Source organism: Somniosus microcephalus, chromosome 5, assembly GCF_052327205.1.
Source record: "Somniosus microcephalus isolate GS21.2 chromosome 5, FLI_Smic_1.0, whole genome shotgun sequence".
In the NCBI taxonomy this organism is placed as follows: Eukaryota; Metazoa; Chordata; class Chondrichthyes; order Squaliformes; family Somniosidae; genus Somniosus; species Somniosus microcephalus.
In genome coordinates this window covers 261,025,615-261,097,703 of record NC_140991.1, presented here as the reverse complement: position 1 = coordinate 261,097,703, position 72,089 = coordinate 261,025,615, and the positions used below count along the sequence as shown (strand labels likewise).

General features: G+C 46.3%; 1 protein-coding gene across 1 annotated transcript; it reads left to right on the top strand.

Annotated features, from left to right (window-relative positions):
• Positions 1–20,314: 20,314 nt before the first annotated feature.
• On the top strand, positions 20,315–53,860 carry rbfa (ribosome binding factor A). The gene is made up of 7 exons (XM_085988878.1): positions 20,315–20,736; positions 36,176–36,218; positions 49,238–49,411; positions 51,336–51,448; positions 51,664–51,748; positions 52,036–52,121; positions 53,345–53,860. Exons 1-7 carry the CDS (start codon positions 20,588–20,590, stop codon positions 53,784–53,786), a joined length of 1,092 nt encoding a protein of 363 aa, XP_085845004.1. The 5' UTR covers positions 20,315–20,587; the 3' UTR covers positions 53,787–53,860.
• The last annotated feature ends 18,229 nt before the right edge of the window (positions 53,861–72,089 follow it).

Here is a 72,089-nt window from a genome sequence, read left to right as displayed (position 1 = left end):
GTGCCAGTGCAGCCTTCAGTCACCTTCAGAAGAGAATGTTTGAAGACCAGGACTTCAAACCCAGCACCAAGCTCATGGTCTACAGAGCAGTAGTGATACCTGCCCTCCTGTATGCTTCAGAGACATGGACCATGTACAGCAAAGCACTGGAGAGGTACCACCAACGCTGCCTCCCCAAGATCCTGCAAATCCGTTGGCAGGATAGGCGCACCAATGTCAGTGTTCTCGCTCAGGCCAACATTCCCAGCATCGAAGCTTTGACCACACTCAATCAGCTCCGATGGACGGACTACATCGTCTGCATGCCCGATACGAGACTCCCAAAACAAGCGCTCTACTCGGAGCTCCGACACGGCAAGAGAGCCCCAGGTGGGCAGAGGAAACGCTTCAAGGACACCCTCAAAGCCACCGACACCTGGGAATCCCTGGCCCAAGACTGCACAAAGTGGAGGAGAAGCATCCAGGTAGGCACCGAACACATTGAGTCTCTTCGCTGGGAGCAAGCAGAAGCCACGCGCAAGAAGCGCACGTCAACCCAAGCACCCCACCCACCTGCCCCTTCAACCACTGTCTGCCCCACCTGTGACAGAGACTGCCAGCACCCCTTCCCCTTCCCCTTCCCCTGGCACCTTCCCGTGCAAGCGCAGGAGATGCAACACCTGCCCTATTACCTCTTCCCTGCCCACTTCCAGAGCCCCAAAACATTCCTTCCAGGTGAAACAGCGATTTACTTGTACTTCTTGCAATTTAGTATACTGTATTCGCTGCTCACGATGTGGTCTCCTCTACATTGGGGAGACCAAAAGCAGATTGGGTGATCGCTTTGTGGAACACCTCCATTCAGTCCATAAGCGTGACCCCGAGCTTCCGGTCGCCTGTCACTTTAATTCTCTGCTCCACTCCCACTCTGATCTCTCTTTCCTAGGCCTCTTACACTATTCCAATGATGCTCAACGTAAGCTCGAGGAACAGCACCTCATCTTTCGATTTGGCACTTACAGCCTTCTGGACTCAACATCGAGTTCAACAATTTCAGACCATAATCTCTGCCCCCATGTTTTTTTTTCTCTCTCACATGGCAGCTGTTGATGATTCTGCCATTGTCATTTACACCTCATCTACAGTCATATTTTGTTTCTTAACTTTTTGCCTTGCACCATCATCCCTTTTGTCTTTTAATCTCTCCTGTCATCCATCCTATCACAGACCTTCCCTTTGTTCTTTCCTCCCCTCCAATCTTCCCTTTGTTCTTTCCTCCCCTCCTCCCTTTCCCTGCCCCACACTTGCTTAAAAATCTGTTACTTCTCCAACTTTTTCCAGTTCTGACGAAGGGTCATCGACCTGAAACGTTAACTCTGTTTCTCTCTCCACGATGCTGCTGGACCTGCTGAGTGTTTCCAGCATTTTCTGTTGTTGTTGGTCTTAATTATCTTTCCCTTAAAATAGTGGTTCTCAAACTTTTGTGTGCCGACACTTCCAAATATTGTTTTGCCTTAGGCTCTCACCCCTGCAATTGCTGATGCACTTACAGAAATTCCTTGAAAATATTGACCTGCCCTGGGAAACCCTGGCTGGGAAACCCTGTCCTAACTTTCCAAAGGTAAGGCCTGGAGTTTCCTCCATGGTCGCAACGCCGAAGTTGACCCAAAATAGCGCCCAACATTACATCCATTTTGTCGGTCAAGTTACGTCCAAGTATCTTCGCAATTCGTTAGCATACTCTGAAATTAAAATGGTGGTAAATCAACGTAAACAATTGGGGCCCAAGGAAAGTGCAGAACATATACCCATGGCCCAGATTTTCCTCTCAGCGATGAAGGAACCGCTTTCGCCGTTCACTTCGCATACAGTTGCCCACAGACTTCTTGCGGGCTTGTCAGTGGAGATTTCTACCAATACGCTATCTGTTTCAATATGGTGCCCTCTACAGGGGATCTGTGGCATCTGTGAGCAGAGAAGCAACACGAGGCTCTTCAACTAATCAGATTGATGAATCCTCACTGAGCCATGCAGAGTCTAAACCTAGAAATAAAAAACAGGAAATATAAATTACATTTAAATCATGTAGAGGAAGCAAAATAAAGATTAGGAAATATAGATGGGATTATAGGAGCGAGATAAGGGACAGATAGACAAACTTTAAAAAAATTATTTAAATTTTTTTAAATCACCGGAGTTAATCTTCTTCGGAAGGAATGAGACTCCGCACTTGTAAAATTATTTTTTCAGAGCCAGAGAGGTTGTCCAACAGTAATTATCAATTATTATGCCGTTAAAACTCACTTATTCCTGAATGCACGAGCCCTAAATTTTTCAGCCGTCTTTATTGCGGAACTAGTGGGCAATTACAGCAAGTTCACGCCATCTAAGTCATTTCAATGCCGAGCCTATCGGCAAGAACTGCAACAGCGCACCCTGTGGAGGAGCAGGGTATCTCTGACAGTAACTTCTGGATTAAATTGCGCAGGTGCGGACACCAGAAGTTGCTGTCAGATTTACGTCAGAATCACAGAATCACAGAAACCCCACAATGCAGATAGAGGCCATTTTGGCCCATCGAGCCTGCACCGACACATATCCCACCCGATCCCCGTAACCCCTACACCAACACATATCCCACCCTATCCCCGTAACCCCACGTATTTAATCCCCCTAACACTAAGGGTCAATTTATCATAGCCAATCAACCTAACCCGCACAACTTTGGACTGTGGGAGGAAACCGGAGCACCCGGAGGAAACCCACGCAAAGACGGGGAGAATGTGCAAACTCCACACAGTCACCCGAGGCCGGATTCGAACCCGGGTCCCTGGCGCTGTGAGGCAACAGTGCTAACCACTCTGCCACCGTGCTGCCAGAAGTTGCTGTCAGATTTATCCTGTAATAACGGCAAGTGCTGATAGCCTCACCGCAATTATTACAGCAAAATCCGGGCCCATATATTTCTTCTTTATGTATGAAAATTTAAGTTTCAACTCATTTAGCCATTATACATCCACTTCAGGCACAGGATGTTCAAGAACCTGCAACTGGGGAAGCTTTTCAATTTTTAATGTGACTTATACTTATGCGATAACAGAGAAAGAACAACAACTTGTATTTATATTGCGTCTTTAATGTAGTAAAATGTCCCAAGGTGCTTCACAGGAGCGTTATAAAACAAAATTTGACACCGAACCACATAAGGAGATATTAGGGCAGATGACCAAAAGCTTGGTCAAAGAGGCAATTTTAAGGAGGGTCTTAATGGAGGAAAAAGAGGTAGTGAGGCGGAGAGGTTTAGAGAGGGAATTCCAGGGCTTAGGGCCTTGGCAGCTGAAGGTTCGGCCACGAATACTGGAGCGATTGAAATGGGGGATGCTCAAGAGGCCAGATATCTCGGAGGATTGTGGGGCTGGAGGAGATTACAGAGATAGGGAGGGGTGAGGTCATGGAAGGATTTGAAAACAAGGATGAGAATTTTTAAATCGAGGCGTTGCTTAACCGGGAGCCATTGTAGGTCAGTGAGCAGGGACGTAATGGTTGAACAGGACTTGGTGCGAGTTAGGACACAGGCAGCGGTGTTTTGGATGACCTCAAGTTAACGGAGGGTAGAATGTGGGAAGCTGGCCAGGAGTGCATTGGAATAGTCAAGTCCAGAGGTAACAAGTCATTAAAAAGGCATGGATGATGGGTACCCACAGGTAGAGGCCCACGTATCGTGAGCACCCCTGGGATCACCTGGGCCAGCCCAACAAATGAAAGAAGGGAATCCCCATTCATGCTTATGGGGATTCTGTATGTACGGAATCCCCATAAGCATGAATGGGAATACCCAAAAAAATACAACATATCAAATTTTAAAAAAATTATGGGGGAAAAATTCAGTTGGTTTGCGCTTCCCGTTAGCGCCTTAAGAGGGCACTAATGGGGCACAAAGCAACTAGCGGCCGGGCGCGGCGATGTTTGCGCCGCTCACGAAATTAACTAGACATTTTGCGGCGGCGCTGAACACTACCGCCACGATCTCCTGTGCCGGCAGATCGTGACGTCAGTCGAGTGTGCAACGCCCCAGGAGCGCTCCGGACCAGATATTGAGTGGCGCCCCCTGCCTTACCGCCTGCTGCTAGCAACAACAGGTTGAGGGGAGCGTTTTGCAGTCAGGAAGGGACTGGAGGAGCGCTATTTAAAGGCGACCGCTTCCTGCCTTTTTTTGTTGGTGACATTTTTGCACCACGCATTCTGAGAGAGAGAGAGACGTCTGGAGAGATTCAATGCTGTGTGAAGGAGTTTTGGGTACCGAGCAGCACTTTGCAGGTTCATTTTGATTTGCCCTTCCTTGTGTCGATTTAGAAGAGACTGTGGGGGCTGCACTCTGAGCTCTTTCCCTGGGTCTCTCCATTGTTCTTTCCAGCAGATTTGACGTACAGGTCTCTCCAGGCCGAGATTCAAGGCTGCAATAAGCAGGATGTGGATGGAGAGCAAGATCAACCCTCCCCTTTAAGAACTGGCCAGCGCCATTGTGTCTGTGTTCCATTGCTGACTGACATCACATGAGCTTCGCCAGCGCTGTGAGTTAGCGCCTCGCTCCTCGGCCTTTGCGCCTTAAGACAAGTGTGAAGCGCCTGATTTTGCACTTCAATCACCTCCAGGGGCGATAAAAGCCAAGTTTGCAGTCGGAGGCGATAATTAGTGCCAGGCGCTAATTTTTGCGCCCGGCCGATAATTGCGCCCCAAATGGGGCGATGCTGAATTTCTCCCCCTACATATTTAAAATGCCATTTAATTATACATTTAAAACAAAAATTTTATTTAAATTTTTTTTAAATATTTTAAAGGGGCTATACCTTACCTTATTTTTTAACGTATAAATAATTGAAAAAAATTATTTTAATTTTTTTATAACTCTTAAGGGAAAAATTCAGTTGGTTTGCGTCTCCCGTTAGCACCTTAAGAGGGCGCTAATGGGGCACAAAGCAACCAGCGCCCAGGTGTGGCGATGTCTGCGCCGCTCGTGAAATTGACCAGATATTTTGTGGCGGCGCTAAACAATACCGCCCCAATCTCCTGCGCACGCAGATCTTGACGTCATTCGAGCGTGCAATGCCCTTGTGGCGCCCCGGACCGGATATTGAATGGCGCTCTCCTCCTTTCTGCCTGGCGCAAGCAACGACAGGTAGACTGGAACGTTTCCCAGTCGCTGTGGGGCTGGGGGGGCGCTATTTAAACGCGGCCTCTTCCTGGCTTTTTCTGTGGTAGAAATTCTTGCACCACTCATTCTGACTGAGAGAGAGATTCTGAGAGAGAGGAGAGACTTCTGCATAGAGTCAATGCTGTGTGAAGTAGTTTTGGCTACTGAGCATCACTTTGCAGGTACTTTTGTTTTTGACCGTCATTACTTTGATTGCCAAGAGACTATGGGGGCTGCACTGATTGGGGGCGTCGTCCTGCACCTGCAGATTCGGAGGCCACAGAGACACAGAGAGAGAGTGGCAATCATGGCCAGATGGAGGAGGGCCAACAGGCCTCTGTACAGGAGACATTACCCTCCCAGGGTATTTCACCAACAATTCTCCTACATTAATATGTCTGAGGAGCAGTGTTTGCGAAGGCTGCGCTTCAGCAAGGAGGTGGTCACCGAGCTCTGCCACCTGCTGCAGCCAGATCTGCAGCCTCTACTGAGGACCAGGACGTCTCTGTCGGCGGCAGTGAAGATCACAGTGGCTCTGAACTTTTATGCCACCGGCTCATTTCAAGCAGCTACTGGGGACATTGCCAATATCTCCCAGTTCGCGGTCCATTGCTGCATCCGTCAGGTCACAAATGCCCTCTATAAAAGGAGACGACAGTACATATCTTTCCTGATGACCCAGGCCAAACAGCATGAACGCGCATTGGGCTTTGCAAGGATAGCGGGCTTCCCCATGGTGCAGGCCGCCATTGACTGCACGCATGTGGCTTTGCGTGCACCGCAGGAGAATGCAGAGGATTTCCGCAACCGAATGGGATTCCACTCCTCAAATGTCCAGTTGGTTTGTGACCACAGACAGCTGATACTCGGTCAATGCCCGCTATCCTGGCAGCAGCCACGATGCATTCATCCTGCGCCAGACTGCTGTGGCAGAACTTTACCAGGCACCGCATCACCCAAGTGGTTGGCTTCTTGGAAACAAGGGTTATCCACTGTGCACCTGGCTGGTGACACCGCTCCGTACCCCCAACACCCCTGCTGAGCTGCGGTACAACGAGAGCCATCTCGCCACCAGGAACATCGTTGAGCACACAATCGACGCGCTCAAGCAACGGTTCCACTGTCTGGACCACTCAGGAGAAGCCCTGCAGTACTCGCCTGAGCGAGTCTCCCTCTTCATAGTTGTGTGCTGCATGCTGCATAACCTGGCAATCATCAGGACCCAGCCAATGCCACCAGGCCTTGGAGCACCACCGGAGGAGGAGGAGGAGGATGATCATCAGCAGCACCAAGGCGGGAGGGAGGCCCACAATGTTGAAACTGGAAGGGCCGTCCGTCAACGGCTGATAGCAAGCCGCTTCTAGGCCCCTGCTGCGGAAATGGCTTCTGCCATTGAGAACATGAATGAAACCAACCCGCAACCCCTAAGTCGGCCAAGGCAGCAATGATTCCAAAGACCAAACATGTAAATTTTGAATACAAAAACCTATTTATTTTACAAACTCTGTGTGTGTCATTTCTTCATGACAAATTAATAGAAAGAAACACAAAAAAAGTTATTAACATAACTGGGTCTCACAACCTGGAGATTAGAACAAAAGTTTGAGCACGAACCTCGGCCTTTAACAAAAAATTGACCAACATTTTGTCACACCTCCTACTTGATATACCTTAAATAACTACAGAGACTGGTAGTTATAACTCAAACAGTTGGCTTTTATTAGCTTAGAACTGGACAAAACAGAACACACATGTTAGCCTACTGACCAGCTTCTCAGAACTACTAGGAGGCGGAGCCAGGGGCGAAGTAACAGTATCAGGACAATCAATGGCACAGCAGAGTGGTATACAGTACATCAGCATTCCTGGCCAACCAAGAAAACAGCAGGGTTACAATAGATTACAATAGGAAACTATACACAGGTAGAATAAGGTATATACTTATAAGACTTATTTCACCACATTCACCCCTCCTATAAGTTAAGTCTGACCGGGGGTTTTACAGTTCGTAGTGAGTGACGTAGCGTCGGCCGAGGAACCTCCTGGGGAACTTGCTCAGGTTCCTCCGCCGTCCTGGCGTCTGCTGGGTTTTCCAAAACGACGTTTTGTACGTCTTGTACCTCCGGGCATCCCACCCCCACAGGCGGCGCATCACGGTGCTCCACACCCACATCTTTGCTAGCAGCATCGCTCTCTCTCTCTTCTCCTGCCAGAGCCAGGTCCTTTATTGAAACAGTATCCTCACGCCCATCAGGGTATTGGATATATGCGTACTGAGGATTGGCGTGGAGGAGCTGTACTTCCTCCATTAGGGGATCAGTCTTATGACCTCTCACATGTTTTCGTAACAGTACCGTGCCCAGGGACATCAACCACCCGGGTAGTGAAATACCTGAGGGAGATTTCCTGGGGAAACCGAACATCCTCTCAGGAGGAGTAGCATTTGTTGCGGTGCACAGCAGAGACCTTATGGAATGCAGTACATCGGGGAGAACTTCCTGCCAGCGAGAGGTCGGTAGGCCTTTCGATTTTAAAGACAGGACGACTGCCTTCCACACTGTCGCATTCTCCCTCTCAACCTGCCCATTGCCCCGGGGGTTGTAGCTAGTGGTCCTACTAGTAGCAATCCCTTTTGATAGTAAGAACCGGCGTAACTCATCACTCATAAACGACGTTCCTCTGTCGCTATGGATATAGTTGGGCATACCGAACAGACAGAATAAGTTGCAGAGGCTTTTGATTACCGTAGCACTGGTCATGTCCGGGCAGGGAATGGCAAAGGGGAAACGAGAGTATTCATCTATAACGTTGAGGAAATAGACATTACGATCAACCGATGGGAGAGGACCTTTGAAATCAAGGCTTAGGCGCTCGAATGGCCGAGTTGCCTTGATGAGGTGAGCTTGTTTGGGCCTGTAGAAGCGGGGTTTGCATTCCGCACAAACGCGGCAGGCTCTGGTCATCGTTCGGACCTCCTCGATGGAGTAGGGTAAGTTGCGAGACTTGATGAAGTGATTCAATCGGGTGATTCCTGGGTGGCAGAGTGCGTCGTGGAGACTTTGGAGCTTGCCAGTACTAAGGCTGGCACATACCCCTCGAGATAGGGCATCGGGTGGCTCGTTGAGTGCTCCTGGCCTATACATAATATCGTAGTCGTAAGTGGACAGTTCTATCCGCCATCTTAGGATCTTGTCATTTTTTATCTTGCCTCTTTGCTTCGTGTTAAACATGAAGGCCACAGACCGCTGGTCAGTGAGGAGTGTGAAACGTTTGCCGGCGAGATAATGTCTCCAATGTCTGACCGCCTCGATAATTGCTTGTGCTTCCTTCTCAACGGAAGAATGCCTGACTTCAGGACCCTGTAGTGTACGGGAAAAGAAGGCTACCGGTCTCCCGGCCTGGTTGAGGGTTGCAGCCAACGCGAAATCAGAAGCATCGCTCTCTACCTGGAAGGGTATCCTCTCATCTACAGCACATACCACGGCCTTTTCAATGTCCCGTTTGATGTTGGTGAATGCCTCCTGCGCTTCTACTGATAGAGGGAAAGACGTCGACTTGATAAGGGCTCGGGCTTTGTCCGAGTAGTTGGCCACCCACTGAGCATAATAAGAGAAGAATCCCAGACACCGTCTTAAGGCCTTAGGGTTATGTGGCAGTGGTAGTTCTTTAAGCGGGCGTAATCGTTCAGGGTCTGGCCCGATTACCCCATTCTCTACCACACAGCCGAGAATACACAGACGAGTAGTGTTGAAAGTACATTTGTGTTCGTTATAGGTCAGGTTTAGCTTTTGGGCAGTCTCTAGAAATTTAGCGAGATTCCGGTCATGCTCCTGTTGGTCGCGTCCACAGATAGTAACATTGTCCAGGTACGGAAATGTTGCCTCCGACGCATTCTCATCTACCATACGGTCCATTTCCCGTTGGAAAACGGAAACTCCATTCGTGACCCCGAAGGGTACCCTAAGGAATTGGTACAGGCGCCCATTTGCTTCAAAAGCCGTATAAGGACGGTCATCTACTTTTATGGGGAGCTGGTGATAGGCAGACTTTAAGTCAATAGTGGAAAACACACGATACTGGGCAATCTGGTTCACCATCTCGGAGATGCGAGGCAAGGGATAAGCGTCTAGTTGCGTATATATGTTGATGGTCTGGCTGTAGTCGACCACAAGCCGTTTCTTTTCGTTAGTTTTAACCACCACTACCTGAGCACGCCACGGGCTATTACTATTTTCGATGATACCCTCCCGCTGTAGCCTTCCTACTTCTTCTTTTATAAATTTTTTATCTTCCGAACTGTACCGTCGACTTTTGGTCGCGATAGGTCTACAGTTTGGGGCGAGGTTCGCAAACAGAGATGGCGGGCTTATCTTTAAAGTGGAGAGGCCGCAAACTGTGAGCGGGGGCTGGGATCCGCCATATGCAAGTGTGACGCTCTCGTGGTGGCACTGGAAATCTAGGCCTAGAATTAGTTTCACGCAGAGCTGTGGCAACACAAGGAGTTTAAAATCTTTATACTCTGTGCCCTTAACAGTCAGTGTTACTTTACAGAAACCGCTTACCTCCGAAGTGAGGGACTTCGATGCCATCGCGACTTTGCTCCGGGTAGGGTACACCTTTAGTGAGTACGGTTTGATGAGGCTAGGGTGAATAAAACTCTCAGTACTCCCGCAATCGATTAAACACTTCGTCGGGTGTCCGTTTACCTTAACGTCCATCAGACTTTGATAGTGGATGCGGTCTGGACTGGTCAACCGTGACTGAGGCTATCGTAGATCCGTAGGTGGCCGCTGAGACGGTATCAAATTCTGGGACCACGTGTAGGGCCGCGGAGACTGTATCAGGTACGGGATTCCCCTTACATACCTTGCTGAAATGTCCCCGTTTCTTGCACTTGAAACATGTGGCGTCTTTCGCAGGACATCGGTGTCTGGGGTGCTTGAGCTGGCCGCAGAAGTAGCATCTTGGTCCGCGGGACATCGCTGCAGTGGTGGGGCTGGGTGGAGACTCCCGTGGTGTAGGGCTGGTCCGAGGCCCAGGCGGAGAGGATGGCGCCTCCTCGCTCGGCGCGCACGAGGCTGAGAGGGCCGCATGGCCTGACGCATAGGTCTCGGAGTTCTTCTGCGCCACATCCAGCGATCGAGCTGTAGCCACGGCCGTCTTTAGATCCAGAGTGTCCCTTTCAAGCAACCTCTGCCTAATGTAATTCGATCGAAGGCCCGATATAAACGAATCGCGAACCGCTTCTTCCTGGTACAAAATGGCTGTCACGGCCTTGTAGTTGCAGTCCTTCGCCAGGGCCTTTAGATTCTGTAGAAAATCATCCAGCGATTCCTCCGGTAGTTGCCTGCGGGTAGCCAAGAGATGCCTGGCATACACCTCGTTAACAGGCTTCAGGTATTGGGCCTTGAGAGTCGCGAGTGCATCCTCGTAGGTAGGAGGGTCCTTGATTAGCGAGTAGGTCCGATGACTTACTAGGTTAGTCAGTAGGCCCAGTTTGTTGGCCTCATCATCGAGCGATGCAATGAAATGTTCGAAACACCGGAGCCAGTGTGCGAATTTCTTCGATGCGTCCGCCGAATGTGGATCACTGTCTAGACGCTCCGGCTTCAGGAGTCTGTCCATCCCTGGAAGTAGTAAGCTCATAAAATTCTGTCCAGTTCTAAGCTAATAAAAGCCAACTGTTTGAGTTATAACTGCCAGTCTCTGTAGTTATTTAAGGTATATCAATTTTATTAGCTTAGAACTGGACAGAACAGAACACACATGTTAGCCTACTGACCAGCTTCTCAGAACTACTAGGAGGCGGAGCCAGGGGCGAAGTAACAGTATCAGGACAATCAATGGCACAGCAGAGTCGTATACAGTACATCAGCATTCCTGGCCAACCAAGAAAACAGCAGGGTTACAATAGATTACAATAGGAAACTATACACAGGTAGAATAAGGTATATACTTATAAGACTTATTTCACCACACTACTTTTTGTCCTTCGAGGGTGATCTCCTTCCCTTGCGCACTTCCCCCCTTCCCACCCTACTGCTCCTCCTTAATGGGACCCCAGGGGCTGCAGCAAGGCTGGTGGAAGGCTGCTGATTGTCAGAACCTGAGACTGTAGATGCCCTTGAAGGACAGCCTCGACCAGCTGTGGGCCTGGAGGGCCTGGCTGCAAACTGCACCAACTCTGCATGGGCGGCAGCAGTCTGGGCTACAGGCGGTGGCAAGTACAATGGAGAAGTGACAGTAGTGGCAGCAGGAATGCTGTCCTCTTGAGAGAGGACAGCAACTCCCTGCACGACCGACACACTGGCACTCCCACGGGGCAGCACTTCAGCATCCGGCGCAATCTGCTGGAGAACAGATTGCTGGCCTGCTGCGGCGTGGTGAGAGCCCCAGGGAAATGTGTCCGAACCAGCAACAATGGCAGCAGTCAGTGCTTGCGTGGCCTCAATCTGAGTCTGTATGAGAGCAGTCTGAGATGGGGTCATGGCAGCCAGTGACGGAATTGCAGCACTAAGATTTAGCGTGGCATCCGCCTGTGCTACAGCGAAGTGCTCCACACTCCTTGCCAGTGATTCAATGCATTCGGGCACCCTTCCCACTGCACCCATGAGCTCAGTGTGCATGTCCACCGCCTGGGTGTTCATTTCAGCGATGAGCCGCTCCTCATCTGCGACCAATGCAGCAGGACTCGCTGACCTACTCGTCCTCCGGGGAGAAGGCCCCAAGCTTCCCTACCCCCATCACGTTGCTGCAGCCCGCTGGGTCCTGGAGCTTCACCCTCATCAGACCCTTCCCCCCTGCTCCCCTCCAGGGAAGGCCTGTTCCCAGTGTGGACATGGGCTTCCTCGGGAGAGGGTGGCGCTGATGCTCCGGCTTCATCTTCCTCCTCGTCTGCAGCTTCACTCCCACTGGCAGCTTGAGGGCCAGTCTCCTCAGCTGGTGAATCACCATCTGAAAGCACAGACGTACAAGAGTGGCTTTAGCGTGAGGAGAGGGGGGCAGTAAGGGAGGAATGAGTGCAGCGATTTAGTAAGTTGGATTGAAAGTGTCAAAGGCTGGTGTTGTGAGGGACAAGTGGAAGGAGAGAGGACAAAAAGGTGATGGATGACCTTACCATTGCTTTCCAGAACGGGGTCGGCCTCTCCACGGGCGACGGGACCGATCACCTGGCTCGCCACAATCCTGTGGACGCGCGCCTCAAGATCGCTGAGGGGTTGCAGCTGAGGCCGTCCTCCACCCGTCCATTGCTGCAGTCTCCTATTATGAGATAGCTTGGCCTGCAAGAAAAAGGACGCCGTCCGAGTAAATATATAGCCATGGTCTTGCCTGATGTGTCTCCAATAATTGAATAGCCCTTACTGTATGCAGCCATGGTCTTGCCTGATGTGCCTCCCATAGGTGAATAGCCCTCACTGTGTGCAAGTGTGGAATGTGCGTGTGTGTTTCATGAGAGGGCCATAGGTGTTAGATGAGTGTTGGGCATTGGGGTTTTAAGACCCTCTGGCCATAGAGTGAGGTTGAGATGGAGGGATGGAGAGGTACTGAAAAAAAGCCACACACCCTGATGACCCGAGTGAGCTCGTTGAACTTTTTTCAACATTGAGTATGGGTCCTAGGCACCATGCTCCTGGAGGAGATGCTCTGAGCCACCTCCCTCCACACTCTGCTGTACTCGCGCGGCAAAGGGCTCCTGCCACACTCAGAGAAGAGTATAGATCTTCTGCGCTCCACCGCGCCCACCAGAGCATCCAAGGCCCACTCGCTGAAGCGCTGAGCTCGCTTTCTCACCACCTCCATAGTCCTTGGCTGGAAGATTTAGGCACAGGTCTCTCCAGGACGAGATTCAAGGCTCCAATGAGCAGGGTGTGGCTGGAGAGCAAGATTGACCCTCCCCTTTAAGAACTGTCTGGTGCCAGTGTGTCTGTGTTCCATCGCTAATTGACAGCACCTGCGCTGTGCCCGCGCTCTGAGTTAACGCCTCGCTCCTCGGCCTTTGCGCCTTAAGACGGGTGTGTAGCGCCTGATTTAGCGCTCCAATCACCTCCACGGGCGATGAAAGCCAAGTTTGCAGTCGGAGGCGATAATTAGCGCCAGGTGCTAAACTTTGCGCACGGCCGATAATGGCGCCCCAAACGGGGCGATACTGAATTTTTCCCCCTTACACTGGTAAAAGCAGGCCTTACGTCTGCTTTTACCAGGCATAAGAATTTCACAGGCATTCGCTGGGCAGAATAGCACAACTCTCCGCCCGCGCATGCCCTTTTCCCAGGGATGCATTACAAGTTCTGGGTTTTCGCGCATGCGCTTTGCACGCGAAAACTCAACACTTGTACACGCCTGTAGGGGCTGCAAATTATGGGCCATTGGCTTTGGTCTTCCCAATATTTAGTTGGAGAAAAGTTCTGCTCATCCAGTACCGGATGCCGAACAAGCCGTCTGACAGATTGGGGTCAAGAGAGGTGGCGATGAGGTAGAGCTGGATATCGTCAGCATACTAACTCTGTGTTTTTGGATGTCGCTGAGGGGCAACATGTAGTTGAGAAATAGGAGGGCAGGTCTATGAGGATAAATAGAAATATAGGGCTCAAAAAATTGTTGTGCAATTGGAGGATACTCATATTTGAGAGTTGGGGACGTGGCCAGTTTTGTGGTTGGAGATTTGGGTGGAGGGTTTTTTAAAAATTCATTTATGAGATGTGGGCGTCGCTGGCAAGGCCAGCATTTATTGCACATCCCTAATTGCCCTTGAGAAGGTGGTGGTGAACCGCCTTTTTGAACCGCTGCAGTCCGTGTGGTGAAAATACTCCCACAGTGCTGTTAGGTAGGGAGTTCCAGGATTTTGACCCAGCGACAATGAAGGATCAGCGATATACTTCCAAGTCAAGATGGTGGGTGACTTGGAGGGGAACTTGGAAGTGGTGGTGTTCCCATGCACCTGCTGCCCTTCTCCTTCTAGGTGGAAGAGTTCGCAGGTTTGGGTGGTGCTGCTGAAGAAGCCTTGGCGAGTTGCTGCAGTGCATCTTGTAGATGGTACACACTGCAGCCACGGTACGCCGGTGGTGGAGGGAGTGAATGTTTAAGGTGGTGGATGGGGTGCCAATGAAGCGGGCTGATATGTCTTGGATGGTGTTGAGCTTCTTGAGTGTTGTTGGAGCTGCACTCATCCAGGCAAATGGAGAGAATTCCATCACACTCCTTACTTGTGCCTTGTAGATGGTGGAAAGGCTTTGGAGCGTCAGGAGGTAAGACACTTGCTGTAGAATACCTAGCCTCTGGCCTGCTCTTGTTGCCACAGTATTTATGCGGCTGGTCCAGTTAAGTTTCTGGTTAATGGTGACCCCCAGGATGTTGATGGTGGGGGATTCAGTGATGGTAATACCGTTGAATGTCAGGGGGCGGTGGTTAGATTCTCGCTTGTTGGAGATAGTCATTACATGGCACTTGTGTGGCACGAATGTTACCTGCCACTTATCAGCCCAAGCCTAAACGTCGTCCAGGTCTTGTTGCATGCGGGCATGGACTGCTTCATTATCTGAGGAGTTGTAAATGGCACTGAACACTGTGCAGTCATCAGCGAAGATTCCCGTTACTGACCTTATGTTGGAAGGAAGGTCATTGATGAAGCAGCTGAAGATGATTGGGCCTAGGACACTGCCCTGAGGAACTCCTGCAGCAATGTCCTGGGGCTGTGATGATTGACCTTCAACCACCACAACCATCTTCCTTTGTGCTAGGTGTGACTCCAGCCAGTGGAGAGTTTTCCCCCCGATTCCCATTGACTTCAGTTTTACTAGTGCTCCTTGATGCCACACTCAGTCAAAAGCTGCCTTGATGTCAAGGGCAGTCACTCTCACCTCGCCTCTGGAATTCAGCTCCTTTGTCCATGTTTGGACCAAGGCTGTAATGGGGTCGGGAGCTGAATGGTCTTGGCGGAACCCAAACTGGGCATCAGTGAGCAGGTTATTGGTGAGTAAGTGCCGCTTGATAGCACTGTTGATGATACCTTCCAGCACTTTGCTGATGATTGAGAGAAGATTGATGGGGCGGTAATTGGCCAGATTGGATTTGTCCTGCTTTATGTGGACAGGACATACCTGGGCAGTTTTCCACATTGTCGGATAGATATCAGTGTTGTAGCTGTACTGGAACAGCTTGGCTAGAGGCGCGGCTAGTTCTGGAGCACAAGTCTTCAGCACAACAGCTGGGATGTTGTCAGGGCCCATAGCCTTTGCTGTATCCAGTGCGCTCAGCCATTTCTTGATATCACAGGGAGTGAATCGAATTGTTTCTGTGATGGTAGGGACCTCAGGAGTAGGCCGATAATGGATCATCCATTCGGCACTTCTGGCTGAAGATGGTTGCAAACACTTCAGCCTTGTCTTTTGCACTCATATGCTGGGATCCACCATCATTGAGGATGGGGATATTCATGGAGCCTCCTCCTCCCGTTAGTTGTTTAATGGTCCACCACCATTCGCGACTGGATGTGGCAGGACTGCAGAGCTTTGATCTGATCCGTTGATTGTGGGATCGCTTAGCTCTATCTATAGCATGCTGCTTCCGCTTTTTAGCATGCATGTAGTCCTGTGTTGCAGCTTCCCCAGGTTGGCGCCTCATTTTTAGGTATGCCCAGTGTCATGAATCTTATCATTCATGAAGAAATGACTCATGAAATAACACTGGGCGGCCAGCTGGTGGCGCTGTCCAAGGAGTATAAAGACTCGGGCGCGGGCCCAGCTTGCCCAGGACATTTTTGTAACCAGGAACTAGTGATGTAGCTAGAATATGATGATTGTGAAACAGTTGATTAAAGCCTTGTTTTATACTCAAATCAAGTGCTTAATAGTTTTCTTATGTCACCTGGTGCTGCTCCTGGCATGCTTTTCTACACTCCTTATTGAATCAGGGTTGGTACCCTGGCTTGATGGTAATGGTAGAGTGAGGGATATGCCGGGCCATGAGGTTACAGATTGTGGTGGAATACAATTCTGCTGCTGCTGATGGCCCATAGCACCTCATGGATGCCCAGTGTTGTGTCTCCTTGTGTTCTTATTACAATATATAATACAGACACTTTTAACTCATTTTAGTTCACAGCTTTTACTCAGTGCTTTCATGATGTTGCTGCCGCATGGTGCGGAGTGATACAAGATGTCCGACCTTGCACTGTGCACTGCCTGACACAGTGTGCCACATAGCAGTATAAATGCACTACTCAAAGTAGTTCCATATAACAATGTAACAAGTAGTTCCATTTAACGATGTGATAATATAATGATGTAACATCCCTCTTTCTCAAAACACTAAAACATGAAATTTAATTTAATTTAGAAAAATATAATATCTAAACTATTATTATCAAATACAAAGAATCGTGAGTTTTCTTTTCTTAGTCGCGATATCGCTCAGGTGGTTGGATGTTGTCCCTCCATCTTGTGGATTTGGTGGTGACCACTCCTCTCTGCGGTGTTTTGGTGTGTTCCGCTCTTGTTGTTGTTGTTGCTGTCGCACTTGGAGTTGGAATGTGCATGCTCGTGGTTGTTTGATTTGTGGCGCTTGTTTCTGGTGTTGTACTGCTTGTGGTAGCTGGTGTTGTCAATGTTGCTGATGTTGTCTGCTGCCTACCCAGTTCAGGTGAAGGTCTGATGTGGAGTCTGTTCCGTCTGTATTGGTTACCAGGTTCGGTCTCTACGAAGTAGGATCTTGGAGTATCAGCTTTTCCAATGACCTTGGCTGGATTCCAGGTTTTCAACACCGGGTCTTGCACATGCACTGATTGCCCATTCAGCAATTCTGGTAGCATCTTTGCATGTTTGCCGTAATATTTGCTCCCTACGACTTGTGCTTCTGCCAGCTTCTGCCTGAAATCCTCCTGGTCCTGGGGAGGATGTATTTTTGCTGGTAGGGTAGTCTTAAACTTCCTCCCATTCAGCAATTCCGCAGGTGATTTCATATCTGCTTTCAGTGGTGTTGATCTGAGTGATAGGAGGGCAAGGTCTTGGTCTTCCCTCATCTCACTACTTTTGATGAGAGTTCTCTTGACAGTCTGGATCTGTCTTTTGATGAACCCGTGTCCCCTTGGGAAATGTGGGGATGAGGTTACTATTTTGAACCCATACTTTTCTGCCAGAGCTCTGAATTCACTCGATGTGAACTGGGTTCCATTGTCACAGATTACCTTTTCCGGGATTCCTTGTTCAGCAAACAAGCTCTTTGCAATTCTGGTGGTAGTTGTGGCTCTCAGATCTTTCATCCTTCTCACAAAAGGAAACTTGGAATAGTAATCTGCCACTATGAGATACCATTCTTGATTGCACATGAAGAGATCTGCCCCAACACTGTGCCATGGTCTTGACGGTATTTCACTAAGTATCATCTCCTTTAGCTCTCTTTCAAGCTTTGTCTTCAGCTCGATGGGTACTTTTCGTGGAGCATGGATAACGGGCTTTACCTCTGGATCGATGATGTGGTATTGGAAAACTCCAAAACATCCTACTGTATCATCGAAACATTCCGGATACATGTCTATCAAGTCTTTTTTACTCTTGATTTGTGGGCGATTTTCCAGCGGGGTGTTGCTGTCTATCCTCAGTGACGTTTTCGTCAACTCGTGATTCACTGAGATCAATCTCAACTTCTCACAGCTGTTTAATCCCAGGATCGCTGGCCCCTCAGTGTCAGTGACATAGAACATGCAGTTGATGTTCTTTCTTTTATGTGTCCCTTTGACAAAGGTTATTCCGAGTTGTTTACTCTCACTCCCCCCGTATGCTGTCAGCGTGACATTACTTGCCTTTAAACAACCACTTTTCGGGTAGCCATCTTCTCTCAAGTTTTCGGGAAAGATCTGCTGGTACAGTCTCAATGGGAGAATGTTGCTTTGAGCCCCTGTGTCCAGCTTCAACTTTAAGTTGATGGTTGTGGGCTGACCTTTGATCCTCTTTTCGATTTGGATGATGGTGTGCAATTCTCTCCTCGGAGTATTTTCCGCTCTGGACATCTCGTGAAGCTGTACCTTTATGGTTTCGATGTTTAGTGTATTGTCATGACCATAATCATCATCATCCTGCTCATCCATGGCATGGATATTGTGTTTCTTTCTCTGGTTCTGCTGTCTGCCTTTGTTTTTGATGTATGTTCCTTCTTTCTTCGTTCTACACCTCTTTTCCCAGTGGTTTAGTTTGCCACATGCATTGCAGCTTGTTCCATATGCTGGACATTTCCCCTTGTCTGTATAATCGTGCGGTCTTCCACAGTTTCTGCACATGTTTCTCCCGTTGTCATGTGCATATCTTTGTGTGTTGTACTTTTCTCTCACTGTATCCACTCTGTTGTCCATCTCAGAAGCCGTCTGCATGTCAGCCGTTTGAGAAATCAGCGTTCTCATTTGCTGTTTCATGGCTTCATGAGCTCTCGCAGTATCTACAGCCTCTGTTAATTCGAGATTTTCATTTCCTATCAGGGCTTTTTGTACCTCTGCATGCGCTGACCCCCATATCTGCTGGTCCACAAGCCTTTCCTCCATTTCCTTAAATGCACACTTGCTGGCTTCATTTCTCAGCCTTGTTATGAAATTGTCAACTGTTTCACCGAGTTCCTGTCTTAGACTCTGGAATTTGTATCTGTGTATACGGTGATTGGATTTAGGCTCTAGATGGTTGCTGAATTTCCCAAAGATTGCCGCAGGGTTTTCCTTTTCCTCTTCAGTCAAACACCAGCTATTATACAAATCTAGTCCTTTTTCTCCTGTCCACAACAGAATGTAACTAACCTTTTCTTCGTTGGCAGTATCCTTCAGGAAGCTTTTGAATGTAAGGTCACATTTCTGTTTGAACTTGCGGAATGCCTCTACTAAATCGTCGGCGTCCCAGTTCATGAGGGGTTGCATTTGCGCAGTCAGTGCAGCAGCAGCCACCATCTTAGTTGCCCGTATGATTCACACTCAATCACCGCAGGCACCGGCACGCACAATCAGCTCATATATCCACTTTTCGTCTTATTCGTAGTTCGTATAGTACAAGTTGTACTCAGTTATACTGCTGCCACCATGTTGTGTCTCCTTGTGTTCTTATTACTGTATATAATACAGACACTTTTAACTCATTTTAGTTCACAGCTTTTACTCAGTGCTTTCATGATGTTGCTGCCGCATGGTGCGGAGTGATACAAGATGTCCGACCTTGCACTGTGCACTGCCTGACACAGTGTGCCACATAGCAGTATAGATGCACTACTCAAAGTAGGTCCATATAACAATGTAACAAATAGTTCCATTTAACGATGTGATAATATAACGATGTAACACCCAGTTTTGAGCTGCTAGATCTGTTCTGAATCTATCCAATTTAGCACAGTGGTAGTGCCACACAACACGATGGAGGGTGTCCTCAGTGTGAAGACGGGACTTCATCTCCACAATGACTGTGCGGTGGTCACTGCTACCAATACTGTCATGGACAGATGCATCTGCAACAGGTAGATTGGTGATGATGAGGTCAAGTTTGATGGAGGTTGTAATTGGTTGAAGGTTCAAATCCGGCCTTGGGTGACTGTCTGTGTGGAGTTTGCACATTCTCCCCGTGTTTGCGTGGGTTTTCTCCGGGTGCTCCGGTTTCCTCCCGCAGTCCAAAGATGTGCGGGTTAGGTTGATTGGCCATGATAAAAATTGACCCTTAGTGTTAGGGGGGATTAAATACGGGGATAGGGCTTGGGTGGGATGGCTGTCGGTGTAGGGACCGGGTGCTAGGGTTTGGATGATCAGCCATGATCTCGTTGAATGGCGGAGCAGGCTCGAAGGGCCGAATGGCCTACTCCTGCTCCTATCTTCTATGTTTCTATGTAAGATCGTGGAGGCTTGGGCGGTTTATAGTTACGTTGTAACTCAAAATTACATGATCTTTTAAACCATGCTCTGATTACACGTGTCTCTGGGCACACATGCGGAGCAAACCGCAGTGTCAACGACCCAAAATCAAACAGTGCTGCGTTTTCAGAAAACATGTTTTACTGGTCTACAACAAAAGACCAGTAAATCAACAAATACAGGAGAAAAATGACAGTCACAAATTAAATAACTTTGGGGACCCCTGTTACCTGGTAACCGTGTCACATTACAACAACTGCAAACTCCAAATGGTAATTGGCTGCCTTGAAGCTCAGCTAGTGGGAGTGCGCATGCGCAGCATTGACAGGCTACCGGACGGGAGCGGGAGCTGGAGCTGGAGCTGTGGGAAGGTTGAAGGCAGAAGCGAGTTGTGTTGTAACCGGAGTTCCGAGTATCAGTGAGCTCCCACTCCTCACCTTGTCTTGTCTTTTGAGACAGCGAGGGACAGGCGAACGTCGTTGTAGGTTGGCCACTTTCTTTTCCCCCGCGCCGGCGACGGTTACGCGCCCCACGGCCTAGCAGTCGGCCCGATGGCAACGGTTGGTGCCGCGAGCGCACTGCGCAGGTGTGCGGTGCGAGGCGACTGGTGCAAATTAAAGGGCCTGCTCGTCAGTGAGGGTCCGCGCAGGCTCGTGCACACCAAGAAAAACCTACTGAAGAAATTCCTCTCCAAAACAAAGTGAGTCCTTTGTACATGCCCGATTTATGATTATTAGTTATCAAGTGTGTCAATTGACCAGATTTGCAGTTTGTATATAAAACTGGGGCACGCTTGCACATGTAACTTGTATAATATTGGGCCAGAACTTCGGGTCCCCACGGGTGCGTACGCGCTGGGTACTCACGCGTAGGCCCAACGAAAGTGCTGGTTTCGTGCATGCACTGCGCATGCGCGGGAAACTGGAACTTCCGTTCCCTTAAAGGAAGGGGTTTCGCAGGTTGAATGCATACGCCGGAGAGGCAGCGCGTACGCCGGGAACTTCCGTTTTTTTTTTGCAGGTTTCTAATGGGCCACATATTCGGGTCGGAGGCTTCCCGCGGGTGTAAGCCCCCAACCTGCACTTACCTAGCGCGCCGGCCGTTGTGCTGTGGGCCCGCGGGGGATTCCGATCCTGGGCCTCCTCCAACTGCCGGCACGCAGTGCTTGCGTATCCCAGGGGCGCAGTTAGTTCGAAGCGTCCCCTGGGATCACGTGGGCCATGGAGAGCCAATGGTAGCAGGGAATCTCTATTCATAGATTTGACAGGAAGGCCTGTCAAATCTATGGCCCAGTAATTCCTGTCACAACGCGTGAGTACCGACAGGGTACTCGCGCGTGTGCCAGGAGGAATTGTCGGTTTTCAGCATGCACAGCGCATGCGCTGAAAACCGGCATTTCCTGTCCTCTGACCCAAGGGGTTAAGAGGCTGAACGCATGCGCGGTATCGGGCAGCGCGTGCGACTTGGATTTCCTGTATTTTTACAGATTTGCGCATGTGTAAAGGCCTCCGGTTTTTACGCGTTGAAAAACCAGACGTAAGTACTTAGTTTTACAGGTAAGTGGTCTTTTAGTACAATTTAGAATTTTTTTTTCCACAGGTTTATTATTTTTAAAGAATCTACAGTAAGGTAAGTTTAGTTTTAGACCCTATTTTTTAAAAATTTATTTTTTTCAAAAATTTGATTAATTGTTTAAAATAGTTTTTTAAAGTTATTCATAGTTAATTTAATTATTGGGATGCTTTTTAAAATTTTATTTAAAGTTTAAGTAGTGTTTTGGGGTGCAGTACTTTTCATGAGTTTGACAGTCTTTACTATCAAACTTATGAATGAAGTTTCCCCTCCCCTGATTGGCTGAACAGTGCTCACCTGATCCCAGCCGGCACATCGCACTAACTACGCCGCTGGGTCAGGTTAGCACAGCACGCCGGGATCAGAACCGGGCCACTTACAGGAAATCCACTGCGGGCCAGGTTTCAGATGTCGGCGCGCAGGGTGAGCGCACATCGGGGGCTTGCACGCGCGGCAAGCCCCCGACAGGAATTACTGGGCCTCTATGAAATAGAGATCGGCCCCAAAACATAACTCAAACTTCAAATACATTTTTTTTTAAAGATCACATTTTTAAAATAACTATAAATTACATAAAATAACTTTTAAACAATAATTTAAATTTTTGAAAAAATTAATTACAGTTTTTAACGGGGCTAAAAATAAACTTACCTTTCTTTAAAGTATTTAAAAATAATAAACCTATGGAAAAAATGTTTTAATTTTACTTAATTCACCACTTACCTTGTTAAAAGCAGGCCTTGCGACTGCTTTTTAAAAGCGTAGCTGCTGGAGACTTACCCTCCTGGAGAAACCTGTAAAAAAAAACGGAAGTTCCAGGCGTACGCGCTGCCTCTCCAGCGCACGCGTTCGACCTGTGAACCCCTTCCTTTAAGGGAACGGAAGTTCCGGTTTCCCGCGCATGCGCAGTGCATGCACGAAACCAACACTTTCGTTGGCCCTACGCGTGAGTACCCAGAGCGTACTCACCCGTGGGGACCCGAATTTCTGGCCCAATGGGCCGTATTTTCCGATTGGAGGCTTCCCGCGTGCAGAAGCCTCCGATCTGGAAAAATTCTACGCACTTACCTGAGGACTCCCGAGGTGCGTATAGTTCCGATGCTGGGCCTCGAACTCCAAGTGTGCAGGGCCTACGTATCCCAGAGGCGCAGGCAGTTCGCAAGCGTCCCTGGGGTCACGTGGGCCATGGGGAGCCAATCAAAGAAGGAAATCTCCCTTCATACACTTGACAGATAGACCTGTCAAATATATGAATGGAGATCACCCCAAAAACACTTCAAAACATTAAATTAAAAAAATTTTAAATCACATTTTTAAAATTAGTTGAAATTACAATAACTTAAATATTTTAAACAAAATTTTAATTTTTTGTAAAAAATAATTGAAGTTTATTTAGAGGGCTAAAAATAAACTTACCTTTTTTTAAAGTATTTTTAAATGATTGAAATTTTTTTTTTAACTTTTTTCAACTTTTATCCTAGTAAAAGCAGGCCTTACCTGCTTTTACCAGGCGTAAGAATTATAAAGATTTTCTGCGGGCGGAGGGGCTCCAGAAAGCGGAACTATCCGCCCGCAGAGGCCCTTCTCTAGGGCAGCCGGCGGATAGTTCCGTGGGGTTACGGGGATAGGGCTTGGGTGGGATGGCTATCGGTGTAGGGACCGGGTGCTTGGGTTTGGATGATCAGCCATGACCTCGTTGAATGGCGGAGCAGGCTCGAAGGGCCGAATGGCCTACTCCTGCTCCTATCTTCTATGTTTCTATGATCTGTCAAGAGCATTCTTGACAGATCGGAAATGCCGGTTTTCAGCGCATGCACTGTGCATGCCTGAAACCGGCTTTTCCGATGTCCCTACGGGTGGGTACACAGCGCGTACCCACCCGTAGGGATCAGAATACCCGGGCCAATGTATTTTTTGGAGGCTGGGGGAGTATCTGATCTGCTTAAAGATCCTCTGCTGGTACTGTGATAAATTCGTGCTACAACAGATGTTGTAAATGCTACACGTGTATTTTTAAGCTGATGCTGCTGCTATACCGTATGTCTTAAGTGCAGAGTTTTTATTTAGCTTTTGCACTGTATTGATGTATAGCATAACAACAACCAGTATAAGACTGAGCAACAAGCCTTTGTAGTATAAAAAGAACACGGGGAAAGTCTATTCATAGAAACGAGCTAATCTATTCAAACGTTAGAATTTTACAATCTGTTGGAGGCTGGTGAACAAAATATGCAGATAGCTATGAATAGAGCTTTACTTTCACCAAATTGAGAGCAATGTGAACAAGCTGTATAATTTTGTGCTGTAAGGTTGCATAGCACAAAGCTAATAATTTAAGATTGTAGTATCAGATGTGATTACAAACTCTGTTAAGTAGCCTTTTTATAGATTGTGGCACCCATTAACTAGTAGGAATGAATTTAGATTATAACTGGAGTTATGATGAAAGAAGATCTGGGAAGTGAGTTTAAAAATTTGAACGGTCAGCTTTGTTGGGGGTTACAGAGAGCAGATGTACAGTGCTTATGGTGAAAAGCCACCAATTTTATGCAGTTCTGTTGATACAAAAGCTGTGAAAAGATGAGTTCAGCAGGATTATTCTATAATATACAACCAAGACCAACAAAACGTCTAACCAGTAACATGAATATATCAGGTGAAGTAGTGATAGTGAAATAATGATCTTTCCATTCAAAATACAGTACATGTAGAATTTATCCCATGTATTATATGCTTTAAAAGAAAAGCCTGTATAATATAGACCTGATAACTTCCATCAGATCACCACTGCAATATTTTCACAGTAGAATGGAGTCTGGGTGATATATGCACATTGACAGTCCTATCACTTTCACTGGGAGATGAAAGTACTAACCTACCAAATAAGTTGTCAGTTGAAAGATACTTGATAAACACAAGTGGTTTACCTCTACAAAGCGAGCAACAGGTTGTGTTGGATAAACCTTACTAAACAAGATCTAGTTCTCATCCCCTAGCAACATTGTGAAAGGACCTTGCTGTATTAGGTCATTGTGCCCAAGTATTTGGAACATGGTCTCGGATTTGAGTGTGCCACAACTAGTGAATGAACTGCATTAAAATGTTTTGGAGTCGGGCAGAATCGTGCATAAACATATCGAGTGGGAGGCCCTGACAGAGCGTAGACCAGAGCAGCGGTGGCGGCGAGGAGACAGAGGATAAATTGAGTGGGAGGCCCTGAGAGAGCGCAGACTGGAGCAGTGGCGGCAGCGCGGAGGCAGAGTACATCCAGCGAAAACAATAACCACAAAAGCAACAACTGCAAAACAGCTAAAGTGACATCACAACCAGAGAAGGAGCTGATTGGTGAGTAGTTGATAAGTGTTTCTAGTTTTAAGTTTATTCCTGCTAAGTTAGTTAATAGTCTGTTAAATAGAGGCATGGCAGGGCAGCTCAGTCCCATGGAATGCACATCCTGTGCCATGTGGCAAATCCAGGATGCTTCCTGTGTCCTGGATAACCACGTGTGCAGGAGATGTCGTCAACTGGAGGAGCTCAAGCTCCGGGATTTGGAGCTTGACCGGCAGCTGGCGTCACTGTGGTGCATCCGCGAGGCTGAGAGTTTTGTGGATAACGCATTTCAGGAGTTGGTCACCCTGCAGATAAGGAGTGTGCGGGCAGAGAGGGAATGGGTGACCACCAGACAGGTAGTGCAGGAGTCCCCTGAGTGCATCTCGCTCTTCAACCAGTATTCAGTTCTGAGTACTGGTGAGGATGATGGTTCCTCTGGGGAGTACAGCCAGAGCCAAGTCCATGGCACCACGGGTGACTCAGCTGTACGGGGGAGAGGAAGAAGACTGGGAGAGCAATCGTGGTAGGGGATTTGATAGTTAGGGGAGCAGACAGGCGTTTCTGCAGCCGCAGACGTGATACCAGGATGGTATGTTACCTATCTGGTGCCAGGGTCAAGGATGTCAACGAGTGGCTGCAGAACATTCTGAGGAGGGAGGGTGAACAGCCAGAGGTTGTGGTCCATATCGGTACCGACGACATAGGTGGAAAGAGGGATGAGGTCCTACAGGCAGATTTCAGGGAGCAAGGAAAGAGATTAAAAAGCAGGACCTCAAAGGTGGTAATCTCCGGATTACTCCTGATGCCATAGGAGGATAGCGCAGATGAATGTGTGGCTGGAGAGATGGTGCAGGAAGGAGGGCTTCAGATTCCTGGGGCATTGGGACCGGTTCTGGGGGAGGTGGGACCTGTACAGGCCGGACGGGTTGCACCTCAACAGGGCCGGAAGCAATATGCTCGCGGGGAGGTTTGCTAGTGCTGTTGGAGAGGGTTTAAACTAATTTGGCAGGGGGATGGGCACCAGGATGTAACATTAGAAAGGGGAAATAAAGTGCTCAAAGGATTGGGAGAGGCAGAGAGCACGAAAGTAAGAAATAGTAAGGTATTATGTGTGGTCAAACTAAGAGAGAATGCAGGATGGTCTCAATGATGGTGGAGCCCAGCACGTGAGTGCAAAAGACAAGGCTGAAGCATTTGCAACTATCTTCAGCCAGAAGTGCCGAGTGGATGATCCATCTCGGCCTCCTCCTGAGGTCCCCAGCATCACAGATGCCAGTCTTCAGCCCATTCAATTCACTCCACGTGATGTCAAGAAACAGCTGAAGACACTGGATACTGCAAAGGCTATGGGCCCTGACAACATTCCGGCAATAGTACTGAAGACTTGTGCTCCAGAACTAGCTGCGCCCCTAGCCAAGTTGTTCCAGTACAGCTACAACACTGGCATCTATCCGGCAATGTGGAAAATTGCCCAAGTATGTCCTGTCTACAAAAAGCAGGACAAATCCGACCCGGCCAATTACCGTCCCATCAGTCTACTCTCAATCATCAGCAAAGTGATGGAAGGTGTCGTCGACAGTGCTATCAAGCGGCACTTACTCAGCAATAACCTGCTAACTGACGCCCAGTTTGGGTTCCGCCAGGGCCACTCAGCTCCTGACCTCATTACAGCCTTGGTCCAAACATGGACAAAAGAGCTGAATTCAAGAGATGAGGTGAGAGTGACTGCCCTTGACATCAAGGCAGCATTTGATCGAGTGTGGCATCAAGGAGCCCTAGCAAAACTGAAGTCAATGGGAATCGAGGGGAAAACTCTCCATTGGTTGGAATCATACCTAGCACAAAGGAAGTTGGCTGTGGTTGTTGGAGGTCATTCATCTCGATCACATGACATCACTGCAGGAGTTCCTCAGGGCAGTGTCCTAGGCCCAACCATCTTCAGCTGTTTCATCAATGACCTTCCCTCCATCATAAGGTCAGAAGTGGGGATGTTCGCTGATGATTGCACACTGTTCACCATTCGAGACTCGTCAGATACTGACGCAGTCCATGTCCATATGCAGCAAGACCTGGACAACATTCAGACTTGGGCTGACAAGTGGCAAGTAACATTCGCACCACACAAGTGCCAGGCAATGACCATCTCCAACAAGCGAGACTCTAACCATCTCCCCTTGACATTCAATGGCATTACCATCGCTGAATCCCCCACTATCAACATCCTGGGGGTTACCATTGATCAGAAACTGAACTGGACCAGCCATATAAATACTGTGGCTACAAGAGCAGGCCAGAGGCTGGGAATTCTGCGGCGAGTGTCTCACCTCCTGACTTCCCAAAGCCTTTCCACCATCTACAAGGCACAAGTCAGGAGTGTGATGGAATACTCTCCACTTGCCTGGATGAGTGCAGCTCCAACAACACTCAAGAAGCTCGACACCAGTCAGGATAAAGCAGCCCGCTTGATTGGCACTCCATCCACCACCTTCAACATTCACTCCCTCCACCACCGGCGCACTGTGGCTGCAGTGTGTACCATCTACAAGATGCACTGCAGCAACTCGCCAAAGCTCCTTCAACAGCACCTTCCAAACCCGCGACCTCTACCACTTAGAAGGACAAGGGCAGCAGACGCATGGGAACATCACCACCTACAAGTTCCCTTCCAAGCCACACACCATCCTGACTTGGACCTGTATCGCCGTTCCTTCACTGTCGCTGGGCCAAAATCCTGGAACTCCCTTCTTAACAGCATTGTGGGTGTACCTACACCATATGGACTGCAGCGGTTCAAGAAGACGGCTCACCACCATCTTCTCGAGGGCAATTAGGGATGGGCACTAAATGCAGGCCTAGCCAGTGACGCCCACATCCCATCAATGAATTTTAAAAAAATTTAATGGGTTTACAGTGTATGTATGTGAACGCACGAAGCATAATAAACAAGGTAAGTGAGCTGCAGGCACAAATAGCCACATGGGAATATGATGTGGCAGTAAGTGAGACCTGGCTCAAAAAAGGGCAGGATCGGGTATTAAATATTCCTGGTTATAAGGTGTTCAGGAAAGATAGGGAAGGAAAGATAGGAGATGGTGTGGCAGTATTGGTTAGGAGAATGTTACAGTGTTGGAGAAGGAGGATGTCCTGGACGGGTCAAGGACAGAATCTATATGGCTAGAGTTAAGAAATAATAGAGGTGCCATTACACTACGAGGTGTATTCTATAGACCACCAAATAGTGGGAAAGATATGGAGGAGCAAATTTGCAGACAAATTACAGAGTGGTGCAAGAACTTTAGTAATAATGGGGGGTCTTCAACTATCCTAATATAGACTGGGATCATAATCGTGTAAATGGCAGAGAAGGGGAAGAATTTCTGAAGTGTGTTAAGGAGAACTTTCTTGATCAGTATGTTTCCGACCCGACGAGGGAGGGGGCATTGCTGAATCTGGTTCTGGGGAATGAGGTAGGTCAAGTGGAGCAAGTGTCAGTAGGTGAACATTTAGGGAACAGTGATCATAGTATCATAAGGTTTAGATTAGCTATGGAAAAGGACAGGGAGCAATCTAGAGTAAAAATGTTTAACTGGGGGAAGACCAATTTCAGTGGGATGAGATCTGTCCCAGGTAAACTGGAATCAAAGATTGGCAGGCAAAACTGTAATGGAACGATGGCTTACCTTTAAAGAGGAAATAGTTCAGGTACATTCCCACTAGGGGGAAAGGCAGGGCGATTAAAGTCAGGGCTCCCTGGATGATGAAAGAGATAGAGAATATGATGAAGCAGAAAAAGAGCGTGTATGACAGATGTCAGCTTGCAAATACATCTGAGAATCAGGCTGTATATAGAAAGGTCAGAGGAGAAGTGAAAAAGAAAATAAGAGGGGCAAAGAGAGGGTATGAGAATAGAATGGCAGCCAACATAAAAGGTAATCCAAAAGTCTTCTATAGGCATATAAATAGTAAAACAGTAGTCAGAGGAGGGGTGGGGCTGATTATTAGGGACCATAAAGGAGACCTATGCATGGAGGCAGAGGGTATGGCTGAGGTACTAAATGAGTACTTTGCATCTGTCATCACCAAGGAAGAGGATGCTGTCATAGACATAGTGAAGGAGGAGGTAGTGGAGACACTTGATAGGATAAACATTGATAAAGAAGAGGTATTAGAAAGGCTGGCTGTACTTAAAGCAGATAAGTCACTAGGAGCGGATGGGATGCACCCTAGGTTGCTGAGGGAATTGAGGGAGGAAATTGCGGAGGTACTGGCCATAATATTCCAGTCCTCCTTGGATATAGGGGTGGTGCCAGAGGACTGGAGAATTGCAAATGTTACACCATTGTTCAAAAAAGGGTGTAAAGATAAACCCAGCAACTACAGGCCAGTCAGTTTGACCTCGGTAGTGGGGAAGCTTTTAGAAACAGTAATTAGGAACAAAATTAATAGTCACTTGGACAAGTGTAGATTAATTAAGGAAAGCCAGCATGGATTTGTTAAAGGAAAATTGAGTTTAACTAACTTGATTGAGTTCTTTGATGAGGTAACAGGGAGGGTTGATGAGGGTAATATGATTGACATAGTGTACATGGATTTCCAAAAGACGTTCGACAAAGTGCCACATAATAGGCTTGCCAGCAAAGTTGAAGCCCATGGAATAAAAGGGACAGTGGCAGCATGGATACGGAATTGGCTAAGTGATAGGAAACAGAATAACGGTGAATGGTTGGTTGTTTTTCGGACTGGAGGAAGGTATACAGTGGTGTTCCCCAGGGGTCAGTTCTAGAACCACTGCTTTTCTTAATATATATTAATGGCTTGGACGTGGGTGTACAGGGCACAATTTCAAAATTTGCAGATGACACAAAACTTGGAAGTATAGTGAACAGTGAGGAGAAGAGTGATAGACTTCAGGAAGACATAGACAGGCTGGTGAAATGGGCGAACACATGGCAAATGAAATTTAACGCAGAAAAGTGTGAAGTGATACATTTTGGTAGAAAGAATGAGGAGAGGACATATAAATTAAACAGTACAATCCTGAAGGGGCTGCACGAACAGAGAGACCTGGGGGTATGTGTGCATAAATCGTTGAAGGTGGCAGGGCAGGTTGAGAAAGCAGTTAAAAAGGCTTACGGGTTCCTGGGCTTCATAAATAGAAGTATTGAGTACAAAAGTGTGAAAGTTATGATGAACCTGTATAAAACACTGGTTTGGCCCCAACTGGAGTACTGTGCCCAATTCTGGGCACCACGCTTTAGGAAGGATGTGAAGGCCTTAAGAGAAGGTGCAGAAAAGATATACAAGAATGATTCCAGGAATGAGGGACTTCCGTTACGTCAATAGACTGGAGAAGCTGGGGTTGTTCTCCTTGGAGCAGAGAAGATTGAGAGGAGATTTGATAGAGGTGTTCAAAATCATGAGGGGTCTGGACAGAGTAGATAGAGAGAAACTGTTCCCATTGGCAGAAGGGTTGAGAACCAGAGAACACAGATTTAAGGTGATTGGCAAAAGAACCAAAGGCGATGTAAGAAAAACTTTTTTACGCAGTGAGTGGTTAAGATCTGGAATGCACAGCCTGAAAGGATGGTGGAGGCAGCCTCGATCACGGCTTTCAAAAGAGAGTTGGCTAAGTATCCTGAAGGAAAGAAATTTGCAGGGCTACGGGGAAAGGGCAGGGGAGTGGGACTAGCTGAAGTGCTCTTGCATAGAGCTGGCATGGGCTCGACGGGCCGAATGGCCTTCTTCCATGCTGTAACCATTCTATGATATGCTGCATTGCAATCACTTCTCGATTGGAACAGTTCTACATTTCCTGCAGAGACTTTTTTACACACTTTCACTCTCTATTTTTGAATGAGAGATCTGGACTCTACAGTTATTGGACAACCATTTCTTTTACAAAATTGTCAGTTTCTTTGTGTGAGGTCAGGGCTTGCTTCTGCTTTGTCCATGCCTAAGCAATGAAGTGTCTAAAGTCATAGGACATCCTGTAGATGTTCATTCATCATCCTTGAAACTAGTGATCTGATACGGAAATCTAGGCAGCTGGCAAAGACATGCCACACTGCTCACACTTGAAATGCAATGATGAAGATGACTGCCGTCCTTGCGGGCTCCGTGCGTACCAGGCAGCTAAGTGTCCTTTGCTGATTGGTGCGCTCGGCTCGTTAAGAAAAAAGCATTTCACTGACTGGATTTCACTTGTTGTATTGGTTATGTGACAAATAAAATTGAAATTGAAATAAAAATTGAAATTGAATTGTAGTTAATAGGTCTTTACAATTCCTTCAGAATGTCAGCACATGAGAAGTAGCTCGCTACAAGCGCAACAAGTAGTTTGGGCTTACTCGTAAAAGCATGCATGTAGCTGTGTTACAACCTGGGCAGCCCCATGTGAGCATTCAGGTAGTCTGTGAAGTCCATTTAGAAATACAAAGTCCATCAGTCATGTCTCATTGCACAGTTCTGCTAGTGTTCTTTCATTCTACGACATGAAGAGGTATGTTTCATAATACAACTCATACAGGCAACGGCAGCCAATGTGTACAGCTGGTCCTTGATTGTTTTAATTCCTGCAGCATATTTCAAAATTGGTGTTGGTTGAGGCTTTGGCAACCATGTCCATGATTGGCTGCAGGTTGGTCACTATCTTGCCAGAGTTGTTTTATGTACAATTCAGTAGTAGCTAATGAGCTGGGTCAGTGCATCTCCCAACACAAATGATAACAATGCCTTGAATATTGTCTACACTTCTGAGCTACCATTATCCATAAGAAACAGCAAAGGATAGTTCATACTTCAGTCAAACAATTTGACAAGTTCCTTGACACCATAGGCCTGATTTTAAATATTGATGATTGAGTAAAATGGGCAGTGGTGGATCAGCCATTTGTTATACACCCGGCTCAAATTTCCTTTCCGATGGAAATTAAAATAGGGGAGGATGTATAATGGGTGGCCCATCTGCTACATCCTGTTTACCGTCACTGTCTGAAGTTAAAATCAGCCCTTGTGTGTCTCTCCAAACTTGGCTGCAGCATTGTCAATGGTTAGGACAGTAAGCTCAGACCATAACCGCTTCAGACATGCAATTATCTTCCAAATGCAAAAAGAGGTCAGATCCTGTCAACGAAGTATTACTGGAAATGGAATAGATTGCTTTTCATGGCAGAAATTGTAAATGTAATTAGATTTTATTAACTGTGTTTCCATGGAAGTTTGTCAAAGCAGCTGGTTATTTGGTTGCATTGAAAGTCATAGGGGGAGAAATTCGGTATCGCCCCATTTGGGGCGCAATTATCGGCCGGGCGCAAAGTGTAGCGCCTGGTGCTAATTATCACCTCCGATTGCAAACTTGGCTTCTATCGCCCCTGGAGGTAATTGGAGCGCTAAATCAGATGCTACACACCTCTCTTAAGGCGCTAACGCCGAGGAGCGAGGCGCTACCTCAGAGCGCTGGTGAAGCTCATGTGATGTCAGTCAGCAATGGAACACAGACACACTGGTGCCGGCCAGTTCTTAAAGGGGAGGGTCGATCTTGCTCTCCATCCACACCCTGCTCATTGCAGCCTTGAATCTCAGCCTGGAGAGACCTGTACATCAAATCTCCTGGAAAGAACAATGGAGAGGCCCAGGGAAAGAGCTCAGAGTGCAGTCCCCATAGTCTTCTAAATCGATGCAAGGAAGGTCAAATCAAAATGAACCTGCAAAGTGCTGCTCTGTACCCAAAACTCCTTCACACAGCGTTGAATATCTCCAGTAGTCTCTCTCTCTCAGAATGCGTGGTGCAAAAATGTCACCTACAAAAAAAGGCAGGAAGCGGTCGCCTTTAAATAGCGCTCCCCCAGTCCCTTCCCAACTGCAAAACGCTCCCCTCAACCTGTCGTTGGTAGCGGCAGGCGGTAAGACGGGGGGGGCGCCACTCAATATCTGGTCCGGGGCATTGCACACTCAACTGATGTCATGATCTGCTGGCACAGGAGATTGTGGCGGTAGTGTTTAGCACCGCCGCAAAATGCCTGGTCAATTTTGCGAGCGGCGCAAACATCGCCACGCCCGGGCGCTAGTTGCTTTGCGCCCCATTAGCACCCTCTTAAGGCACAAGTAGGAGGCGCAAACCAACCGAATTTTTCCCCCATAGACTCCTCTCACAAAGATAAGCAACTGGGGAGTGTTCACATTGTTGGTGCTTTTTTCCATTATAAGGCTGTATCTTCCGAATCCCTGGGCCTTTCCAGCCACTTGTTCTCTGTGGTCCACAGACAGTTGTTCACTCTTCATTGTTTGTGTTGTATGATAAACTGATATTGGTGAAGACACTTTGTTTCTCTGGCCAGACCAATTTCTGCCATGGCCTTCACACATTGCTTCAGAAATGTACCTTTTTGTAGAACAGCTTTGCAATTACGTCTGCCACACCAACTCTAGCTGGGTCACTGCCCTCTGCAATGCTGTTTGCAAGTTGGAAAACGTGCTGAAGTGGGAGTTTGTTCTTAAACTTAGTGACCTCACTCTCCACGTAGTCCTCAGGTCTCCACCATTTTTCTTCAGGTTTGATCTCTTAGTGCGTTTGTACTCAACACTGCACATAGTTTGTGACACACAAGACTAAGACCTTGTTCACACATAAGGTACTTATTTGGAAGAGAGAACCCTTTAAATCTATTTCCTGTTTCTTGGAACCCTTGTTTGTCATTCCTCAGACAAGATTACTAAGACGAGTAGGATGCTCTGCAACATTTATAACACACTTCTCTTTAGCAATGTTGAGTGAATTCTAGTGACCTGGCAATTCACACTTTCCACTTTAGAAAACAATCGTTGCATGGAACCATTCTTAACTCAGCATTGTAAGCACTTGCAATTCCCATGTGAGCCCCACGATTGTTGGTTTATGCGAGATGTGAGAAATTTAAGCAAGTGTAAAGCTACCTTTTAAACTTTCCATGTGAAACACAAGCCTTCAAACCAAATACTTTTCAAAAACCCAGCAGTCTCGGATGTGAGTGACATTGTAAATGTGATTTGGCTGGCCGACAGCTCAGCAATTGCCTATTTTCTGGCTGATGCCCTTCTCCGTCTCCTAGATTCACCTGGTGCTTTCTGGTCCATTTTCTCTGCCTTGCGACCCTTGAGTGTTTGTCCTGATTTTGGCTTTAGCCTGGAGGATTGTAAATGCCTGCTTCCCTTGTTGGCAGAAAAAGGCTGCTTTCCTCAAGCTTTACACTTGCTTAAATTTCTCACATCTCGCATAATTCAACTTAGGCCCTAAATCCCCCAATGTGGGACTGACCTTTTCCAATCCTTAAAATATCTTATGTGGCTCGGTGTCAAATTTTGTTTGATAATGCTCCTGTGAAGCGCCTTGAAACGTTTTACTACATTAAAGGCGCTATATAATTACAAGTTGCTGTTGTTCCATTACATCATTGCTTTGTGATTACTCCCAGGTGTCCATTTTTCTGCATGTCGGTGTGTTTGACACTATGCTGTAACAGTGTGATGGGAAGAAATACATTAGGCATAGTAAATAACATCTGAAACTTGATTTCCTGAACATTTTCATCAAGTCCATTTTTTTGATCTAAAAAGATTGAATTTGGAAATTTACAATTCAGATCACCTTACTTTGTGTTAATGGTGGTAGAATCTCTAACGTTGAAAGACTGTTGTGATTGGACCACCTATAATGGGGGGTTGAGCAGGCCAGAAGCTGCTGTAGACCGAGGGTTTTGGTCTGGAGCTGGAATAAAGGGAACCGATGAAAAGAATAGAATAGAATACAACTCCTGATCCACTTTGAAAGTTAAAAATGTTAACGATGGAAAGTGGGTCTTTGGGCTCCACAGATGTTGAGCCTGGATGAGGAGCAGGTATTGAGACTGCCCCAGTAATGTTTTAGGTTTCTATTCAATTTTATAAAGTTCCCACCTGACCTTTTACTTGAATCTCTGTTGCACCTCCTACCTTGTTGATTAATAACCCCACCCCGCTCCATGAAACACTTCTGATGAATGAGCTGGAAGAAAGGTCGGTCAGGCATTAATTTGCCAACTTAAAAAAAATGTATAGGTTTTAATCAAAAGTATAAGTCAATATTTGGCGGAATGCAGCAAGTAACATTGTTCTTCTCCTGAGGATGCAGCCTTTGTTTCAGTCACTGCATCACAAACTAATACTATTTGTTGAAGCAAATTATTTTGCGTTTTATGTTTTAAAATACTTGTTTCTTTTGCATGTGCATGTTTTGTAAGGTAAAGTAGTCTATGAACAGATGGCCTACTGTATCTACATAGTGCTCACACAACCTTAATCTGATTTCTCCACCCCCTGCCCCCATTGAATGATCTTTTAAAAAAAATTAGAAGTGTGAATCAAGCTGTCAAATTGACAAAGTTTTGATCTCCGTTAGCATTATTACAATGGTCTGATATTGTATAGCATACTGTGTGGTTTATTCAGAAATAATGATATGTATCTTGTGAATCTTCAGGAAATAATCCAAATGTAACTGTTAAAAGCTTATTTAGGTATGTTACAGGAAGGTTTCTGCAGTATTTATAAATAGAGCAGTTGTTATAAGAACCCCTTTTAATGCTAATTTAATTTGATGTCATTTTAATATTAGTGGAATAAAAACAAACTGATATTTTGGATACAAAAGCAAAGTACTGTGGATGCTGGAAATCTGAAATAAAAACAGAAAATGCTGGAAATACACAGCAGGTCAGGCAGCATCTGTGGAAAGAGAAACAGTTAATGTTTCAGGTCGGTGACCTGATGAAGGGTTCTGATGAAGGGTCATCGACCTGAAACATTAACTCTGTTTCTCTCTCCACAGATGCTGCCTGACCTGCTGAGTATTTCCAGCATTTTCTGATATTTTGGATAACTACACTGGTACTGGAAATTATTAGTGATTCTGAAATGAATCCTAAACCTTTACACCCCAGCCTTCGTTGAAATTGCAGAACTTGGGTTGAGCTCGCCACCACCATGCACACTCCTGTCTGCACTTTCAAAATGTTCCATGGGGAAGCTCTGCTGCATGTGTGTTATCTCGCTTGGTGGCAGGATTGTGATTCACAATGGCAATGTAATGGGGCAGGGGAAGGTTTGCTGGCTGCTAACTGTTCTGGGTAGCTCCCAGTCTCAAAAGTGTTATAACCACAGCCTAAAACTGTACCTTAATTAAATGTTTATATGCTCAGCCTATTGTTTTCTCTGCTTCCATACAGGAAGAAGTTTTGGTATGAAAGCCCTACACTTGGATCACAATTGGTAAGAATAGGTTTAGTAAATAAGCAAATGTGATTTACAACTGTAAGGATTGACATTTTTCTGACCAAAATAAAGTAGTCCTGGCCTTTGCGAGTCATGCAAGAAACCTGTTGGTTGGTGTATTCGAGGGAGTTCATGTGGTTTCTCTAGTAGTGAAGAAACATAGAAGATATGAGCAGGAGTAGGCCATTCGGCCCCTCGAGCCTGTTCCACCATTTAATTAGATCATGGCTGATCATCCAAACTCAGTACCCTGTCCCTGCTTTCTCCCCATATCCTTTGATCCCTTTAGCCTTAAGAAATATATCTAACTCCTTCTTGAATATATTTAATAAGTTGACCTCAACTGCCTTCTGTGGTAGAGAATTCCACAGGTTCACCACTCTCTGGGTGAAGAAATTCCTCCTCATCTCAGTTCTAAATGGCTTGCCCTTATCCTTAGACTGTGACCCCTGGTTCTGGACTCCCCCGCCATCAGGAACATCCTTCCTGCATCTAGTCTGTCTAGTCCTGTTAGAATTTTATAAGTTTCAATGAGATCCCCTCTCATTCTTCTAAACTCTAGCGAATATAAGCCTAACCAACCCAATCTCTCTTCATACGTCATTCATGCCATCCCAGGTATCAGTCTGGTGAATCTTCACTGCACTCCCTCCATGGCAAGAACATCCATCCTCAGATAAGGTGACCAAAACTTCACACAATACTCAAGCTGTGGTCTCACCAAGGCCCTGTACAACTGCAACAAGACATCCTTGTTCCTGTACTCGAATCCTCTCGCTATGAAGGCCAACATACCATTTGCCTTCTTAACCGCCTGCTGCACCTGCATGCTTACCTTCAGCGACTGGTGCACAAGGACACCCAGGTCTTGTTGCACTTCGCCTTTTCCCAATCTATTGCCATTCAGATCATTGTCTTCCTGTTTTTGCCACCAAAGTGGATAACCTCGCATTTATCCACATTATTCTGCATCTGCCATGCATCTGCCCAATTACCCAACCTGTCCAAATCATACTGGAGTTTCTCTGCATCCTCCTCACAGCACACACGCCCACCCAGCTTTGTGTCGTCTACAAACTTGGAGATATTACATCTAGTTCCCTCGTCTAGATCATTAATATATATTGTGAATAGCTGGGGTCCTAGCACCGATCCCTGCAGTACCCCACTAGTCACTGCCTGCCACTCGGAAAAAGACCAGTTATTCCAACTCTTTGCTTTCTGTCTGCCAACCAGTTCTCTATCCAAGTCAGTACCTTACCCCCAATCCCATGTGCTTTAACTTTGCACGCCAATCTCTTATGCGGGACCTTATCGAAAGCCTTCTGAAAGTCCAAATACACCACATCCACTGGTTCTCCCTTATCTATTCTACCAATTACATCCTCACAAAATTCCAGTAGATTAGTCAAGCATGATTTACCTTTTGTAAATCCATGTTGACTTTGTCCGATCCTGTCACTGTTTTCCAAGTGCTCTGCTATTACATCTTTTATAATGGACTCTAGCATTTTCCCCACTACCGATGTCAGGCTTAATTCCCCGTTTCCTCTCTGCCACCTTTTTTAAATAGTGGGGTTACATTAGCTACCCTCCAATCTATGGGAACTACTCCAGAGTCTATAGAATTTTGGAAGATGACCAGCAATGCATCTACTATTTCTAGGGCCACTTCCTTAAGTACCCTAAGATGTAGATTATCAGGCCCTGGGGATTTATCGGCCTCATTAGTACTCATCAAGCCTCGAGCCATAAATTATCTATTTTGCCTCAGGTCATGTAAAAGGCCAAGAATGAAACACCCCAATAATAAAGTTCAATAAACTACAATTTAAAATGGGCAATGATCAACAGCTATGAATAAAAGACAAACCAATCAAATCACTCCATTTTTCTTTGCCATTTACTTCAGTCAACCAACTACACTTATAGAAAAATACAATTTATGACATGGAAATTATATTTATTACAAAAGATATTTCAACCTACTCGTGAAATTGTCCACATATTGTTGGAAAACTGTGTTTTGCAACCTGAGGCCCAACTTCTGTCAGGGCCTGGAGCTCAGGCTTGGTTCTGATTCTGATACTGCTGTCTTTGTTCTTTAGAGCAGAGATAGTTAAGGGGAGATTTGATAGAGATGGTCAAGATCCTGAAGGGTTTTGATAGAGTAAATAAGGAGAAATTGTTTCCAGTGGCAGAAGGGTCGGTAACCAGAGGACACAGATTTACGGTAATTGGCAGAAGAACCAAAGTGCAGCAATGTCAGAGAAGGTGTGTTTTTTTTTTCTCTTCAAATGGCTTATAATTTTCTTCCTACTACCTGCCTTGCTGGTCTGATCACCCTAATTGAAAATGTGCACAGGGATTGGGGATTTAGACCAAATCAGTAGGTTACAGTTCAATTTTTATTCTTTAAATAGGTTGGGGACTAGGCCAGTGTGTGGCAGATGTCCTTCAACATGAGTAAGTGCAGTGTTATGCATTTGGGTTTATAAAATGCAGGAATACTTGCTAAAGGCTATATGTCAAGAGAGGGACTTAGTGATAATTGATCAATCCTTAAAGGTGCACAAGCAATGTGACGTGGCAATCATAGAATCTTACAGCACAGAAGGAGGCTATTCGGTCCATCGTGCCTGTGCCTGCTCTTTGAAACAGCTAGCCAATTAGTCCCACTCCCCTGCTCTATCCCCATTGCCCTGCAAATTTTCCCCTTCAAGTATTTATCCAATTCCCTTTTGAAAGTGATTGAATCTGCGTTTAGTGCATTCCAGATCATAACAACTCGCAGCGCAAAAAATGTTTTCCTCATGTTACCTTTGGTTCTTTTGCCAATTACCTTAAATCTGTGTCCTCTGGTTACCGACCCTTCTGCCACTGGAAACAGTTTCTCCTTATTTACTCTATCAAAATCCTACAGGATCTTGACCATCTCTATCAAATCTCCCCTTAACCATCTCTGCTCTAAGGAGAATAACCCCCGTTTCTCTAGTCTCTCCACATAACTGAAGTTTTTCATCCCTGATACCATTTTAGAAAATCTCCTCTGCCCCCTCTCGAAGGCCTTGCAGCCTTCCTAAAATGTGGTGTCCAGAATTGGACACAATACTCCATCTGGGGCCTACACAGTTTTTAATAAAAATTTAGCATAACTTCCTTGCTTTTGTATTCTATTTCTAAAGCCAAGGATCCTGTATGCGTTTTTAACAGCCTTCTCAACTTGTCCTGCCACCTTCAAAGACCTGTGTACGTGCACCTCATTCTTCCTACCAAAATTAATCAGTTCACATTAAATCGCGTTAAATTTCATCTGCCACGTGTCTTCCCATTTCACCAGTCTTTCTATGTCCTCCTGAAGTCTGTTACTATCCTCCTCACTGTTTACTACATTTCCGAGTTTCATGTCATCTGCATACTTTGAAAAAGTACCCTGTATATCCAAGTCCAGGTCATTAATATATATCAAAGCGAGCAGTGGTCCCAACACCAGCCCCTGGAGGACACCATTGTGCACTTCCCTCCGGCCTGAAAAACAACTGTTCACCACTACTCTCTGCTTTCTGTCTCTTAGCCAATTTTGTATCCACGCAGCCACTGCCCTTTTAATCCCATAGGCTTCAATTTTGCTAATTATGTGGTCGTTTATCAAACCGCTTTTGAAAATCCATAAACACAGCATCAGCTGTACTACAGCCATCAACCCTCACCATTACTTCGTCGAAGTTAGTCAAACAAGATTCACCTTTAATAAATCCGTGCTGGCTTTCAATTTATTAACCAATATTTTTCCAATTGCCAATTAATTTTGTTCCGGATTGTCGTCTCTAAAAGTTTCCCCATCACCGACGTTAGACTGACTGGCCTGTAGTTGTCGGGTTCATCCCTCTCCCCTTTTTTTGAACAGGGGGGTAACATTTACAGTCCTCCAGTTCTCTGGCATCACTCCCATATCTAAGGACGATTGGAAGATTGTGGCCAGACCCTCTGCAATTTCCACCTTTACTTCCCTTAGCAATCTAGGATCCATTCTATCTGGAATCGGGTAACTTTTCTACTTTGAGCACTGCTAATCTTTTAAATCTGTCCACTTTATCTATTTTTATTCCATCCAATTTCTCTCCTACCTGCTTCTTTACTGTGACATTGGCAGCATCCTCTTCTTCTTTAGTGAAGACAGATGCAAAGTACTCATTTAGTAACTCAGCCATGCCCTCTGCTGCCATAAGAAGATCTCCTTTTTGGTCCCTAATCGGCCCACCCTTCCTTTGACTATCCTTTTACTAGTTACATGTTTATAAAAGACTTTTGGGTTCCCTTTTCTTTTACCTGCTAATCTATTCTCATGCACTCTCTTTGCCCCTCTTCCTTTAAGAACATAAGAAATAGGAGCAGGAGTAGGCCATTCAGCCCCTCGAGCCTGCTCTGCCATTCAATAAGATCATGGCTGATCTTACATAAGAACATAAGAAATAGGAGCAGGAGTAGGCCACTTGGCCCTTCGAGCCTTTCCGCCATTCAATAAGATCATGGCTGATCTTCTACCTCATCTCCACTTTCTTGCACTATCCCCATATCCCTTAATTCCCTTAATATTCAAAAATCTATCGATCTCTGTCTTGAATATACTCAACGACTGAGCCTCCACAGCCCTCTCGGGTAGAGAATTCCAAAGATTCACCACCCTCTGAGTGAAGAAATTTCTCCTCATCTCAGTCCTAAATGGCCGACCCCTTATTCTGAGACTGTGACCCCTGGTTCTAGACTCCCCAGCCAGGGGAACATCCTCCCTGCATCTACCCTGTCAAGCCCTGTAAGAATTTTGTATATTTCAATGAGATCACCTCTCATTTTCCTAAACTCTAGAGAATATAGGCCCAGTCTACTCAGTCTCTCCTCATAGGACAATTCCCCCGTCCCAGGAATTGGTCTGGTAAACCTTCGTTGCACGCCCTCTGTGGCAAGTATATCCTTCCTTAGGTAAGGAGACCAAAACTGTATACAATACTCATAAGAACATAAGAAATAGGAGCAGGAGTAGGCCAATCGGCCCCTCGAGCCTGCTCCGCCATTCAATAAGATCATGGCTGATCTGATCCTAACTGCCAATCCACTATCACAGAACCATCTCCTGCATCTAACAGAATTAGACACACGAAATAGGAGCAGGATCATGCTACACGGCCCCTGGGCCCGCTCCGCTACCCACAGGGCCATGACCGATCCGAACCTAGACTCATGTCCAAATTCCTGCCCACTCCCCGTAACCCTTAATTCCCTTTACTTCTAGGAAACTGTCTATTTCTGTTTTAAATTTATGTAATGATGTAGCTTCTACAGTTTTTTGGGGCAGCATATTCCATGGACCTACCACCCTCTGAGTGAAGTAGTTCCTCCTCATCTCAGTTTTGAAAGAGCAGCCCCTTATTCTAAGACTATGCCCCCTAGTTCTAGTTTCACCCATCATCGGGAACATCTTCCCTGCTTCCACCCGATCCAACCCCTTCACAATCTTATATGTTTCAATAAGATCGCCTCTCATTCTTCTGAACTCCAATGAGTAGAGTCCCAATCTACTCAACCTCTCCTCATATGTCCATCCCCTCATCCCCGGGATTAACCGAGTGAACCTTCTTTGTACTGACTCGAGAGCAAGTATGTCCTTAAGTATGGACACCAAAACTGTACGCAGTATTCCAGGTGCGGTCTCACCAATACCTTGTACAACTGAAGCAATACCTCCCTATTTTTATATTCTATCCCCCTAGCAATGAAAGCCAACATTCCATTGGCCTTCTTGATCACTTGCTGCACCTGCATACTAACCTTTTGAGTTTCGTGCACCAGGACTCCCAGATCCCTTTGTACTTCAGTACTTTCCAGTTTCTTGCCATTAAGATAATAACTTGCTCTACGATTTTTCCTGCCAAAGTGCATAACCTCACACTTTCCAGTATTGTATTCCATCTGCCAAATCTCTGCCCACTTACTTAGCCTGTCTATGTCCCCTTGCAGGTTTTTTATGTCCTCCTCACTCACTACTTTCCCTCCCATCTTAGTATCATCTGCAAACTTTGATATGTTACACTCGGTCCCCTCCTCCAAATCGTTAATATAGATTGTAAAGAGTTGGGGACCCAGCACTGACCCCTGCGGAACACCACTAGTTACTGATTGCCAGTCTGAGAATGAACCATTTATCCCAACTCTCTGCCTTCTGTTAGATAGCCAATCCTCTATCCATGCCAGAATATTACCCCCAATCCCGTGATTTTTTATCTTAAGCAATAATCTTTTGTGTGGCACCTTGTCAAATGCCTTTTGGAAGTCTAAATACACTACATCCACTGGTTCCCCTTTATCCACCCTATATGTTACTTCCTCAAAGAACTCCAGCAAATTTGTCAAACATGACTTCCCCTTCATAAAACCATGCTGACTTTGTCCTACTAAATTATGATTATCCAAATGTCCTGTTACTGTCTCCTTAATAATGGACTCCAAAATTTTAACTACCACAGATGTTAGGCTAACCGGTCTATAGTTTCCAGCCTTCTGTCTACTGCCCTTTTTAAATAAGGGTGTTACATTAGCAGTTTTCCAGTCTGCCGGGACCATTGCCGAGTCCAGGGAGTTTTGGAAAATTATTACCAATGCATCCACAATCCCTACCGCCACTTCCCTCAAGACCCTAGGATGTAAGCCATCAGGTCCAGGTGATTTATCCGCCTTGAGTCCCATTATTTTACCGAGTACCACTTCCTTAGTGATTTTGATCGTGTTTAGCTCCTCCCCCCCCCTTTAGCCCCCTGTTTGTCCAGTGTTGGGATATTCTTAGTGTCTTCTACTGTAAAGACTGATGTAAAATATTCATTCAGTGTTTTTGCCATCTCCATATTTCCCACCATTAATTTCCCGGTCTCATCCTCTAAGGGACCAACATTTACTTTAGCCACCCTTTTTCTTTTTATATAACTATAAAAACTCTTACTTTCATAATCTATCTTCCCTTTCTTAATCAATCTTTTTGTTATTTTTTGCTGTCTTTTAAAGTTTTCCCAATCCTCTATCCTCCCACTAGATTTGGCTACCTTATATGCCCTTGTTTTTAGTCGAATACTATCCTTAATTTCTTTACTTAGCCACGGATGGCTGTCTTTTCTTTTACACCCTTTTCTTCTCAGTGGAATATATATTTTTTGGAAGTTGTAAAATAACTCCTTAAATGTACACCACTGATCATGTATCGTCTTACCCTTTAATCTATTTTCCCAATCCGCTCTACTCAATTCCGCTCTCATACCTTCATAGTCTCCTTTATTCAAGCTTAGCACGCTTGTTTGAGATCCAACCTTCTCACCCTCTAATTGAATATGGAATTCAACCATGTTATGGTCACTCATTCCAAGGGGATCCTTTACTGGGACATTTTTAATTAATCCTGTCTCGTTACACAGGACCAGATCTAAGGTTGCCTGCCCCCTGGTCGGTTCAGTTACATACTGCTCAAGAAACCCATCCCTAATACACTCAATGAACTCATCCTCAGCCCAGCCCTGCCCAGTACTCCAGGTGTGGTCTCACCAGGGCCCTATAAAATTGCAGTAAGACATCTTGGGGGGGAAAAATTCAGTATCGCCCCATTTGGGGCGCTATTATCGGCCCTGCGCAAAGTTTAGCGCCTGGCACTAATTATCGCCTCCGACGGCAAACTTGGCTTTTATCGCCCCTGGAGGTGATTGGAGCGCTAAATCAGGCGCTTCACACCTGTCTTAAGGCGCAAAGGTCGAGGAGCGAGGCGCTACCTCAGAGCGTGGGCGAAGCAAGGAAGAGCAAATCTAAATGAACCTGCAAAGTGCTGCTCAGTACCCAAAACTCATTCACACAGTGTTGACTCTCTCCAGAAGTCTCTCTCTCTCTCAGAATGCGTGGTGCAAAAATGTCACCAACAAGAAAAGGCAGGAAGCGGTCGCCTTTAAATAGCGCTCCCCCAGTCCCTTTCTGATTGCAAATCGCTCCCCTCAACCTGTCGTTGCTAGCGGCAGGCGGTAAGGCAGGGGGTGCCACTCAATATCCGGTCCGGGGCGTGGGGTGCCACTCAATATCCGGTCCGGGGCGTTGCGTGCTCGACTGACGTCACGATCTGCCGGCGCAGGAGATCGTGTCGGTAGTGTTTAGCGCCGCCGCAAAATGCCTAGTTAATTTTGCGAGTGGCGCAAACATCGCCACGCCCGGGCGCTAGTTGCTTTGCGCCCCGTTTGCGCCCTCTTAAGGTGCTAACGGGAGGCGCAAGCAACTGAATTTTCCCCCCCTTTACTCTTACACTCAAATCCTCTTGTAATAAATACCAACATACCGTTTGCTTTCCTAATTGCTTGCTGTACCTGCATGTTAACTTTCAGTGATTCGTGTACAAGTACACACAGGTCCCTCTGAACACCAACATTTCCCAATCTCTCACCATTTAAAAAATACTCTGCTTTTCTATTTTTCCTACCAAAGTGGATAACTTCACATTTCTCCACATCATTATATTCAATTTGCCATGTTCTTGCCCACTCACTTAACCTGTCTATATCCCCTTGAAGCCTCCTTGCATCCTCCTCACAACTTACATTCCCACCTAGTTCTCCTCTACTTTTTGTATTCAGTTTGGTTCTCTACTGAATTTTGAACCTGACATTTATCATAAGTCTCCTTTTTCTGTTACATTTTAATCTCTGTATCGTTAGTCATCCAGGGAGCTGTTGCTTTGGATGTCCTTCCTTTCTCCCTCGTGGGAATGTGTCTCGTCTGTACCCAAACGATCTCCTCTTTAAAGGCCTCCCATTGCTTATTTACTGTTTTACCTGCCAATCTTTTATTGCAATCCACCTGGCAGATCCCTTTTCAACTCACTGAAATTAGCTCTCCTCCAATTAAGTATTTTCACATTTGATTTCTCCTTGTCCTTTTCCATAACTACTCCAAACCTAATGACATTGAGATCACTGTTTCCAAAATGCTCTCACGCTGAAACATGCTCCACTTGCCCCACTTCATTCCCCAGAACTAGATCCAGCATGGCTTTGTTCCTTGTTGAGCTGAAAACATACTGATCAAGGGAGTTCTCTTGTACACATTTGAGGAATTCCTCCCCCTCTTTGCACTTTATACTATTATTTTCCCAGCCGATATTAGGATAATTGAAGTTCCCCAATATCACTACTCTAAAATTCTTGCATCTTTCTGCAATTTGCCTGCAAATTTGCTCCTCCATATCCTTCCCACTATTTGACCTATAGTATATAAACCCACCAGCACAATAGCTCCTCTGTTGTTCCTTAATTCTAACCAAATATATTGTCTTTGAACCCTCAAACACATCATCCCTTTCTAGTGCTGTAACAGTATCTTTGACCAATATTACCAATCATCTCTTTTTTCTTCCCTATCTTTCCTGAATACACTGTAGCTAGGAATATTAAGTGCCCATTCTTCCCCTTGCTTGAGCCAGCTCTCTGTTATTGCCACTGTATCATAATCCCACGTGGTTACTTGTGCTTGCAGCTTACCAACCATATTTACCACACTCCATGCATTTACGCACAAGAACATAAGAAATAGGAGCAGGAGTAGGCCACTCGGCCCTTTGAGCCTGCTCCACTATTCAATAAGATCATGATTGATCTCCTACCTCAACTCCACTTTTCCGCACTATCCCTATATCCCTTGATTCCATTAGTATCTGAAAATCTATCGATCTCTGTCTTGAATATAATCAACGACTGAGCATCCACAGCCCTCTGGGGTACAGAATTCCAAAGATTCACAAGCTTTTGAGTGAAGAAATGTCTCCTCATCTCAGTCCTAAATGGCTGACCCCTTATTCTGAGACTGTGACCCCTAGTTCTAGACTCCCAAGCCAGGGGAAACATCTTTCCAGCATCTACCCTGTGAAGCCCCTTAAGAATTTTATGTTTCAATGAGATCACATCTCATTCTTCAGAACTCTAGAGAATATAGGCCTAGTCTACTTAATCTCTCCTCATAGACAAACCCCCCATCCCAGGAATCAGCCTGGTGAACCTTTGTTGCACTCCCTCTAAGGCAAGTATATCCTTCCTTAGGTAAGGAGACCAAAACTGTACATCGTACTCCTGGTGTGGTCTCACCAAAGCCCTATATAATTGCAGTAAGATTTCCTTACTCTTATACTCCAATACCTTTGTAATAAAGGCTAACATACCATTTGCTTTCCTAATTGCTTGCTGTACCTGCATGTTAACTTTCTGTTATTCATGTACAAGAACACCCAGGTCCCTCTGAGTACCAACATTTCCCAGTATCTAGCCTTTTAAAAAATATTCTGCTTTTCTATTTTTCCTACCAAAGTTGATAACTTCACATTTCTCCACATCATATTCAATCTGCATTCCAAACCCATCTTAGTCTGCCTTGCATTTCCCCACTGTCTGATCCCTCCTATTTCTGAACAACTCTTTATTCTAATGCTGTTTGTCTCTCCCAGTCCTCTATGCATCTTGTATCTACTCTCTAATGCTTCATCCTAGTGCCCCTCCCTCTGCCAAATTAGTTTAAATCCTCCCCCACAGCACTAGTTAGCCTGTTGGGAAGGCAATAGGGTTTTGGGTTATAGCACTAGGGCAGTGCCAAATAAAGCTGAAGAGCACTATACTTGGCTACAAAATGCTTTAGTGTGGCTGCACTTGGAGTATTGTACCAGGTTTCTGTCCCCACACATGATGGGGGATATCATAGCCCTGGAGAAGGTACAGAGGAGGGGAACCAAAATATCCATTCTTGGGAGCCCTTACTTATCAGAATAGACTGCAGGAGTTGAACTTTTCTTTTAAGAGAAACACAAATTTACAGGGCTTGCAATTGAGGAAATGAAGATTAAATTCAGTTGGATAGGGTTTTTGAGATGGATTGGGATGGACCACAAGGCATGCAATTAAAAATCTTCAGGCAAATAATTGTCTTAGATGTTAGTAAGTAATTCTTTTCAGAGTCATCACCCTCTGGAACAGATTGCAAAGCTTTCGCTGAGTATGCGTTTCATGCAGTCCTCAAAGGGAAGTGAACAAGTTCCTGAGAGAGGGCCGAGAAGCAGTTGGTTATGACGAGAGACTTGAGGTACTGGGACTATTTTCAATAGACCAGACAAGGTTTAGGGGAGATTTAATGTAAAAAAATTTAATTATGTGTTCTGATATGGTCAGTAGGGAAAGACTGTTTCTTCAGGTTTGGGAGTTGAATGGAGAGTAGATGTCAATTTAAAACTCCTCGCTGAGAACAAAGTAAGAGGGTAGGATAAATAAGTTTTGCAAAAGCATTAGAATACTTTGCTACAGGTAGTAGTTGAGACAGAGACCATTGCATCTTTTAAGGGAAAAGTAAATAAACATTCGAAGCAAAGGAAAATACAGGGCAGCTAAAATGAGAACAGCAGTCAGGTCAAGACGAGGTAAGGTAAGTTTTTAAAATATATATATATATACTAGCAGGGGAGCCCCGCGTTGCAGGGCAATTTTGGGGCTGGTGGATGTGTGGGCCGGGAGCGTGGGACTGGATTTTGGTTGTCGGCAGTTTCCAGGGCTTTTTTGGGCCTGGTGGATGTGTGGGCCGGGAGCCTGGGACTGGATTTGGGCTGTCGGCAGTTGGAGAAGCCTAGGCCCGTTTTGCACTGTTTTTTAACCTAAACATTTCTAGCTTTTAATACCTTCAAAGATGAAAGTTAAAGTACTTATAAAACATTTTTGGTAAATCTTTTTTTTTTTTTAAAATAAACTGACCTGGATTACCAAAGTTTTTAGGTGCCCTGGCTGCTGTATAATGGCTGACAGATCCCTGAGATGAAAACGATTAGTCCCGCCCACACACACACCGATTGGTCAACCATCAGGTGACTGAACTGTAGGATTGGTCAATCATGACGGCACAGGATTGGTCGACCTTGGCGTCAGTCAATGCTAATGAGTGGATAATGAGTGGAATTTTTAAGGTATTTTGTATAATGTGCAAACAATTTTAGTCCGACCAAAAAGTAAATACGCCTACAAGAGTCCCCTAATGATGAGCTTTCTTTTGATATAACATATGTGTAGGTACGCTCTATAACTTTTGATTGTATAGCCGGACAGACAGACAGACAGAGAGACATACTGTTTTATATATATAGATTTTTTTATTACAACTTCTTTGTGGGCCAGGAGGAGCAGAAGTCCCATTAACATAAACCGAGCCTACCTGCTGTCGTTCCTGGATTGGCCAGCTGCACGCTTTGCTATGTTCCCACCTGGGAGTTAAATCAAGCCCAGTTGGCAAAATGACTGAATCTTATGCTATAAAACTATGATTCTAGGAGGACATTTTGAGGATAAATTGCGAGTCGGCTGGGATTAGAATGATTCGTGGGTACTACAATCTCCAGGAGCTTCGCTTGAATGCCAGTCACTTGATGCTTCTACCTTGCAACCTCAAATTCATAAGCACTTAAACTCTGATTGATCTAGGCCTTTGTTTACTTAATAATGTGAATTTTGCACCTTTTTAAAGGAACAAATTTCTATCTAAGCAGTAGAATAATTTATTGTGCATTACATGGTATAACACCCTGTGTTAAGAAATCAGCATTGCGTTGAATGAGCAGTTAATCTGTATTTTGGTGGCATTTGTTGAATAAGCAATGTTGGCCTGGATACAGGGTGAATAGTGCTGTGGGATTTTCCTTAACATGCAAATGGATCACTTGATCTGAAGAGCAACAATGCACCACTGGAATGTCAGCCTTGATCATGTGCTGATGTCCCGTAGTGGAGCTTGAGTCCACAACCTTCTGATTAGAGACGAGAGCACTACTGACTGGTCCAAGCTGAAACATTTAAGAGTTGAGATGAAATCAGTTTCACTAGATTTGGCCCAATTTGGATCTACCTGGATATTATCTCTGTAGGATCTTATTTACCATGGAGATTTACAATTGCTTAGTTTCATTTACTGTTTTTGTATAGCTTTACAAGCCCTCCAGTTTGGAGAATATATTGAAACCTCAACGCAAGATGCAGAAAGAGGACACTATCCGAATGAGAGCACTCAATAATGTTCTTTATAAAGCAATCACAGAGCTATTGAACCGTAATGAAATCAGCCCAGAAGTATATGACCACAAAGTGGAGATATCCAAAGTAGGTACAATTTAATTTTTTTCAGAATGTATTATTCTATCCAAAGGTATAGTTCGGGGGAGGAATCAATTCAAACTATTTTAATATCAGAAATTTGTAATTTACTGGGAACTCAATAGTGAAAACTCATCTGTGTGCAATATCCTCACATGCACTGGTGTTGAACTGGATTTTTTTTAGAATTAACATTGTACAGAACATAGAATATAGTAAGGTTTTAGGGTAAGATGACCATTGATTCATCTAGTTATCCTTCCGAACCTCCTATCGGGTTTCTTATCTGGTCGTAGAAATAAAAGTTCTGTTTCCTAATAGGAATTCATCCAATTTTTTTTGATTTTAAAACCTACCTCGGTTTTCTGTTCCATTACTCCCTTGCACCCCCACCCCACTACCACCCTGTGGTATTTTAAAATATGCCTACGTTTCCTCTTGTCCTTTCACTTCCATCACTTTAGATAGTGTCTCCTACAAGTCCTATGTCCGAAGGAAGAACTTGCCTAAATCCAGATTTTTCATAACTGTAAAAGTCTTTAGACCTGTATCACATATCCCATGGTCATGCATTTGTGGAACAGAGCCAAATGCTTTCCGGAAATCCAGGTAGATAACCTGCACTATCTCACTGTTAACTACTTTGATCTGTAACCTCTTAAAAGAAATCTGGTAAATTGAGCTGACACAACCTGTCCCTCTGACCCCATGCTGCTCTTTAATCAGACTCTGCCCTTCCAGATGATCCCTTATGCTATTTTTGATCAAAGTCTGGACCACTTCCTCCACAGTCGAGGTAAAGCTCAAGTCTTTAATTTGAGTGTTTGCCCCTTGCCCCTTTTTTTAAAAGCTGGGGGATCACATTTGCTACTTTTCAATCAGTTGGTTGCAGTAAGCTTTGAAGGATATCGGTGAGGGGATTTGTAATCTCTTCAGCCAACAACTCTACTAGCACCCTTGGTTGAAATTGTCAGAGCCTGAAGCCTAAGGAATTATAGTCTGGTCTCTCCTTTACACTCCTCCCTGTACTTGGGCATCTCTTTCCTATCCCTTCCCTCAGTGGCTAAAAGCAAATAATGACTTAGTAATTCTGCCACTTCCCTGTCTTCAAATACCATCTTCTACCCAAAGAAAACTTGATACATTGAGAACTGCACATGATGGATTGGGTCTCTGTTTTTAGTGCTGTGTGAAAATTCTGCAGATTGGTTTGGATATCTGCCTCAATGCTTCCTCAGCCTCTTTACTGGATTTTAGTAGTATCTTAACACTCCTAAATGTAACTTATTCTCATATTTATGTAAAATCAGGTATCTGTGGGTTCTTCCTGTTGTGCAATTGTAATATATTGACTGTAAATGGAAATAAGTTGATTTAACAGTAGGTGATTAGAATGTAAGGTAATGAATCCAAATGGAAAAATTCTACAGTAGGTGCAGAAGATATGGGCTGGTAAGTCAGCTAGCAATTACAATTTAGAAATTACTTCGAAAATGTTTCCCTGTGCGCTATTTATAGTGAGATTGCAACTGTCTTTTATGAAGAATGTAATTGATTTTGCTGCAAATAGCGCACAGCAAATCTTTACTATTATCTTATAATAAAAATGTAAGCAAAAGGACAAAATCTCTGGGAAGGTAAATTTTATTCTGAAAATGCTATGAAAAATCTTAAGAACTTTTAAAAAAAAAATCAAAACCAAGGGATGAAATATTTCATCCTTTGGTTTCTTTGAGAGAACCCATTCATTTAAAGTTTGGAAAATTATTTGAAATGGTGTAAATAATACTGGCTGATAACCCAGTTGCAATGATCGTTCAAAGTGTTTAAAAACCTGCTGACTCCTGGCAATCTACAAACCAAGATTGAATCCACAGCTGTACAGAGTTTGGCAATGCATTGATATTGGGATATGCTGCTGTTATTATAGGTTCTGTTGACTGTGGATTTTTCGGCATGTCGAGCTTACTGGGTGACAACTGGTTTCGTGGAAAAAGATGATCACATTCAGCAAGTCTTAGAAAAATATTCCCCTCGTGTAAGGTAAGTGTCATCACCACTTTTCTATTAAATTGAGCCCCGATCATTACTCTGGCGGTTCGATGTTAACTAATCAACATTTCGTGTATCTATAGTTTTCAATGCAACGTTCATAGAATCGAGATAATGAGAATGCAGTGCAAGCATTTATTGGTTTAGAGGTGGACAAATTCCAATCAAATCAAAATGTCAATTTTTTAATTTTTTTCAATTTCTAGACACCTTCTCATTACGCAGCAAGTCATGGGCAGTGTTCCTCCAGTGGTCTTTGTTAGAGACCGAGAACAAGCAGCGATAGCTGAGGTGCGTAATATTCACATTTCTGTGATGACGTGAAGTGCAAATAGCCTGTATGCCAGCAAATGAGGCTTCATGTATTGCTATACCCTTTTGTAGTCTGTCCTGAACAGAATAGTGTGCCTACAATTTGACATGAACATGATTCCTTTGTCATAGAGATGTATACAATTTGACAAGATCAGAAAAAAGCAAAAGATAAAACAGTTAATTCATATATATCATTGCTTTCTATCATGCAGTCTTTTAAAAAAAAACACAGTATTAAAAGCAAATTTTACTTGCTACCACAGGTAGAAAGGTTGTTAGAAATTGCCGATTATGGCTCCAAAGAAGAGACTGTGGATATCGCACAAGTTTGGAACGCAAAGCATTTTGGGTAACTACCATTTATAACATTATAAACAAGGGTGTTTCATCCTGCAAATTTCCTTTTTGATCTTTTTAACAAAAATAAAAGATCAGGATATTTGTAGCTAATGTCATGTACTTCTGTCATGCATGCCATGTAAACTCCTCATACTCACACAAATGGATTTTTGACAGATTCAGTAGATGCATTGAAGCGAATACCAGCATATGACAAATGACTTTGTCTAGGCACAATATTTGCAAGAATTAAACTACCAGTTAACCAGTGTTGCACTATGTCGCTAAGCTGATAGACGGAGAGCACTGTGGCAGTGCAGCATTTCATTCTTGGGGAAGAAAAGAAAACAAAACAATCCGAGAGCTCCCAAAGCACCCATCTTCTGGGCTGATCAGAGCAGACTTGACAGTGGATTTATTTTTATTTGTGCCATGAGGGCATCTGATGAGGATGCATTTATTGCCCATCCCTGATTGTCACAAATGTTGTATTTACAACTGAGTGGCTTGCTAGCCCCATTTCAGAGGGCATTTAAGAGTCAACCACATAGTGTAGACTAGAGCCATGTGAAGGCCAGACCTGGGTTATTAATAAACCAGTAGGTTTTTACGACAATCCAGCAGGTTTCATGGTTGTTTTCTCTGGTGCTAGCCTACAAATGACCAAATCTATTGAATTCCATTCCATAACTCACATGAATTCGCAATTTATCAGTTGCTAGTCCAGTCCCTTAACCATGTGACTAAGGCTGCAGCCTAGAGCACCCCATTCCCCTGGTTGCAGCAGAATGACCCACTTAAAGCAGGGGATGGGTGGTTGGGGGGGTGTGGGTGGGCAGTGGGAGGGAGTATTGATTCATTCAAATGCAAATTTCATAAAATATAATTTTGGGATACAGTATATGAGTAATTTGAGACATGACTTGTGGTAAGTGTAGCATGCTTGGGAGGAACCGGTGACTTTGTGCCTATGGTTCCTAAAGGTCTCCATCACTGGGGTTTTCCTCGTGTTATGTCTGGGTCTGTTGTTGACTAATTGATAGAGATTGATTGCTATGATTAGTCAACTCCATTATCATTGTATCATGCGACTACCAGGATGGCAGAAGGCAAACTCAATGGACCTTGGTCTTTTTTCATCTAGCAATTGCTATGTACAGGAACACTTAATTATTTTAAAAAGTGAATTTTCTCTAGATCACCATGTCAAAAATGTATTTTTTTTTATTGTAGACAAGTTCCTCCAGACTCTGCTTTGAAGCCTCCTTCTCGAGAATCTACTCCTGTCTCCTCTGACCTGCCTCCATCATCTCCTGAAGTAGATCTTTTTGGTATTGACCATGACTTACTGAACAAACAAATACTGGAATACAAAAAGAAAAATAATGAAAAGTTATTGGAAACAAATAATTTTACGTTGTCAGAACAGCACCAGGAGCAACTAGCTCAGCTTAGAAAACTAAAGAGAATAAAGAAGAAAAAATCCAAGTACAGGCTTGATGATATCACACCCGAGATGTACTTGTTAGAAAAGTACAACATGGACTCTTTAATGCCCAACACGTTCTCAGACAGAGAAGAGGAACTGAAGGAAATAGATGAGGAAGTGAAAGAACTCGAAGTGGAGGAAGAAGATCCAAAAAATCAATTGAAAACTCCAAAAGGCGTAGAGTAATTAAAGTGTGTGTCTGTGCCATGTGTTTCTAAATATTTGCAATTTGTAATTAAATTTCTGTTCTTTGGTGCTGAGTAGCTGCGCTTTACTTGAAAAGAAAATTAGACTATAACCCTTCATATTCCCTTTTTATGAAAAGATGAGTGCTGTGACTCTTCGCATGGGAATTATTCTCCGGTTTGGACTATTACTGTTTATTAGTCATCTAAAAACTTTGGCAAAACTCCTCGGGTGAAGTGATCGATCAGTGGTGTGCATTGATGTTCCATCTAATTTTGCTGCAGAAAGTATGATGAAAGTTCATGCGTACAGCTTGACATAGGAATATAGAAGTTGCCGTCCATCTAGCTGGTCCCAGAGTTCAAAAAGTACCACACTACTCGGTTATAACTTTTTATTAATACCCCCTTTCACCAAAAAAGTATAGAGTCCCTGAGTACAGCTGTCAGGAGGGAGACATTGAGATCTGTTGAGCACGGTAACCAAGTATTGGTTGTCTCTTGATTTTCGCGCCACCCCCTCCCCACGCACTTAGAATTTCCTTTCCTTGGGTGGTCTTTCATTTACTGCCATCTATTGGGAAAAATGGGTACTGCAAGAACCATTTTTATTGCGGATGTACTTGTTTTAAAAGATTACAATAATCCTTCAAATTTGGATTCCACTATAGGATTAATTCTTGTATTTCCACAGTTACAGCACCAGATCATCATCTATGATTTCCTGACTTCCATTTTTTTTACACTAAAAATGCTATAGCTGTTTTAGGATGAGAAATTGTATACTTTTTGTTGCCTTTGAGAATAGATGGTAACTAGTTGATTGCATAGCCCAACAGTCAGGGACGTTCAGCTATTGTCTGCTTGAGATGGATAATTGTTAATGATACCTAAAGGGCAAGCCAGATGGACCAAATTTATTTTGTTCTCCCCTTCAGAAATGTATTCTTGCATCAGCATGTTTTGATAATTTATTTGAATTTAGTCAGTGTTTAGATTCTACAAAGCTTAAAACCTATTCACTCCAATTTTACTTATCATTCTCTCCTCCCCTTCCCCCCCCCCCCCCCCCCCCAAAAAAAAAGGTGGCAGCTCATGTTGAATACAATTCCACAACAGCGGCAGCATCAGCCCTCCTGTACTTCATCCAATCTTGGCGTCTTGTAAACTTGGGCTCTGAGTCAAAAGTTTGTGGATTCAAGTGCCTTTCTGCAACTTGAGCACGTAATCTATACTAACACTGCAGTATTGAGGAGTCATCTTTTGTTCCTTAACTTGTCCAATTACCATCTCCTTTTGCCTTGCACCATCATCCCTTTTGTCTTTTAATCTCTTTTGCCTTCCATCCTATCACAGACCTTCCCTTTCATCTCTCCTCCCCTCCTCCCTTTCCCTGCCCCAGACTTGCTTAAAAATCTGTTACTTCTCCAACTTTTTCCAGTTCTGACGAAGGGTCATCGACCTGAAACGTTAACTCTATTTCTCTCTCCGCGATGCTGCCTGACCTGCTGAGTGTTTCCAGCATTTTCTGTTGTTGTTTCCGATTTCCAGCATCCGCAGTATTTTGCTATTGTGTAGTATTGAGGAGGTACTGTATTGAGGAAGTACTGCATTGTCGGTGGTGCATTTTTTCCACAGCAGGGAGATCTCTCCATTGCCCTGACCAACATTCGTCGCTCAACCAACACTACTAGAACAGTTTGTGGGACCTTTTAAATGTGTGCAAATTGGCTGTTGCATTTGCCTACAAAACAATAAGTGACTACACTTCAAAAGTAATCCATTAGCTGTGAAAGGCTGAGGGTGCAAAAGTTTGTTTGTTCATGTGCACATTTCCAAGATAGAAAACTAGTCGGACTAAATAATAAATGATGCTAAGAAAATATGTCAAATTACTTTCAGATTTTGCCAAGAATATCAGCGCTTCTAAGTATATATTAATAAATGACTCCGCATAATGGGATGCACATAAACTGACATACTTGTTACTAATATTTTCTTTATTTACTTTCTGTTGTATTGATTCTACCTTACCTTCAGAAACCAAGACGTCATTTCCAGTGTTGTGTAGGGTGGCGAATTCTAGTCATGAATAGATGCTAGGAGTTCACTGATTCAGTTTAATTTTTCTGAAATCTCCAGTTTCTGAAATGTGACCAAACAGAATGAGGTTGCTCCCACCAGAAATCCCTGGAGTACTGCTTTCATTTTGTGCTCTACCTCCTTCCTGTTTCTGCTTTCAATTTGCTGCAAACTGAGTTGATCTGCCTCCCTCCTAACCATCCAATAAAATTTTAAGTAAAAAGTAAGGCTTTAGAAAAGATATATAACCATAAAAACAGTGTCCATATTAGTTGGAGATTTTGGTTCTGATTCAAGTAAAGAAATCCACAGACTCAGTAGAACTGAGAAGGTTAAGGGGTGACCTGATCAAGGCCTTCAAGATTATGAAGGAATATGACGGGTTGTTTCTATTGGTCTGCAAAATGGTAATGGTAGGACACAAATTTTAGCAAAAAGAATTATAATGCATTTTTTTTTTTTAAAACACTTTCTCTGCACAGGACAGATAGAATGTGGAATTTAATTTTCCATATTTACTTTTTCCATACCATTTACTATCTTTCAGGGCTAAAAAGCCTAGGCTTCTCCAGTCTTTCCTCATAGCTCACATCTCTAACAATAGGGATCAGCCTTGTAGCTCTTTTATGTACTGCCTCCAATGCTTGACTGCCTCCCTTGTATTTTGGTGACTAGAACTGGACACAATACTCAAGCTATTATCTGACCAGAGCAGTAGACAGTTTGATCATGACTTTTTCTGACGTGTAATTAACTATTTGCAATTATAGTTCAACATTCTGTTGGCCTTGTTGATTGCTCCTCTTTATTTATTGAACATGCTGAACATTGTCTCTTTCAACTTCCTTAGCTATTTCAACACCATTCATTCTCTCTCTTTCAGTCTCTAATTCCTCTTTCACAGTTACTGGCAGTGGTTCTTTGTTCTATAAACCTTGGGCTGCCTCTCTACACCAAATAACACCATCTGACTTCCACCCCACCGGGGTTTGTACTGTGATACCAAAGATGCTAATAATCCCTGCTTGTCTGCCAGGCTGCAGGTAGGTTTACAGTTTGAGCCCAGTGTGTGTGACGGGCCTCGCCGCCTGATAAATTGGCACATTTGGGTGAAAATTAATAGTTTATGATCAGAATGGAAGAAGATATCCTTTTATTGTGAATGATCATGTCCTTTGTAGTTCTGCATCTCTCGCACAGGATTGAGTGCATGAGCAGGAGACGAGCTACATTTCAGCAACAGAAGAGTTGCCTCTGGCTCAGAAGATGCATGTTGGCCACTCCTAATCTATATGCAGCAGATTAAATGGGTTCTTCATAGGCACCCTGAACAGTGACTAGAACAGGCAAACTAGGCAGATAACCTATTTAGGTGCTAGGCTGGACATAATATTCTGACTCTATTGATCTCTGGTTTGTACTATGCAATATATTATACTGAATATGGTGTTTTCTGTGCTGCACTGCACTATTTGCCTGAGATTGTGATTCACAGGGAGGAAGATGGGAGATCAGGATTTCAGTTGAGGTTCACTAAATACAGGTGAGGGTGTATGTTTTTCTATAGTCGTTTAGCAGCTCTGTACTTGAGTTTTTTAGTCTTGCCAATTAAAGTATCCTGTTTATAGTGTGGATAGTCTTACAAGAGGGTAAAAATGGTTGACGATTTCCTTTTGGGTTCTCCCGATCGGTCGCCATAGCTTTGGCGGAAACCCCATATACCTATCTATCCAGGACTTATGGAGATCCTTTGTCAAAGTTACGGCAGCTGATCAGGAGAACCCCCAAAGAAATTCCTGGAGATTTTACCCTGCCCCTCTTCTGTACCAGTAAGTCAAGGTAAAACTACTACATTGTCAGTAAACATTGGAATGAAAGAATGAGAAGCTAGTTCGTTTCCCTTCACTCATTTCCACAGGAGTAAGAAAGCAGTCATGGATCCTACCATCATTTTCAACTTTTGAAGACGCACCAAAATTGAGTTTCTGAAAAGTTCAGTTATACAAAATTGAACCATTTTATAGTGGTAAATGGATGTGTTAATTCCGCTTCCATTTGTTACTTGATATTTTACCCCAAGAGGGTCAAAAATAAGTGGTGTAGCAAACATAAACATTACACTGCTTACAGCAGGGTATGTCTCTTCTGAGGTTAAGAGGTTAGGTGTACTCTTTACACTCTACCTGGCCTGTTTTATTTTTCCTTCCCTTTAAGCTGCAGCTTGTTCTATTCTGCCACAGCACTTGAAGCACAGCTGGGTTTATTTGAGGTGGGAATAATGAATCTGCTAGCACGCTTCACTGCATTAATTCAAGTTTGCATCCTCTAAATACAGGTATAGACTATGTTTAGCTGCAAAATGTTTGAGGATTTCTGCTGCTGGGGCAAAATACAAGAATTTTTATCCCAAATATCTGTAAGTCTCTAATGACCATGCCAAAAAGCTGTGGGAGTTGAACTCATTTGGAGAATGCAGGCTTTAATTATACATTAATTACTGACCTTTCCGCTAATGAGATTATCAGTTTTCAAAACCTATCTACTAATTACAGATAACTTGCAACAAAAAAAGTTGTACTACTGTAATATGATATACTGTGTTACAGGTTCTGCATAAAGAGTTCCAGAAATTAGGTAGATTAAGAAGCAGGATCTCAAAGGTAGTACTCCCAGGATGACTACTAATGACATGTTCTAGCCAGTATAATAAACCAGAGTATGAAGCTAAATGCAAGGTTAGAGCTATGGTGTGGGGAAAAATAGTTCATATTCTTGGCACATTGGGACCAGTTTTGAGGTAGGGGTGAACTGTACCAATGGGACAGCTGACATCTGAACAGAGCTGGGAACAATATCCTCACAAGTCGGTTAACTAGAGCTATGGGGAGGGGCAAAGCTAGAGGAAAGTCGGCAGCTTTGCATGCATAGGTAATAAGGAAGTAAAAAGATTGAAAGAGTTCAAACAGTACAAGATTGTAAAAACATGTCAGAAAGTGAGATGGTAAAAAAATGATAGTCAAACCAAGGAAATTCAAACTAATGCATATGTATTTCAATGCACAGAATAGAAGAAACAAAAATGGGAAGCTGGAGTCATTGATTAAAATAGAAAATTGTAACCAAGGGGCTGCAACTAGGTCAGGGTTGGCAATTAAATATTCTTGGGTATAAAACTTTCAGGAGGTGTAGGGAAGGAAGAAGGGTTGGGATTAGAGATATCATTAGAGTGTAAAGATTTAAATAGAGAAGTTGGCGAAATAAAATACCTTTCGATTGAGTTGAGCAATGGATTGACACATTACTGAAGTATCTTAAACCACCCGAACAATGGAAAGGAAATTGAGGATGAAATTTGTAAACAAATTAGAGATTAGTGTATTAATAATAGACAGCTGAAGGCATGGCCACCAATGGTGAGGCAAAGGAAATCAGGGATACACAAGAGACCAGAATTGGAATGCAGTAGGGCTGGAGGAGGATTGAGATAGGAAGGGGTGATGCCATGGAGGGATTTGAACACAAGGATGAGAATTTTAAATTTGAGGCATTGGTAGACTGGGAGCCAATGTAGATCAGCGAGCACTGGTGATGGGTGAATTAAACTTGGTGTATGTTAGGCTTCGGGCAACACAGTTTTGGATGAGCTGAAGTTTAGAGGGTGGAAGATGGGAGGCTAGCCAGGTCAGCATTGGTATAGTCGAGTCTGGAGGTAACAAAACCATGGATAAGGGTTTCAATAGCAGGTGGGCTGAGGCCAGGGCAGCATTACGGAGGTGAATGTAGGCGATCTTGGTGATGGAGAGGATATGGGGTCGGAAGCTCAGCTCCAGGTCAAATAGGACCCCGAGGTTGCAAACCGTCTGGTTCAGCCTGAAACAATGGCCAAGAAGGGGACTGGAATCAATGGCTAGTGAACAAAATTTGTAGCAGGGGCTAAAGATAATGGCTTTGGTCATGTCAGCCTACAGCAGGACCTAGACAACATTCAGGCTTGAGTAACATTCATGCCACATGAGTGCTCAACCACCTGACCTTCAAAGGCACCACAATCGCAAAGTTCCCCTTCATCAATAACCTAGAAGTCACCACTCACCAAAAGTCTAACTGGACCAGACATATCAGCAACTCACCTACACAATCAGGGGCTTACCATAGCCCACATGGATTATCACTTCCTCCATGAATGATATTGAAGTAGCTTAGGCTGAAGCTGAAAGAGGCCTAGGAGTCATTGGCTTGCCACCTCAACATGCGTTGTCCCTTTACCTCTTCCCCTATTTCATCACAGTCTACAGAGACAGATTGCTGAAAAGGTGGTTGAGACTACAACAGTGCCATCTCCTTCCACTTTAGTAATTACTTTGTGGGCTTCCTATCCAAGACCACGCCACCCTGGTAGGACACAGCTACACAGAAGAGGAGGACAATGAAAAATGGGAGCTGGTAGTCTTAAGGCCCTGGAATCTGGAGGTGCTTCATTCAATGGTTGAGGTGGTGATTGATATACCTATCAATTCCTCCAATAAAAGGCGAAGAGTTACGAAGGTGACTAAAGGTTTTTATTGACTAAATAACAGAGCCCACTCTCGTGGGTGATCCGATCCAAGCAGGAGGAATACCAGCCAGTCGCTCACCTTTATACCTGGCCTGGTGGGTGGAGCCAAGGCGGAGTCGGCAGTGGTCATCCCAGGTATAGCAGTGTGGCAAGAGGCGACCTCGTACCGTGATACAATAGTGGTCAGTGATACAGTTATAACGAACAGTGGTGAACAGTGCTAACTACTGACAGTGATACGATAGTGAACGTGGTTTACCACATTCACCCCTTGTTTAGAATTAAGTCCGGCGGGGTGAAGTGTACTACCAATTCTGGTAGGTCAGTCTGTCCGGAGGCTTCGTAAGCCTCTCCGATCGCCGCAGCGGTGGTGTTGCCTTATCCGGTGCTGGTGCCTTATCCGATGTTGATGCTGGTGTTTGCGTGGTCGGCGAGGGCTCGTGGGGTTCCGGCATGCCGTCTACCTGGGCTGGGGTTGGGGGGGGTGGTGGCGGTGTTTCCGGATCGGCTGAGGGTGCGAGGTCTCGTAGGGAGACAGTGTCCTCCCGCCCGTCTGGGTACGCCACGTAGGCGTACTGGGGGTTGGCGTGCAGGAGGTTCACCCTCTCGACCAGGGGGTCCGTTTTATGGGCCCTCACGTGTTTCCGCAGCCAGACCGGCCCCGGGGTGGTCAGCCAGGTTGGTAGAGTGGTTCCCGTAGTCGACTTCCTGGGGAAAACGAACATTCGTTCATGGGGGGTGATGTTAGTGGCCGTGCAAAGTAATGACCGGATGGAGTGCAGCGCTGTCGGGAGGACTTCTTGCCAGCGGGAGGTTGGGAGGCCCTTAGACTTTAAGGCTAAGAGGACGGCCTTCCATACCGTCGCGTTCTCTCTTTCCACCTGACCGTTACCTCTGGGGTTGTAGCTGGTGGTCCTGCTTGCTGCAATACCTCTCTCTAGGAGGTATTGCCGGAGTTCCTCGCTCATGAAGGAGGAGCCCCGGTCGCTGTGTATATAGTTCGGGAACCCGAACAAGGCGAAGAGGGCATTCAGGCACTTAATGACCGTGCTACTGGTCATGTCGGGGCAGGGGAAGGCAAAGGGGAAACGGGAGTACTCATCAACGATGTTGAGGAAGTACACATTACGGTCAGAGGACGGGAGGGGCCCCTTAAAGTCGATGCTCAGGCGCTCGAAGGGGCGGGTGGCCTTGATCAGGCTTGCTCGGTCCGGCCTATAGAAGTGCGGTTTGCACTCCGCACAGGTCTGGCAGTTCCTGGTCATGGTCCTGACCTCCTCGATGGAGTAGGTCAGGTTGCGGGCCTTAATGAAATGGTAGAGTCTGGTGACTCCGGGGTGGCAGAGCTGGTCGTGGAGGGTCTGAAGCCTATCGATATGCGCGCTGGCGCATGTCATTCGTGAAAGGGCGTCAGGGGATTCGTTCAGCTTGCCTGGCCGGTACAAGATCTCATAATCGTAGGTGGAGAGCTCGATTCTCCATCTCAAAATCTTGTCATCCTTGATTTTGCCCTTCAGCTTGTTATTAAACATGAAAGCCACCGAACGCTGGTCGGTGAGGAGGGTAAATCGTTTGCCTGCCAGGTAGTGCCTCCAGCGCCGTACTGCCTCCACGATCGCCTGGGCCTCTTTCTCGACCGACGAATGTCGGATCTCGGGGCCCTGTAGGGTCCTTGAGAAGAAGGCCACTGGCCTCCCCTCCTGGTTTAGGGTGGCGGCTAAGGCGAAGTCGGATGCGTCGCTCTCCACCTGGAAGGGGATGGACTCGTCCACTGCGTGCATCGTGGCCTTGGCTATGTCTCCCTTAATGAGGGAGAAGGCCGCGCACGCCTCCTCCGTGAGGGGGAAGGAAGTGGCTTTCAGGAGGGGTCTGGCTTTGTCCGCGTAATTGGGTACCCATTGGGCATAGTAGGCGAAAAGCCCCAGGGTTCTCCTAAGTGCTTTAGGGCAGTGGGGGAGGGGTAGCTCCATGAGGGGGCGCATTCTTTCTGGGTCGGGGCCGATGATTCCGTTCTCCACTACGCAGCCGAGGATGGCAAGGCGCGTGGTGTTAAACACGCATTTCTCCTTATTGTAGGTGAGGTTCAGCCGTTGGGCCGTACAGAGGAATTTCTCCAGATTCGCGTCATGTTCCTGCCGGTCGCGGCCGCAGATAGTGACGTTATCTAGGTAGGGGAATGTAGCCTGCAGTTCGTTCTGGTCAACCATCTGGTCCATCTCCCTTTGGAAGACCGAGACCCCATTAGTGACACCGAAGGGGACCCTAAGGAAGTGGTATAGGCGCCCATTCGCCTCGAAGGCGGTATACTGGCGGTCCTCAGGGTGGATAGGGAGTTGGTGGTAGGCCGACTTCAGGTCGATGGTCGAGAATACTTTATACTGTGCAATCTGATTGACCATGTCAGATATGCGGGGGAGGGGGTATGCGTCCAGCTGGGTATATCTGTTTATGGTCTGGCTGTAGTCGATGACCAGGCGGTTTTTATCGCCGGTCTTTACGACTACGACCTGGGCACGCCAGGGGCTGCTGCTCCCCTCGATAATGCCCTCTTTCAGGAGGCGCCGCACCTCAGAGCTAATGAAGGCTCTGTCCCCGGCGCTATACCGCCTGCTCTTGGTAGCGACGGGTTTGCAGTCAGGGGTAAGGTTAGCAAACAGAGAGGGTGGCGGGACCTTGAGGGTGGAGAGGCTGCAGGTGTTACGCGGTGGGCGGTTTAACGTTTGCTGGTTGTTGACTGTGAGTGGGGGGAGGGGTCCACCGTATGCTAGGGTTACGCTTTGGAGGTGGGATTGGAAGTCCAGCCCTAGTAGGACGGCAGCGCAGAGATGGGGGAGGACGAGGAGTTTAAAGTTTTTATACTCCGTGCCCTTAACCGACAGGGTCACGACACAGTAGCCGCTGATGTCCGTGGCGTGGGACCTCGATGCCATCGAGATTCGGCTGCGCGTTGGTAGGACAGAGAGGGAGTAGTGGCTCACCGTGTCTGGGTGGATGAAGCTCTCCGTGCTTCCGCTGTCGAACAGGCAGGTCGTGGCGTGGCCGTTCACTTTGATGTCCATCATTGACTTGGACAGATGGTGCGGGCGGGCTTGGTCCAGGGTGACGGAAGCTAGTGTGTAGCTGAGCGAGTCGTTGTCATCTGCAGGCGAGGCGGTCGGGCGTGGTGAGTAAAATGGCGTCTCCCACGAGGTAGGGCAAAATGACGGAGAAGATGGCTGCCCCCGTAGCTCACATGAGGCACTATTGGGGTCGGTTGCCTTAATCAAAGATGGCCGCCCCCATGACTCATGTGTGGGGATGCTGGCCTCAGTTGCCCTAAACAAAGATGGCCGCCCCCATGACTCATGTGTGGGGATGCTGGCCTCAGTTGCCCTAAACGAAGATGGCCGCCCCCATAGTTCGCATGCGGCACTGCTGGCCTCTGAGGATCCGCTCCTGCAGGCCTTGGAGAAGTGGCCTTTCTTCAGGCAGGTTTTGCATATGGAGTTCTTGGCTGGGCAGCGCGACCTCGGGTGCTTCTCCTGGCCACAAAAAAAACAGCCGGCGGCCCGATCGCGGATGCCCGATGTCGGGGCCGGTGCCGGGGGTGGCGGGGCCGGTCGGGTCCGGGACGCCGACGCAGAGGTAGGTCCCGGGGGCGGCGCTGGGAAGGGTGCTGTGGTAGGGGTCGGGCCCGAGTCCCAGGGTCGCGAGCAGTACCTGGTGAATGCTTCCTGATCTTGGTGGGCCACTTCCAGGGAGATAGCGAGGGCTTCAGCTTTTTCCATGCTGAGGTCTTTAGCTTCCAGCAGTCTTTGCCGTGAGTACTCGGACCGTAGGCCTTTCAGGAATGCGTCGCGGATATTATCTTCAGTATTTTCGGCTGCCGACACCGATTTAATGTCACAGTTCCTGGCGAGTGCATATAGCGCCTGTGAGAATTCGGCTACTGATTCTCCTGGCTGTTGCGGCCGTGATCTTAGGAGGTGCCTAGCGTACATGTAGTTTACCGGGGTCCGGTACTTCTGTTTCAGCAGGTTGATGGCGGTCTCGTAGGTAGTCATGTCCTCGATGAGAGTGTATACTCTCGGGCTCAGTTGTGCCTGCAGGACACTTAGTTTGGATGCCTGAGGGACGCTGGCTTCTCTCAGGTATGATTCGAAGCAGACCAGCCAGTGTTTAAAGTCTGCGGCTGAGTTTGCTGCTCCTGGGTTCAGGTCCAGGTACGGCGGTCTGAGGGCTCGCAGCCAAGCTGGCTGGTGTGGCTGTGCTCCTGGGAGCTGCGCTGGTGGCTCCTCCGCCGGTTGTGACTTGTTGTCGGACATCATTAAATTTAGTCAATAAAATTGATATACCTATCAATTCCTCCAATAAAAGGCGAAGAGTTACGAAGGTGACTAAAGGTTTTTATTGACTAAATAACAGAGCCCACTCTCGTGGGTGATCCGATCCAAGCAGGAGGAATACCAGCCAGTCGCTCACCCTTATACCTGGCCTGGTGGGTGGAGCCAAGGCGGAGTCGGCAGTGGTCATCCCAGGTATAGCAGTGTGGCAAGAGGCGACCTCGTACCGTGATACAATAGTGGTCAGTGATACAGTTATAACGAACAGTGGTGAACAGTGCTAACTACTAACAGTGATACGATAGTGAACGTGGTTTACCACAGTGACCAACCAGAAAGTTCTGATGTCTTGCTGGCTGAATTTGTACGTGTTTAAAAATGTTATAATTTTGAGGATGTGATGTGCCTCAATTATTCCGAGACTCGAAGTTAGCAGAACAAAAGTAAGGCTTTTATTAACTCAGAACATAACACGTAAAATAGAGAGATGTCTTCCTTCAGGAGGCTGCTGCCTGACTGAACTTAGATTACCAAGGAGCCAGGTATGGGCGGAGCCCTGCACACAACCAGTTCCAGCACATTCCAATACATAATACATGAGGACTGGGGGAAGGGAAAAGACACAGAAAACAGGCAGTGATGAATGGAATATATTTCATCACATTCACCCCTTCTATAGATTTAGTCTGTTCGGGGGTTTGATAGTCCTCTGCGACCGACGTGGCTGTTGTGGTGCCGCGGGTGTCGGCTGGGTGTCCCCGGTAGCCTCCTGGGTCTCTGCCGGGGGTGCCGCCGGGGTTGTTGAAGGGGTAGTTGGTGGGGGTGCCGTTGGTCGATGTTCTTCCGGGGGTGATGAAAGAATATTGGGTGGGTAAGGGTTGCTGTGATCGTCGTCGCTGCTATTGCCGTGGTTGTTGTCGATGCCGGCTGGGGCGACGTCTTTTATGGACACGGTGTCCTCCCTTCCGTCGGCGTGCCGGACATATGCGTATTGGGGGTTGGCGTGGAGTAGGTGTACTGGCTCCACGAGAGGGTCCGTCTTGTGGCCCCTCACATGCCTTCGCACGAGTACCGGACCTGGGGTGGAGAGCCATGACGGCATGGATACGCCTGAGGTGGATTTCCGAGGAAAGACAAACATTCGTTCATGAGGCGTGGCATTAGTGGCCGTACACAATAGCGACCGTATCGAATGGAGCACATCCGAGAGGACTTCCTGCCAGCGGGAGATAGGGAGGCCCTTGGTCCTTAGAGCTAGAGTGACTGCTTTCCACACTGTCCCGTTCTCTCGCTCCACCTGGCCGTTACCCCGGGGGTTGTAGCTGGTGGTACGGCTCGTGGCGATCCCCTTGGACAGCATGTACTGGCGTAGCTCTTCACTCATGAAGGACGCCCCCCTATCCGTGTGGATATAGCTCGGCATACCGAACAGGCAGAACAGGCTGTTGAGGCATTTAATGACCGTGGCGCTGGTCATGTCTGGGCAGGGGAAGGCGAATGGGAAACGGGAGTATTCGTCCACAATGTTCAGGAAGTAAACATTGCGGTCGACGGACGGGAGGGGGCCCTTGAAATCTAAGCTGAGCCGCTCGAAGGGCCGTGTAGCTTTGATTAAGTGGGCTCTATCTGGGCGGTAGAACCGAGGCTTGCACTCAGCGCAAGTGCGGCAGTTCCTGGTCAGAAACCGAACTTCCTCAATCGAGTAGGGTAAGTTACGGGACTTTATGAAGTGGAACAGCCGCGTGACCCCTGGGTGGCAGAGGTCGTTGTGGAGGGTCTGTAGCCGATCCTCGGTGGCGCTGGCACACATCCCTCGTGAGAGGGCGTCAGGGGATTCGTTAAGGGCCCCTGGCCGGTAAATGATGTCGTACTCGAAGGTGGAGAGCTCGATCCGCCACCTAAGAATCTTATCATTTTTAATCTTCCCCCTCTGTTTATTGTTGAACATAAACGCTACCGACCGCTGGTCGGTAAGTAGGGTGAAGCGTTTGCCGGCTAGGTAGTGGCGCCAGTGGCGCACTGCCTCCACGATGGCTTGGGCCTCCTTTTCCACGGAGGAGTGTCTGATCTCGGGGCCTTGGAGGGTCCTCGAGAAGAAAGCTACGGGCCGCCCCGCCTGGTTGAGGGTGGCCGCCAAGGCGAAGTCGGACGCATCACTTTCCACTTGAAATGGAGTGTTCTCATCCACTGCCTGTAGCGTGGCCCGCTCAATATCCTGCTTAATGCTTTTGAAGGCGGCGTGGGCCTCAGCAGAGAGCGGAAAAGAGGATGCTTTCAAGAGGGGGCGGGCTTTGTCGGAGTAGTTGGGGACCCATTGGGAATAGTAAGAAAATAACCCCAGGCACCTTTTCAGGGCTTTGGGAGTGTTGGGCAGGGGCAGCTCCCGTAGGGGGCGCAATCGGTCGGGGTCTGGTCCGATTTCCCCATTCTCCACCACGCTGCCCAGTATGCAGAGGCGCGTGGTGTTGAAAACGCACTTGTCCTCGTTATAGGTGAGGTTGAGTTTTTGTGCGGTTTTCAGGAACCTCTCGAGGTTCGAGTCGTGATCCTGCTGGTTGTGACCGCAGATGGTGACGTTGTCGAGGTAGGGGAAGGTTGCCTGCAAGTGGTGGTCATCGACCATGCGATCCATCTCCCTCTGAAAGACCGAGACCCCGTTTGTCACCCCAAAGGGGACTCTGAGGAATTGGTAGAGGCGTCCGTTCGCCTCGAAGGCGGTGTACGGGCGGTCCTCTGGTCTGATAGGGAGCTGGTGGTATGCTGACTTGAGGTCGATGGTGGAGAACACCCGGTATTGGGCGATTTGGTTCACCATTTCTGATATGCGGGGTAGCGGGTAGGCGTCTAGTAGGGTGTACCTGTTGATCGTTTGACTATAGTCGATCACCATCCGTTTCTTCTCGCTACCCCTTACCACTACCACTTGGGCGCGCCACGGGCTGTTGCTGTGTTCAATAATGCGCTCTTTCAGGAGCCTGTCTACCTCGGTCGCGATAAACCGCCTGTCCTCCCAGCTGTACCTCCTGCTTTTGGTCGCTATTGGCCGGCAGTTAGGGGTAAGGTTCGCGAATAGCGAAGGCGGCTTTACCTTCAGGGTAGCCAGACCGCACACTGTGAGGGGCGGCTGGGACCCACCGTACTTGAGCGTGATGCTTTGGTGGTTGCACTGGAAATCCAAACCCAAGATCACGCTCGCACATAGGTTCTTCATGATTAATACTTTAAAATTATCATACACAGTTCCGTTAACGCACAATTGTACCGTGCAGTAACCCAGAATGGTCGATGTCTGGGTTTTATCGGCCATAGAGATGGTACCCTGAGCAGGGACCACCTTTAGGGAGAGTTGTTGTGCCAGTTCAGGGTGGATAAAACTCTCCGTGCTTCCACTGTCAATTAAGCATTTAACCCGGCACCCGTTTACCTCGATGTCCACCATTGATTTGGATAGCGGATGCGGCCTGGTCTGGTCCACTGTGACCGATGCCACTGTAGGGCCCTGATCGAGACAAGATGGCGTCCACGCTGTCTGCTCATAAGATGGCGGACCCCACGAGGTCGGGCAAGATGGCGTCCAAGATGGCCGCTCCCACGGCGCACACGCGGCGGTGGCGGGTTTTCCGGCGGTTGGTTTTCCGGCGGGGTTCCCTCTGCACACCTTCCCGAAGTGCCCCTTCTTACCGCACTTAAAGCAGGTGGTGCCTTTCGCCGGGCACAGGTTTCTGGTGTGCTTTGGCTGCCCGCAGCAGTAGCAGTTGGGTCCTTGACGCGTCGCGGCTGTCGTAGGGCTTCTGGGGGGAGAGCGGGGCCCCGACGGTGTCGGGCTGCCGGGCGGGGAAGATGCCTTCCAAGATGGCGGCGCCCTCGGCGCACACGTGGCGGCGTGGGCGGCGCGGGCTGAAGAGTAGGCGCCCGAGTTTCTCTGGGCCATCTCCAGGGACCGCGCGGTGTCCGCAGCCTGTTTCAGGACCAACTCCGTTTTTTCCAGCAGTCTTTGCCGGATGTGAGTGGAGCTGAGGCCTGTGATAAAGGCATCGCGAACAAGCTCGTCGGTGTACACTGCGGCTTTTACATCTCGGCACTTACAGTCCTTGCCAAGCTTTTTCAGGATGCTTAGGAACTCCTCCACCGATTCCCCAGGTCGCTGTGCGCGAGTAGCGAGTAGATGCCTAGCATACACCTCATTCGTAGGCTGCTGGTAATGCGCCTTTAAGGTGTTGCAGGCGGCCAGGTACGTATCGGCGTCTTGGATGAGGGGGTAAACCCGGTGGCTTACCCAATTCCGTAGCATTCCGAGTCTCATCTTCGCAGTGTCCGTAGCGTCTTTGACGGCTGCGGAATTGTCCAGGAAGAATTCCATACAGTCAAACCAGTGTCCGAAGCGTGCTGATGCGTCCGGAGCATGTTGATCCAAATCCAAACGTTCGGGTTTCAGGAGTTGATCCATAGTGTTGAAAATTGAGTTAATAAAATTGATGTGCCTCAATTATTCCGAGACTCGAAGTTAGCAGAACAAAAGTAAGGCTTTTATTAACTCAGAACATAACACGTAAAATAGAGAGATGTCTTCCTTCAGGAGGCTGCTGCCTGACTGAACTTAGATTACCAAGGAGCCAGGTATGGGCGGAGCCCTGCACACAACCAGTTCCAGCACATTCCAATACATAATACATGAGGACTGGGGGAAGGGAAAAGACACAGAAAACAGGCAGTGATGAATGGAATATATTTCATCACATGAGGATGTTCCCTGCGATCCTCATCACTTACACCGTGTTGCTGCATGGTTTGTTTCCACTGTGGAGCGGTCCTCTCCTCTCTTGGATTCATCATGTACATGGAGCATATGCTGAGAAATAAGGTGTCCATCATATTCAATGCTTGTGTCCTCTTCAGGACATGCCGGGGAAACTGCATAAAACACAATAAAATGAATCATCTGATGAAAGTCCTCTTTCTGGTGTTGAGCATCTTCTACCTGATCTAATACAATAGCAAAATACTGCAGATGCTGGAAATCTGAAATAACAACAGAAAACTCTGGAAAAACTCAGCAGGCCAGATGCTGCCTGGTCTGCTGAGTTTTTCCAGTGTTTTCTGTTGTTATTTCTACCTGGGCTCATTCTTTGACAATGACGTGGAGGAAAAAGGATACGACATGGATTCACTATCCAGAAATGGCAGGAGCTGAATTGGACAGGCCACTGGGTGACCTTTGGCTTCTGGGTCTTATACCAGCCGCTGGGCTGAATTCATGCACAGGCCATGTCGCCAAAGAATATATGAAGAGCAAAACGTCATGATGGACTGCTGGTGTCGCTCCGGAGCGCCATTCTGACCTGCTGCGGCGTGGAACTGTGGAATTATTTGTCTTAGGCAACACTAATCCCTAAAAACAGATTATCTGGTCATTTGCCTCATTGCTGTTTGAGCGTCCTTGCTGTATGCAAACTGGCTGCTGCATTTCCCTAAATTATAACCTTCAAAAAGTACTGCATTGGCTGTGAAGTGCTTTAAAACATTGAGGTTGTGAAAGGTGCTATATAAATGCAAGTTCTTTATTTTCTTTCAAAACATGTTCAACCAATGCAGAGCAGCTATCAACCGAGCCATCTGTATGGCCAAAACAATAGAATATAAGTTGGACAGGGTGGTGATACATTGCATCTTGAATACTGCATCCACTTCTGGTCACCAAGAAACAAGAGAGACATTCAAACATTGCAAGCAAAGCAGGGACAACTATAACACTGATCCCTAATATCAGGGGTCTGAGTTATGAGGAAAGATTGGTTATACTTGGGCCTTTCAGCCTAGAATGGCAGTACATGACAGGTGATCTTATTGCGGTATAAAAGATTGTTAAGTGTATGGAAAAAGTTAACTCAAAATATTATTTTAAATTAACTGAGGAAGTAGAACTGATCAGAAAAAGAATTTAGGAGGAATTTCCCACTAACAGATTGATGGACCTTCAATAACCACAAAACTAGAAGTTATAGACTTAAACAAGTTGGCTTTTAATCACTAAGATCAGAGCTAACATCTCAACACGCCGACTGGTTCAGAGGAATGAGTCATACAGATCCTGGGATCTTTATGTAAGAGAAGTCAGGGGCGGAGCCAAGAGCCAAGACCTGGAACCTCCCAGGTTAGTCGGGAAAGAGGAAGTAAAACTATACACAGTGGGGGAGGGTAATATACATGAGTGCAAAACGAATACAGGATCAAGACAAACAGATTTCATTACATTCACCCCTTCTATAGATTTAGTCCATCGGGGTGATGTTTCTTAAAAGTTGGTATAAGTGAGTCTGTCAGGAGGTTTTGCAGTTCTCAGTGATCGGCGCAAAGCCGGTTGGGGTGCCTCTAGGGGAGTGGATTCTGGTTCCTCCGCTGTCCGGGCCTCCGCAGTGTCTTCCAGGTTATCTGCAGTGTCCTCCAGGTTAAAGTTGGGTATTGATACCTCTGGGCGTCCTATCTCTTTGTAGTGTAGGTCTTCATCGGGTAGTCTCCCATCGTTCTCTCCGCTCCCCGAGGGAGCGAGGTCTTTTATGGAAACAGTGTCCTCTCGCCCAACAGAGTATTCGATATAGGCGTACTGAGGGTTTGCATGGAGGAGCTGTACCTTTTCCACAAGGGGGGTCCGTTTTATGGCCTCTCACGTGCTTCCGCAATAGTACTGTCCCCGGAGACGTCAGCCACGCGGGTAGAGATATGTCCGAGGTGGATTTCCGGGGGAAAACGAACATCTTTTCGTGAGGGGTAGCGTTAGTGGCAGTACATAACAGAGACCTTATGGAGTGGAGCAAGTCTGGGAGGACTTCCTGCCAGCGGGAGGTCGGAAGGCCTTTTGACTTTAAGGCTAACGTGACAGCCTTCCAAACAGTAGCATTCTCCCTTTCCACTTGCCCATTACCCCGGGGGTTGTAGCTAGTGGTTCTGCTAGTGGCTATCCCCTTCGAGAGCAAGAACTGGCGCAGCTCATCACTCATGAATGACGTCCCCCTATCACTGTGTATGTAGTTCGGCATGCCAAACATGCAGAATAGATTACAGAGACACTTGATGACCGTGGCACTGGTCATGTCTGGGCAGGGAATGGCGAAGGGGAAGCGGGAATATTCATCAATGATATTGAGGAAATATACGTTACGGTCAGCAGAGGGAAGGGGTCCCTTGAAGTCCAGACTTAGGCGCTCGAATGGCCGTGTGGCTTTGATAAGGTGTGCACGGTCAGGCCTGTAGAAACGAGGCTTGCATTCCGCACAGATGCGGCAGGCTCTGATCATTGCCCTGACCTCCTCGATGGAGTGGGGCAGATTGCGGGACTTTATAAAATGGT

Excerpts from the sequence above, each read along its gene's own strand:
- rbfa (XM_085988878.1), top strand. The coding sequence starts at position 20,588 with ATGGCAACGGTTGGTGCCGCGAGCGCACTGCGCAGGTGTGCGGTGCGA. Across the intron at positions 51,749-52,035 it reads AACAAGCAGCGATAGCTGAG|GTAGAAAGGTTGTTAGAAAT; the intron begins GTGCGTAATATT and ends TTGCTACCACAG. Across the intron at positions 52,122-53,344 it reads TGGAACGCAAAGCATTTTGG|ACAAGTTCCTCCAGACTCTG; the intron begins GTAACTACCATT and ends TTTTTATTGTAG.